General features: G+C 33.4%; 3 protein-coding genes and 1 long non-coding RNA gene across 7 annotated transcripts; 2 read left to right on the top strand and 2 right to left on the bottom strand.

The window, feature by feature from the left end:
• Window positions 1-13,032: 13,032 nt before the first annotated feature.
• Window positions 13,033-15,955, bottom strand: LOC123225713 (phosphatidylinositol 4-phosphate 5-kinase 5-like). The gene is made up of 8 exons (XM_044649823.1): window positions 14,802-15,955; window positions 14,560-14,727; window positions 14,325-14,490; window positions 14,121-14,237; window positions 13,851-14,044; window positions 13,622-13,752; window positions 13,426-13,504; window positions 13,033-13,321 (listed from the first exon to the last, which is right to left on the bottom strand). Exons 1-8 carry the CDS (start codon window positions 15,953-15,955, stop codon window positions 13,033-13,035), a joined length of 2,298 nt encoding a protein of 765 aa, XP_044505758.1.
• A 20,578-nt stretch (window positions 15,956-36,533) lies between these two features.
• Window positions 36,534-57,025, top strand: LOC123225264 (transcription factor TGA2.3-like). 3 transcript variants are annotated; one of them, XM_044649186.1, is made up of 11 exons: window positions 36,534-36,689; window positions 38,046-38,146; window positions 38,316-38,389; window positions 38,523-38,666; window positions 38,918-38,995; window positions 39,087-39,146; window positions 39,327-39,404; window positions 39,512-39,563; window positions 51,489-51,760; window positions 53,737-53,985; window positions 56,522-57,025. In XM_044649186.1, exons 3-11 carry the CDS (start codon window positions 38,333-38,335, stop codon window positions 56,666-56,668), a joined length of 1,137 nt encoding a protein of 378 aa, XP_044505121.1. In that variant the 5' UTR covers window positions 36,534-36,689; window positions 38,046-38,146; window positions 38,316-38,332; the 3' UTR covers window positions 56,669-57,025. The 3 variants fall into 3 exon arrangements, with proteins under 3 accessions (XP_044505121.1, XP_044505122.1, XP_044505123.1); XM_044649188.1 differs by lacking the exon at window positions 36,534-36,689 and adding an exon at window positions 37,234-37,254; XM_044649187.1 differs by lacking the exon at window positions 38,046-38,146 and having other exon boundaries at window positions 36,540-36,689.
• On the top strand, window positions 39,570-43,950 carry LOC123225266. The gene is made up of 2 exons (XR_006504118.1): window positions 39,570-42,206; window positions 43,530-43,950. It is a non-coding gene; the product is annotated as an uncharacterized LOC123225266 (long non-coding RNA).
• Window positions 57,026-58,244: 1,219 nt separating the features above from the next.
• Window positions 58,245-71,383, bottom strand: LOC123225985 (microtubule-associated protein 70-2-like). Of its 2 annotated transcripts, XM_044650389.1 has the most exons (12): window positions 70,988-71,383; window positions 70,812-70,897; window positions 66,991-67,056; window positions 66,714-66,884; window positions 66,331-66,501; window positions 60,025-60,180; window positions 59,799-59,945; window positions 59,550-59,621; window positions 59,178-59,460; window positions 58,933-59,030; window positions 58,655-58,842; window positions 58,245-58,478 (listed from the first exon to the last, which is right to left on the bottom strand). In XM_044650389.1, exons 1-12 carry the CDS (start codon window positions 71,145-71,147, stop codon window positions 58,463-58,465), a joined length of 1,614 nt encoding a protein of 537 aa, XP_044506324.1. In that variant the 5' UTR covers window positions 71,148-71,383; the 3' UTR covers window positions 58,245-58,462. The 2 variants fall into 2 exon arrangements, with proteins under 2 accessions (XP_044506324.1, XP_044506323.1); XM_044650388.1 differs by having other exon boundaries at window positions 58,933-59,460.
• Window positions 71,384-72,089: the final 706 nt, after the last annotated feature.

The raw sequence follows: 72,089 nt of genomic DNA, 5'->3' as shown, positions 1-72,089 counted from the left end.
TGTGAATATTGACCAAATCTTCGTGAACCGGAAGAATTTCCACTACTTGCCATTTTTTGATAATAAATAAAATTAATTATATAAATAAATTATATGATTAATTATAAAAGATAATAAAATAATAATAAATAAAATTAATTATAGAAATAAATTCTATAATTAATTATGAATTGTATAAAAAAAATTGAAATTGAAATTAATAAAAAAATAAGAAAGAATTTAATTAAATTTAAGAAAATTTAATTGAATTGAAAGATTGAGAGAATATTAAGAGTTTAAAGAATGAGAATGAGAGTTTGAAGGATTGAGTGAGAGAGTAGAGAGATTGAGATTTGAGAGAATAGAATTTAAAGGGGTATATATAGAAAAAAATTTTTTTGAAAAAAATTAGAAATAGGGGGGTAAATTGAAATTTCAAAAAATTGCAGGGGACCAACGGTCCCCTGCAACTTCACTGATACTGAAAATTGCAGGGGACCGTTGGTCCCCTGCAAATTTTCTTCAAAAGGCAACGGTTCCCTGCGCAGGGAACCGTTGCCTTTTTAAATAAAATTCAAAAAAAAATTAAAAAAATTTCAAAAAATTTTCAAATTTTTTTCGGTTCAGCACAGTAAACCGCCGGTTCATAAACCGGTGTGAACCGGCGGTTCCACGGTTTCAATTTATGTGAACCGGAACCGAACCGTAGAGCCACGGTTTCGGTTCCGGTTCACTGCCGGTTCCGGGTCTGTCGGTTCCGGTTCCGGGTTTAACCGGGCCGGTTTCGGTCCGGTTCACGGGCTAAACCGGCCCGTGGCCAGGACTAGATCTGACCACCGATTAGATTTAATCACTCCACCTCATTGGTTCGACATTCGAACTAGCTTGAAAACATTGATTCTCCATTTTATCTATTTTTATATTGATATGTGTTTAAAAATGTGATATTATTTAGTTGATTCTTTTAAATTATTGTAATTTAAAATAAATCAATTTATGTTACCTATAAGGGTGTTTGATTCAAGATAATATGTGATTATCATGGTAATTTATTTTTAATTATTGATATTGTCTTATTGGGTTTGTTATATAATAAAATATTTATGTCTTCATTTATAATCGAGTTGATATAATAGATAATATAAATGTAATTTGATTACTATCATCATCTTAATATTAAAAAGATTGCAAAAATAATCTTAATTTTATTATAATTTTATCTTTATTCATTAAATTTTAGGATAAAATAACCCTTAATTTAATTTAAATTACACATAACCCTAAGCCACTATTCTTATCATTTTACCATTTTTCAAACAACCATTAAGAAACAAATGCCATCATTTTATATTAATATTACTCTTCCACCAACTTTGCAACACACCACCATTTGACCAACAAAATTTTTTGACGACAACAAGATCCTACCAAAATTGTAGAAATGGCTAAGCTAAAATATTCTAGTGAAAGACATTGAAATTTATAATGTACAAAACACCAACCACCATCGGGAGGAGCAATGAGAGCGATTTTTTCAATTTCAATGATTTTGTTGGATTTGGAAGAGGGTTTAATCAAGATGAGAAGTAGTTAATTTTGCTTGGATCTAAAAGATGGGTTGAACAAGATGAGAAGCAATCGATTTTGAGAGGAGAAACATTCGACATTGATAGATATGATAAGATGAAAAGTGTCAAATTCAAGCCAAATCATTTGTTTACCTATAATTTTTCCCAGCAATTTCTCATTCAACCCTACACCTTTAATTTGTTGTAGTTTTCCCTATCTCCACACCGTTGATTTAATTTAATATATCAAGGGAATTAATCTAAAATAATATCTAAATATTTTTTATTACTATTAAACAGACACAATAATTATTTATAAATGTCAATTCAACCAAAAACAATATTATTAATATTTAATAATCTCTTAAATAATTTATCTTTTAAGTAATGTTTTATTTATTGTTATTATTATTTTTTTAATAAATGATTATCCCATCCAAATACACCTATAAAAGTTAAGAATAAAAATATTTATTAAAGCTAAATGAGTCTTAATTTGAATAGAAAAGAAAAAGTCTTAATCAAATATGTTTGTTTGTTTATCACTTAATTATCTTATCATAAACGTTAAGTTATTTATTGTTACAGAGACGATGAAAGTTAACATAAATATTTTTCTATATATATATTAAATAATGGGCAATGTTATGTAGTCAAAACTTTTGTTCGATCAAACTTATGAATACGACTCTCAAGGATGATAAATGACTAACAAATAAGCATAACTCTAGTTTATAGCCAGTAGATCTAAGAAGCCTTAATCAAAATATAGTTTTTTCTAGAAGCTGCAAACTAAAGATAAAGACTGAATTTACCATGATTTTCATAATCTACAAGTATTAAATAATTGTTTCCAATTGTAAGAGAATCGCTTCACTCAGTTTTAACAATCATAATGGAATCGCAAAGACACCAATTAAGCCACCAACTTGAATAGTATCTAAGGTAGTTATAACTCTAACTTCTACTAATAAAAATTCTTAAGAGTGGAAAGAGAAAAGGATCAAAGAAGAATAAAGACATGTCTAAAGTATCATATAAATAGAGACATCTAAAAACATCATATTGTTTCAATATTACAACGTTGTACTCTCTCTTTACTTAAATAATAATACTATCGTGGATGTAAACTCTTTGAATTTTTGTTGAACAATGTTAATTAATGACTCTCCATTTTCTCTATTGTATTTTTCGTATTCTTCCACTTGAGTCCAACTAAATTCGTTGTACTTCTCGGTAGTGCAAACTTTCACACCAATAATTTATCACTAGAATGATACCGCACCATAAGCTCTCCTATTTTCCAAAACTAGTGTTGGCGTTTATGGTTATGAAAGAACACATATGTAGCAAAAACCATGATTTAAATTTTCATACAAAATAAACATATCACACACACACACATGTATATACCATAAACCTCTCCAAGGATTTGTTTAATGAGAACTGTTTTACAACATGCTACTCATGTGAGAATGCACCAATGTAGGTGATTCCTTTTTCTTTAATGTGGTGAGACTATGTTAACAACTTTCGTTCCAAAGGTAAGTAAACACTTTACTATCCACACAAAGCACAAGTTAAAAAAGAGGCCACCAACGATTACTATACAACCTACTAGGACTTTGGTTAACGAGAACGAAAATGAATGCATATGGTTGGACAAAAGTCTTTCAAAGCTAAAAATTTGTCTACTTTAATAGGAAATGATGCATTACTATCCATCATCATGCATGCCCATGCACCCAATTGTTATTTTATCTTGTCAAATTCATGATTATTTAAATTTTGAGATATGTGATAAAACCAATGGATAATATCGACCTAAGATGATGCACGAGCATGCATTGATCATTCATGGTTATGCATGTGACCTAGCTTTTATCTATTTTCAACTTGTCATTATCCAATTTTGATAAAGTCAACTATGTATAGTTTCACCCAAACCCATTCACTTTTAGATTATTTCATCTTGATCCTTAAAGAATAAAAGCTTATACTTTAGGTCCATACATCTATGAGACTTGATTGGGTCGTTCTCCATATATTCATAAGCATAAAAGCTTATACTAAATCTCTAACAAAATTGTAACAATCTAGGGTTTCCTAAATTATAGAAAAAATGTATTTCTCAACAATATTGGAGCACATGAAATCTGGGCATCACGAAGAAAAGGATGGAGAATAAAAGTACTTATGTAGAGAAGTTTATGAGGATGGTGATGTATAAGTCAAACGCCATCGATGCTAATTTGGATTGTTTGGCTAAAGGTTTTAGAATAATGAGATAGCATATGAAATGTAACACCTTTCTAAAGATATATACCCTTAATGAGAATATGCTAAAAAAGACATGCACAACTAGACTATTAGAAAACTTTAATGCATGATTATAATTATAAAGTGTGTAAAAAGGTTATGTAATAGAAACACTTTATTAATCAAAATTCATAAAAATTCCAAATGTTTAAATATACTGATGGTGATGATAATAATAGAATTGAATAATAATAATCCCTTGCCTTATGCAGTCGCTAGCTGGACCACTAGATCTTGCCTATCCTGCTACTCACCTTTGCCTACAAAACATACAATGAAAACACATGAGCAAAACTCAGTAAGTGGAGACCTTCAGCACCCATGGCTAATAAATTATTTGATGAAAAAATTTGCATTCCATTTGTAAGCTAACTATTGTCACACTACAACACCTCTGTGCCTTGACATGGATCATCCACAAAAACTGCGAGATCCAAGTTAGATTAGACATATATTATGCCTTGGTAAAAGCTATTGTGGTGTCTTGTGCACATACCAAATAACCTATTAGGCTATCTAATTGGAACACTCTGATCACATGGGAAAATCTCTGATAACAACTTTTTCTTTTACCATATAAACTAATTGAAACAACTGACTAACCATTTGAAGATGACCTTTATCTTGGATACATACATAGTGCATCCCATTAATCACGTGAGAAATATCTAAAAGTCATATCCATACCATGTACACTTGAACTAAACTAGATGGATATGCACATTGACGTCAAGTTCATGATGCATCTCATAGGTATCCAACCTTGTTGCTAACTTTTCGATTTAGATTCAACTCAATCTAAGTTTGTGTTGTCATCCACACAGTTGGGTACCTCATTTATATCTTTCTTGAATTCTTAATCCTTTATAGCCTTAAGGTTGTAACACCCACAAGTACACCAAGGGTAAAACAATATTTTCCTTTAATGTCTTGAGTACATTTGAAATTGTATTTATATCATTTTTTAAGCTAATGAATGGTTGTGTATGAAGGGTACATTCTCGTTCATCCTTTGCTATGTTAGCAAGTGGATGATGTGCCATGTAAGAAATCTTAAACAAGGTACATAATCGTGCACAAGGAGAACGCACACCCATGCATACCAAGCAAATAAGATTGTTTGAGTGTTTGGCACATGTTTTGATGATTGCCATTGATTCCTTCGCAAGTTCTTTTAAATTCGTTGATGTGTAATAACATAGCATGGCCATGTGTAGCCAATTTGAAAAAGTTGACGATTTAAAAGGAAATTGGCAACTGCGCATTGAATGCACTATCATTATTGTAGATTAACAGTTATAAATTTTTCATTGAAATCAATGGCTATATATCAACTAAGATAATTTTAGCTGATAGAAACAAGACACTTGAAGGGTTAGTTTGTCATTTTATACTGTAAAATAAAAAAATGCTAAAAATAATTATAATTATTTTTTTATAACGAATGATAGAGCAACACGTGCCCCATCACTTTATACGAAAGAAGAAGAAAAATGAGAGAGAACATAGGAGTCGGTTCTTTTTCATCTGAATATTACGTTTCTTGTGTGTGTATTCTTTTCATTGTATAAGTGAAGATACTATTGAAAATTTTGGAAATTATTGGCTTTGGTTTTTTACTTGATTTAATTAATAGTGAATTTTGTTTTAAGTGGGACCCCTAGTAAATTCTGTTATTTTATGCACGACAAAAACCAAGCACCCAACAACTTTACTTCTATAAATTGTATTCATTCTGTCTTGCTTTTATAAATTGCATTTTTTTCATCTTTCATCTTCACTATATTTGCTCTCATAGAAAAAGAAACTAATCACTACATTTGCACTTTTTACAAATTGCTTGTTTTTTTTTTTTAAATCTTGATTATTTCTTTTAATTATTCAATGAGGCAAGGTAGATAGATGTTGCTCTAGCTATTAATGGTGGGATTACATTTCCCAGTTCAACCATGCCTATATTTGGTGACATTTTCTCATCTTCTATGGTTTTCTCATGTTACATTTGATACTTTAGCTTCTTTTCTCTGCATTTATGCAACCTTTCTCTGCATGTGGGTGCACCTTTCTTGATGTATTATTATTATTATTATTAATTGGGGATGATCATTCACAATTTAACAGAAGTTATAACTTATTATTATTATTATCTGTGTTGTTTTCTTTTTCTTTCATTTTGTATATATTCGTCAAGGATTTTGTTGTTTTGTTGATTATTATTATTGTTATTTGTGTTGTTTTCTTTTTCTTTCTTTTTGTATATACCCGCCAAGGACTTTGTTATTTTGTTGATTCATGTTCAAATTTATTGTTTTTTTCTATTCTTCCAGAAATGGCTTGGTGAGTGCTCACTTTCATATTTTTATTAGTTGTTTTGATTATTTTCACTATTATCCTAGCACATCACCTGAAATTAATGACAATATGAAGAATCTTGGGTTTTTTTTCATTTGCTATTATATTGATTTTTGTTATGAGGGGCAAGAATGGTTGATCTAGACCCAATCAAGAATAATTTGTGCATTGGTGAAATATTCACTGACGATAGTCAATGCATTTTTTGTCAGAGTTTACCAACATAAAAAATAATGGAAATGGGTTACCTCATTAAAGGATTGCTCATTTCTATTTCAACTTAAATAAGTAGTTGTAAATAAGATATATGAATGTGCGCATATGCATGAATACTTCTAAAGGAATGCATACCTTGTTGATTCATGTTCAAATTTTGTTGTTTTGTTGATTATTATTATTATTATTTGTGTTGTTTTCTTTTTCTTTCTTTTTGTATATACCCGCCAAGGACTTTGTTATTTTGTTGATTCATGTTCAAATTTATTGTTTTTTCTATTCTTCCAGAAATGGCTTGGTGAGTGCTCACCTTCATATTTTTATTAGTTGTTTTGATTATTTTCACTATTATCCTAGCACATCACCTGAAATTAATGACAATATGAAGAATCTTGGGTTTTTTTCATTTGTTATTATATTGATTTTTGTTATGAGGGGCAAGAATGGTTGATCTAGACCCAATCAAGAATAATTTGTGCATTGGTGAAATATTCACCGACGATAGTCAATGCATTTTTTGTCAGAGTTTACCAACATAAAAAATAATGGAAATAGGTTACCTCAGTAAAGGATTGCTCATTTCTATTTTAACTAAAACAAGTAGTTGTAAATAAGATAGATGAATGTGCGCATATGCATGAATACTTCTAAAGGAATGCATACTCTATTAGTTAAGTATATTAGTTTCTCCTTGAGGATAGTACTTTTAGGGAAAGGGGATATTACAACCTATTATCGCCATAAGAAATATGTAACATCCTTTTTTATATACATACCCCTATATGAAATATGACTTAAAAAGATGTACACAACTTACTTTCCTAACTCATACAATGAAAATATAACATGATATTAAATACTTAAATGCATGCAAAAATGTGCAATTGAAAATAATATGAAATTCATAAAATAACTAACCACCGTCCCCATAACTAGTGTATGAAATCCCATAACTTAAACAGTGCACAATTACAATACATAAAATCCAAAAACTGAAAATATAAATGCATAAATGACATTAAATCTAAAAATAATAAATTTGCCCTTTCACCCTTATCCAACTACTCTGTTGAGTTACTGACTCCCCTACATGCGCTACTACTCCTTTTTACTTATAAAACCACAAAAAGATGAATACGTTAGTGAAAAACACTCAATAAGTATATGACCTCTCATCACCCAATAGAAAGCATAAAATTGAAATTATGTATTCCAACATTAAGTCTCTATGTGGTTAATGTGAATGTTTTCCAACATTCTTCTTTACCCATTAGTTTATTCTTACCACCTTCGTGCCCTTATACATATGTCATCTCATATAATCTACTAAGGTCTAAGTTGACCTTAACATATTTAATGTACTAGTGAAAATAATTAACATATATGATATCTACTACTATTGTGTCTTGCACACATGCTAGCTGGATTATCAAGCTAACTAGCTACGATACCTTGGTCAACTGGAAAAACTAGTTATAGTCTTTCCTTTACCACATATGCATAACTACAAAATTGTTAACTAAAATACCATCATTGAATAGCCCTTATTATAGGCATATATGTGATGCATCCCACTGACCATGTGAAAAATAAACTAAGTGTCATTATCCCTAACCATACACACCTGAATTAAACTGAACTAAACTAAACTATATGGCTAATACACCTTGGCACCGAATATATGATGCATCTCATAGATATCTATCTCTTATATAACCCTATTGCTTTCACATTTCTCGTCACTTATATACATAGTTGGTGACTATTTAAGTGTACATTACTTTCCTTACTTTTTCTATTTTTGATTTGAATTCAACTCAGTTAAGGTTTATGTTGTCCTTCATACAGTCGACCACCTTTGCTATAGTTGGCTAACTTATTTTGAAGTACTAAAGTTTTTTTATTCTCTTTTTCTTTCTCTTCCCCTTCTTTGCATATTGCTTAGAGGTAAAATAAATTTTCTCCCTTATTAGTATATACATCTATTAGAGTATGTCCTAAAAACCAATCATTTTGTCAATTTCGAGACTTGTATATCTTGCATATATATTATTAATAAAGGAATAGTTCTGTCATACTTCGCATGTTTTCTGCGTCACTTTTATATCTATATTATAGTTGTATATTACATCCATATTAGCTATATACATATGACATGTGAAAGGTCCCGATGAGTTTTAATAAACATCATCAAATTGTTCCCTACATAGGCAATCTGTTTGGGTAATAGTATTACATAATAGGCATGTGCTACATCACCATAGAATATCATTGGATGATTTTAGGTATGGTGGATGTACACATGGGTAAACAATAAAACTGTTGATGGTTGGAGAACTGATCAAAAGTTATTATATTATATTGTTTATCAAACGTGACCGTTAAACGATGATCACATGGACAATGATATGCAATCAATGATACATCATAAAATCATACTAGTGTATAGATCTTTTGACCTGGGATATCATGGTTGTACTTTATTTCGGGACATATGGTTCATATGGTATATACCACGAGCTAATCATGTCTCTTTCAAAAGCCGAGTTGATCATATGTTGTTTGAGCGAGAGGACAATTGATGATCATACAGGGATCCATCAGCTCGATTGCTCCTGAGTTTCTGTATGAATATCGAGAAATATAAAAATCTAAGATACTGGCCAGTGTAGATAAAAGACCACATGAAGAGAGTTTCAATGCGACACGTTATGATGTATTACTTGATATTCGAAGAGAGTAAATATTGGATTTTGATATTCCATGAATCCAAGTTTAATTAGGATGTAAAGACGAAGGGATTGGACTACATGATAAGTATGAGTAAGAAAGGTTCATTTGACATTATGTAAAGCTTGCACTTCATTGTGATGTAAGGGTCATGGGACATTGCTAGATGACACCACGTGATCAGTAAAAGCTTCGTTTCATAACGGAAAATGAAGTATATCAATTAACAATTGTTTTAGATTATATAGTGATATAATAAAATGTATCATCCGATATAGGGCTCACAACTATGTTACTATGAACCTTGAAGGTCACACCTATATTTCAAGAAAGAAAATTGTGTTATGAAGATGAAAATATTTATCTCCGATTGGCTAGCAATTTTTTAGGATAAAAATGACGTTTTTTGAATAAGATTAAGAAAAATGGGCAAAATTATCATTTTACACTTTTGAAATTATTTAGAAAGATGAACACATAATTTTGGGTACAAATTAATCAACATATGTCAAAATATTAGTTACTCTTAGGTATAAGCCAATAGAAATTGTACATATGCTTAACTAGATAAATATCAAGTTTAAGCTTAATAAATGGGAGAGAAATATAGAAAAATAATAGAATTTTCTTCTTCTTCTTCCTTTAGTCGTGAAAAGCTTCCATTTTTCTTCCTTGAAGGGTGCAAGTCAAGAGATTACTTATTTTAGTGATTCAAGCTTCTTAATTTCAAATTAAATTATAAGGTACAAGGTAGTTTACATATTTTTATACTTTATTTCTTAAAACAACATGTAAATTTCATATTACCGTTGTTGTATATGATATGAACATGATTTACATGATTTAATTTTGTTATCAAAATCTTACAGCATCGATGTATCTTGGCCTTACACCTTCATGTTCCTCTAATCATACATACACAAGTATGTTTCTGTTATGCATCCCTGTGTTCCTTATGACTCTCATACATAGGTGTGTTTCATCCTCAACATGGTTATCCACTTATGGGGAAGTCACGCATGGTCGCATGTCTTATACTACATGGTTGTGTGCTCTTCTTTTTCGAGTAAACGTGTAATTATACTAATTTTCTTTCTCATACAAAATATACATAGGTGTGTGGTTTGTTCTACTTGATTATGTATCATGATCTAGAAATCACACCCTACTGATTTCTACATTTTTCTAGTCAACACAAACATGGTTCTAAATCTCTAAATCATTCCTTATTATCTCAACAAACCCCTAATCATGTTTCCATTACAATATAATCATCAATCACATTCCATTTACAAATCATAAGATCAGAATCATCAACCACAATCTCATACTTCATAGTTATGTATATATGTAATTCAACATGCATAATTCCAGAGGTATATGTATTTATTCAACATGCTAATTCATTTAACTAACATCATCTCATACTGTTACACATAAAAAACCAATATCATAGAAGTCATGATTCATCGAACATAGCAAAAAATGCATAAAAGGATGAATATAAGCCAACTACTTACTTATCCTTCGATGGTAGCTATTCTTCTGTGTGGTTGTGGCGATTTTGATGTCCAAACTTTGATTAATGGCTTCTGGTCACTCTTATCTTTCTCTTCTCAGTGACAACTCCTATTTTTTAAAAAAAAAAAATTAAGGTTGCAAAAATATGAATATCAAGTCTTGCACCTCTTTTTATTTTCACTATCGAACATGATATACGGGCATGTATTCCCTATACACAAGCATGTATAACATCACTTAAATAAAGAAATTTCAGTTTTGTCGTGAACATGATCTTAACATATATCTCAAATTTTGCTAATGACAACACACGATCGTTTGCTTTAGCACACATAAGTGTGTGCCCTCTAACACTTAATCATTTTCTCCTACTTAACATGCAATGACTCTTTTGTCCTTCCAAGACATGAACAAGCATCACAATTGTTTTGCACGATCATCCTCACTAACAACTCATCATCAATCATAATTTAATACAAAAAGAAAAAGACTGAAATGCTTTTGGACTTACCTATAGGTGTTATAAAATAGTTATAAGTCTATGTTCTGTCATTTGTTGGGTAGGATTCTAAGTCCTATGATCGAGAACACCTTACTATCATCTTTGTTAGAGAAACCCTTGGTAGAGGGCAACAAGTTTGCGGTATGATATACACTAAAACGGATAATAATTCCTCTGTTAGGGGACCTTTTTATTGACCCTATTACAAAAGTAGGTAATGATCTTTATAGATGCTTATGCTCCTAACAACTAACCTTTCAAAAAAACAAATATCCTTGATAATGTTGTTGGGGCAACTTTATCCATTCAATGGATGTGCGACATTGTTTGTATCACTAATGGTCTCATTCAATTGCGTTGTCATGTCAGACGCTAATAGTTATGCTTTGATTGCCAAGATAGGTTGGCTTTCAATGATAAAATCAATGTCTATGGAAGTGTTTTTGTGACTAGAGTTAGATTCTTAAGAAACTTGGTCACTCAAAGTTTTTCTGTTCCATCTTCCACTAGCCATTGGAAAAAGCATTTTATGGTGTAAGACTAGGTGAAGAAGAGTGCTTTGTTTGGATAATTGAGGCGAATTTTTCTCAAGAGCCCTCATTCTACTTCTAAATTATTGATACAAAAATTTGTAGCAACTAGAAGTATGCAAGGTTAGGCATTGTGCAAGAAAAGGATACTGATGATTGCAATCAACTTGGTAATTTTATGTCCACAATGGTAGTGAGTGAATGACTATGTGTAAGTAATAAAATCAAAATGTTTTTAATATGGCTTAGACTACTATCCAAGAGTCTACATTCATGATTATGTTAATTACGTCTCTTGAAAATTCTAGTAGAGTATGGGTAAGTAACACAAAAAAAAAAAATCATCCAAAGAAGGATTCAATGTCCTTTCTCTCTTTGGTTCAATCTTTCAAATTTATAGGATAAAGAAGTAGGGTTATATGTAGTTATGATATCAAGGTCTTCTAATACAACCATGAATCTAAAGTTTTGTTCCTCTTCTAATTCTCTGAATATAAAATAATTATATTTATTACATAATTTCAATTGGATAAGAAATGATAGCTTTACTATAAAAACACGAGGTAAAATAGGAAAATAATATTGTAGATGTTGAAGAGTTAAATTATCAAATTGTATCCTCATTGCCTTTAGGAGAAAAGACTTATGTTTATGCTCTACGTTAATATATCAATAAGTGACATATTTGATTGCTAATTGAGTAGTTTGGTGCTAGTTAATGACTAATCATCTCTTGGATGTCATTTTCTTGAGTTTGATTAAGGAAGAGTTTTATTGCATATCAATTTGAATGAAATATAAGGGTACTAGGGTTTAATAGCTGAAAAGTATACAATAAGGGTACTAGGGTTTGATATTTCATATCACGAATGCAATATCAAATATCAAAGCGACTTATAAGCTAATATATCGAATATATAGGAAATAAATAAATGTATAACATACAAGAAAAGAAATACCTTTTCTATCTATATTTAAAGGAATGAAAAAGAGAGGGTTGATAGAAAATAATCATGTTTCCCGAACTTGTTTAAAATTAAGTATTCTATAACATTACTACAGGAGATTACTCCATTACAGTACATAGTAACAATAAAAATTATAGTGTTGGATCCTAATACATTTCCTCAATTATACATATACAAAAATGCCCAAAAATCACAGTGAAGCTCAACCCCAAAGTGATCAAATTGAGAGAAGAATTCATTTTACATTTGGATCATATACGACTTGTGTTTATATATAATTTATATATTTATTTGCAAGTTAATGAACGGAGGAACAAAATATATATGAGTTTATGTGTTTGTTGTCTTCAAAAATCTTCAGCGAAAACATTGAGTATGAAATCACGAAACCGCCTTGAATATTGCCTTGGATCAACAGCAGATATTGAAGTGGGATCATAATGGAAAGATTTATATGCATGCTCCAGCTTCTTGGTTATGTCATAATCTTGAAGTATGTCTATGATCCCAAAAAACATTATAACTTCGTAATATTCCCCGGTGGGTTCTCCTATCAGCTGAAATTCACATCCATTTCTTCTCACTGTTCTTTCAACAAGTGCTGGCATATTCACACCCAACTTAATACTAGCCCACCTGCAATACTTTGTGTAAGGTTTTTGTATGTATTTTTACCTTTTATTTTGTGATAAAATACGTCTTGAGTATATCATCATCTACATGATGAAAGATAGAATTACCTATCTGGGTCGAGGAGAAGTTGATCCATGTCTGCTCTGGAAAGTTGAGGACCAGTTGCTTCATTACTCTCAGGATCAGCTGCAAGAAAAAAAAGATAGAAACTTAAATCATATTAACACATTAAAAAATGTGTTTTTTCTTAAAAAAATAAATCAAAATAATAGAAAAAATTGCGTTAGCAATCATAAAGGTTACCTGCAGGAGTGGAAGCTCCAGTAGGTATTAATTCCCGATGTGGAGTAACTTGTCTGAAGTGAAGACCTACTAGAAGACTATAGTCCATAATTCTCTCCTGCTCTAGAAGCTCGCAATCTCTATCAATTTGTCTGAAAATGTGAAGTAAATAATATAACCAGACATTATTAATTGATTGTTTTACAGTGAGTTTATATAAAATTACTTAATTAAGAAGAAAATGGATGACCTGCAGAATTCTTGGAACCAAGACTTGTGCAGTCTAAATATGAAATTCAGATCAAGGTCTTTTAGAATAGTGTTTTCATCAATTTCTGACTCGGGCTTCTCCGTTATGCGGCCTAGTGAAGAACCTTTCAAGTCATAGCGTCTATGGATGCTATATTCTGTACAAAACAGATTCCCCATAATGATAAAGCGCACCTGAATATAAGTTGAAAATTTTCAGTCAAGAGTATATATTAATAAAATTTAATAAAAATATTTATATATAATATACCTTCCTCTGGATTGGACCAGTTAACTTTACAGAGTGTACACCAAAAAATTTGGTGACAAGAGTGCTCTCGAAAGCTCGAAAATGCTTGTAGTAAGCTGGAAGCATCCTTAAGAGAACCTGTAACATGAGAACGAAAGTAAGAGATGTTTAATAAAACTGGTTGTGATTAATTTAGGGTTAACTTAAAAGAAAAAAGTAACCCACTTTAAGTTCGGACTTCTTAATTGTTTTGATCATGTAGCGATCATCGTTGGTCAAGTAAAAAAAGCTGCCGCTTTTACCAGGAGATGAAAGCTCCCGCAGGGCATCATTTCCACAGATGGATATCATGTAATCAGCTGGGTCTACCTTGAACAATTTTCTCAATGTCCTGAAAACCAATATGTTCATTATCTATCTCTAACAAATAGTCATCACCATTAAACATTTCATTAATTACCTGAAGACTAGTGGGCAATAATCTTTCCATTTGAATTCACAGGATTGATGTGGTGGAGTGTGTTTAGTTCCCTCTGGTGGAAATTTTGTCCATACTTTTTCCTTAGGATCGAAAGCTGAGGCCTTAAGATCAAAGCTAGCTGCGGGAGCTGGCCTTCCAACTGAATGCCTGTGAATTCACTTCAACATAATTACAATCCATGAAAAATAAAATATTTTACAAGAAGAATCCAATATACTTACCTGATTCCAAGTTGCAAATTAAGCATCAGCTCATAATTTTTATGGCCTTTGCTTATTGTTTCTCCTTGTCTTTTGCCAGGCTTTGCTAATCTTAATGGCTCCAAAGTATTCTTAATATCATTTTGAAAATTAGCGTACAAGTCACCATCTGAGACCCTTCCAGCTAAGGCATTTCTATCATCCAAATCCCATAGTTGCATTCTATCAGTTGGCTTTTCCAAACCCACACTTGCCCTCCCATCAACTGACAGCCTCCTTGGCTTCTCATTATCCCCTTTTGAAGAATGCCATACCGCCAATTTCTTTTGCGATGGCATCAATGAAACATTATCAGCAGGAGGAATTGTACAATCCAATAAATCCACATTATAAATGTCCTGAGGATCCCATTCTAGAGTTTTATCCACTGCGGATTCCGAAGGAAAATAATTGCCACTTTGTTCACTAGGATCCTTACTCCAATACCCCTCATAATAACTCTCATCAGGCCATTTAAAAGTCCCATTTCCTTTGGGCACACCATCTTCCCAATATCCATCATATACATTCCCATTAGCCCAAACAAAAACCCCTTTCCCACAAATAACTCCTTGTTTCCATTCGCCAACATAATAATTACCATTCTTCCAATGGTACTTTCCATGCCTTTCTTGAACCCCATTTCGCCATTCACCATCATACCAATCTCCACTGGCATATCGTTTTACACCATGCCCGTGTTTCATGTTCATCATCCATTGCCCTTTATAAGTATCTGCATTTGGTGCAGTATATGTACCATTTCCATCCATAAATCCCATTTTAAATTCTCCATCATAGGTAGCCCCTGATGGCCAAGTAAACCTTCCTTTCCCCATTGTTTTCCCTTTGTACCATTCTCCCACATACATGCAGCCGTCAACCCACAAATATTTTCCTTGCCCATGAGGGAAATTATCGTACCAGTGCCCCGTATAATAATCTCCATTTGGCAATATTTTTTCAACGGTGTAACTCTCTGCCGTTTTATCCGTACACTCAGGCTCATTCTCATCGTCGGCATGGGCTACAGATACAGTCCCGAAGATACTGTTTGCGCGCTTTCTAGCCGCCTGTGTTTTGCGTATTGTGGCCTCCCATGCCTTCACCATGCTGCTGCATTGGTCTTTGTTCATTGTGCGAAATTTTTCTATTGACTTTAACATACCATATCAAGATCCAATCATTTTGTTAATATCATTGGGATATTGGGTGGTAAATATTAGAAGAATTTGAACAAGAAGAAGAAAACATAACCTCAATACAGAAAACAAAAATATATATATATATATCTTTTAGGGAAAAATTGTACAAATTGATGATAAAAAATTTTATATTAAAAAAATCTGTTTCAAAAATGCAGCAACATCAAACAATCAAACCATACGAAGATTTCAATGTTTCTCTCTTCATTGTCTTTCTTTTCTCTGTGAAAAGAGCGGAAAGAGCGTCCAAAGCTAAACCAAGATTAAAGGTCGAGTCAAAATTTTGAAACACTATTTTCAGTTTTAGACAATTACGCTATTTTTACCGTGAAAGAATGTGTACTTCACACATCAACCACGGTGGGATCGGGACATCTGTCAATAATTACTTTAATTAATTTCTTAATTCTCTCATGTTTATAATAAGTATTGCTTATTTATAATATAATGTTTAAAATATAATTAAGAATAACGTATATAAAAAATCATATATTCTTCATTAATAAAAAAAAAGATTACAAAAATTTATGGCCTAAAAAAGCTTGTGAGGTTTTCTTTTTTCTGTTTGTGATTCAGAGAGAAATTTTCATATCTCGTTTGTCTGAAATGCCAGACATTTGGAGGGATAAGAGAAATCAAGGCGTTGCACTTTTACTTTTCCTATTCTTAGTTCTTCTCTAACAAATATAGATAGCATCCATTGATACATACATACATACATACATACATACATACATACATACATACATACATACATATATACATGTATATACATATACATATATATACATATATGTATATACATGTATATACATGTACATGTATATACATATATGTATATACATGTATATACATGTACATGTATATACATATATGTATATACATGTATATACATGTACATGTATATACATATATGTATATACATGTATATACATGTACATGTATATACATATATGTATATACATGTATATACATGTACATGTATATACATATATGTATATACATGTATATACATGTACATGTATATACATATATGTATATACATGTATATACATGTACATGTATATACATATATGTATATACATGTATATACATGTACATGTATATACATATATGTATATACATATATGTATATACATGTACATGTATATACATATATGTATATACATATATGTATATATATATACATGTATATACATATATATATATATATGTATATATATATACATGTATATACATATATATATATATATATATATATACATGTATATATATATATATATATATATATATATATATATATATATATATATATATATATATATATATATATATATATACATATATATATTAAAGCTTCAAAAACCCTCCTATGAGTATTATTGTTGTGCAGTCAAATTGGTTGCCCCTAAGTGACAATCAGAAATGAAAACTAGCAAACAATGATTAAGAAACTTACCCCAATTTTATGACATGACACATTTATATGGGTTATTCAACCATGTTAACTTCTACCATAAACAAAAGTATCATTGATATACGCATAACTCTCTTCCACTTAAATTCAAATCACATTTAAAATCCTAATTTGGAAGAGTTTCAAATATACTTAATTATTTCAAAGAACTTGTATATAAAAGTAGAGGGAAGGACAAGGGTGACCACTTTATATTATTCTTGTATTATACTCAGACTAGTGATAACTATCAAAATAGACGATCTAAAGCCAGTTATCTAGCTCATGTAGTGGTAGTTTTTTTTATTACATGTATCATGTTTATATTAATAAAAATTATAACATTTCTTCATCATTGGTTTTACATCATGACGAGAGGATCAATACATGACATTGATCATGAAAGCCTTATGTGTATACATGGCAGCTGCTCAAAAAGTGTCAATGGTTTTGATAGTATTCTGACTTAGTGTATAAATAATACAATTATGATTATCATAATGTTGAATAACCTTATGAAAAGGTAGTGACATATCTTATCTGTCAAAGTTGTTTGTTGACAACTTATTATAATATATGGATACATTTTAAGTAGACATGTTCACTAGATTAATACACCTGTTAGACCTCTAAGTGTTTTGATTATATCAAAACTAAGTTTAAAGTAATTAATTAATATTTAATAAGCTAATGAAGTTTATGATATAAAATTCTCATGACCGAAAGATAGGCAAAATTGATGTTTTCAACTTTTTAGATACAAGATGCCCATCCCTAAATGTGGGCACCCATCCACTATAGGACATCAATTCCTTTGCCGATCTCATGCCCATCATTGTAAGTCTAGAGCTCTCGAAATTTTTTTCTAAATGAATAAGGATGTTTATCCCTATGATTGGAACACCCATTCTCATGATTGGGACGCCTCTCCCATAACTGGGATGCCCATCCTTTTTCATACGACCCATATCCCTTCGCATCTGAAGTATTTTGGAATTTTGAAAGTGCAAAGCAGGATGCTCATCCCTTAAATGGCACATTTAAAAAATTCGACTTTTAGACGTTTGATTTAAAGTCATCAAAGTTAGAATGTGTAAGAAGATGTTCGTCTCTCAAAATAGGACACCCATCCCATCGTGTTTTCAAGGCCAAAATATTATTATCGAAGCCCAATGGATACATTATTCCAACCAATAGTCATTTGAGCTATTTCAGCCATTCCAACCATTCAAGACTATAAATTGAAGACTTTTTGATAGGGAATAAGTTATAGATCATATATATAAAATCTTATACTTATTTTCTTCCTCAATTTCTTACACAAGCTTATAACTCAAATTCTTGAGAGATACATTTGTGATTATTTTCTTGTATCAACCTTGTAAAGGCATTCACAAACATTTGTTTTCTTTATTCAAACTCTTTTAGGCAAAATCTCAGATAAATTATTATAGTGGACACAATCTCATATCAACTAGTATATATAGGCAAAATCTTAGAGAATTATTATAAAGAGAGATCTTTTACTAGTGAAACTTCAAGTGGTTTGCTTGAAGGACATAGGAGGGTTAGAAGAGAAAACCGCAAACCACTATAAATCTTGAATATTTCCTTTTCCTACTCTTTTTACGTTATGTTTACATATGTATTGTATGCTTGATAAGTTTTTTAATATAGCTTCTACTTAATTGTTTGATCATATCATTAAATTTACTTGTTTAGTTGTAATTATTTATAAATTTGCTTAACAGATTTTTATTGGGTTAAAAAGTTTTAAATAATTTTATTTACCCCACATTTAGATTATTAGCCATTTGAGGTTTTTTAATTCTATATGGATGGTAACTCTAACGTCTATGAAACATATCCTCTAACAATTGGTGCATGTGATCATTTGACTTAAACTTACCAAATCTTTTCCTACTCTTTTTACATTATGTTTACATATGTATTGTATGTTTGATAAGTTTTTTAATATAGCTTCTACTTAATTGTTTGATCATATCATTGAATTTACTTGTTTAGTTGTAATTATTTATAAATTTGTTTAACAAATTTTTATTAGGTTAAAAAGTTTTAAATAATTTTATTCACCCCACTTCTAGATTATTAGTCATTTGAGGTTTTTTAATTTTATATGGATGGTAACTCTAACGTTTATGAAACATATCCTCTAACAATTGGTGCATGTGATCATTTGACTTAAACTTACTAGATCTTTTTGTATAAAGATTGATACTGTTTGACACCAGCCTAATGTAGTCATTAAGAAAGGATTATTAAAATGGTGATGATTAATCATATTGAGATATATATAAAGACTATGGTAGATCAATAGTAGATTCGTCACTCTTGGATACAAGAGTTTATCTCTATTAGGCTTATTAATAAGTGCCAATGACCACTTATATTTATGGCTACAATGGAATTGAGTTATTATTCAATCTAGTGTTATCCAATCATGGTGTAAAAGTCAAGTAATACAAATTGAGGGTTATATAAGATAGACATTACTTTTGTTCTTCACTCTTAAAGAGATATCAATTGATAAAAGAAGAACATGATACGATAACTATATTATTGATAGGCTCTTTTTTATGGCTTACACTTAATCATTGGGTGGTCATGATCTCTTGAAAGAGGTAATCTTGGTCTGTGTGTGGATGACTAATGAATTATAGATTTGTCACGAATCTATTTACTACCAACATGAAGAAGAACCTATGAGTTACATACAAAAGTAATAAATCACAAAATCTAAAGGCCTTGGATTTATGATGGGTGCATTGTGTTTGGAACATAAGATGATTGTTTGAGCTTCATAAGATTGTTGGATTCAAGTATGACTTTATCGACTTAAGGGACCAAATTGAAAAAACTCAAAAATAGAAAGACTAGAATGAAATGTTTAATAGTTGACTATATTCAAACTAGATAAAAGGGATTTAAATATTGGTTAATTGTCAATTCAGATAAATATGCATTCATGTCATAAGAACAAGCATGCTTCAGTGGTTGGTAGTTTGATGTATGTGATGGTTTGCACATATCCAAATATAGCTCATGTTGTTGGAATTGTTAGTTATTTCCTCTCCAATCCTAGTAAGAAACATTGGAATACAATGAAGTGGGTCATAAGATATCTTCGAGGCATTTACGATTTAAAGATTTGCTTTGTAGTGATAAACCTATTCTTGTTGGGTGTACAGATTCAAATATGATAGGGGATATTGATTCTTGAAGTCTAGTTATGGTTATTTGATCATTTTCACAGGTGGAGCAGTATTTTGGTAATCCAAATTATATAAATATTTTGCATTGTTTACTATTGAGTCAGAATTATTACTATAACTGAAGCATGTAAGGAGATGTTATTTATGCGAAGATTCTTGCAAGAGTTTGGCTTCACACAGAAGAGATATGTGTTGCTTTGTAATAGACAAAGCATTATTCATCTTGGTAAGAATTCAACTTTTCATGCAAAATTGAAACACATCGATGTGAGTTATCATTGGATACGTACTGCCCTTAATGACAAGTTGATTAAACTTGAGAAGATTCACAATGATGATATTGGTTTTGACATATTGACAAAGTCATTACCAAAAGCAAACTTTGAGAGTTGTTGTGTGATCGTCTGATTGGAACTTTCCTCCATATAGTGGGGAGGAAGAGAATTGTTAGGTTTTTGGGTCCCTTCCTATATGAAGAAACCCAAACTTATTTTATATAAAAAGTCCAACCCACTATATAAATAACAGAAAAAAATGTCAGAAAAAAAAAGAGAGAACAAGAGACAAAAATGTTGTTTTAGTTTTTCAATGTACATTTTGGAAGATTTTTTTTCTCAATTTCGCCATTGGATCGCTCTGATTTTTTAGTTGTGGAGATCGCATTTTGTTTCTCAAGTAAGTTGTCATCTATGTTGAAATGTGATTAGTTACATGTTATAGTTCAGTTTAGATGACTTTTAAGAAAACCTTTTCTTCTCTTTCACCTATCGTTAGATTGCTCTCAAATTTTAACAATATTTTAGGCATATTTGGTGCTATATTTTGGATAGTGGAGAGTTGTTTTTCATGCCTATAACTTGAGATATAGGGGTTCACAAGTTTGTTGTGATATTCTTTATTTTTTCTACAGTTATGTTATTATTATGTTTTGTTGCTTTAGAAGCTTGTGTACTCATTTATAGGTTAAGAATTGTATACTATTATTTTTGATATAGTGAATTAATTTATTTGGGTAATACCACGTGGTTTTACATTTTACATCGAAAAAGTTTTCATATTAAATTTTAGTATTTTTTTTCTGTTATATGTGTTTTTGATTATTTGATATGATATAATCAAATTTGGTTGATTGTTCAATCAAGAATGAAATAATTTGATTTTAGTCTGGTTAGTTTAATTGTTTTCTTTCCAACATTTTCTTTATTTTTTCTGCTACACCCTCCTAATCTGTCCTCTTTCAGAATGCATTTGTCCAGCCTAGTACAACTTTTTGAATCCCAATTTCTAGCAGGTGTTTTTTTTTTTTCACCACCAGCTCCAAGTTTTTGAGTTCTATAGAGCCCAGAAACCTATTCCATGTGTCCTGCTACAGCTATCCTCCAACTCCTGGGTTTCCAGTCTCCACTGCAAGCCACCCTTACTGGTTTGCATGCTGCTACCTTCCTGCCAGCAGGCGCCATAATTGTGTTCCTCCTTCTGGTGTTCTGCCTTGCTGCTCCATATTTTTTGGCAGTTTTTGTCTTGATGGATCCTTGCCCCTCTTGTTTCAAGTTGTTCTACCGTCAGGCAAGGCAAGCATAGGTTGTAGTCGAGTAATTTTGTGACCCATGTGTTTTTGCTTAATAAAAAAAACAATGTTCAAGTGGAATACAAACAGTAGAATGGAAATGAATAAGAATTATAAATTGTAGGACTTAGTTTCTACTACTTTCATAATGATTATCAATCACTTTTTTTTGCCTTTTAATTTTTCAAGTAGTAGGTAAAGTTGATAGTTGCGAGAGAGCGAGTCAACTAGAAGGTTATGCATGAGGTCAAACCAATCATTTTATTTTGTAATTATTTATGAGTTGTTATCAGATTGATATCATTATGTTTAATATTTTAAACTATGCACTTGAATTTTGATTTTTGGTTATAGACATAACTTAATGTTTTTGCTTATGTATGTTATTCTATCAAGGGTTTTTTTTGTATAAATTTGATATGAAGTTTCGTTTATATATGTAATGTTATTCTATGAAGGGCGTTTTTGTGTATGTAATGTTGACTTGTGAAATTTCTTCGTCCCTACTGTTATGGTTGCCAGAGGCAACAAAGGCTTGTCAGGGTACAACTTTTCTATCAAATTTCCAATAGGAAAATCCAATCCAGGGTCTGCCTTTAGCTTTCCCCATCTCTTATCAACTATTTATCTATTTTTTAGAATGATTCGAAATCAAGCATAACTTTACTCATCAAAATAAGATTTTAAGTGGAAGAAAGATCTTCTGGTATGCTTTCCCTAAGGTAAGGTGTAAAGACTTTTTCTTTTTTTTCAGTTTCAGTAGTTAATAACATAATTATCAAAAAAAAAAAAAGACTCGAAATGGGGGACAATAGGATATGTGGCACAAAAATATCCATTACTACTCTACGATTAATTGTTGTTAAACTAAAAAATTTTAGGGATATTGAATATTTTAACCTTTTTTTTAATCGTATATACATATATACCATATAACTCATTTATTTAATAAAAATATCACAACAGTATTTTTTTTTTTTTTAAATGCCCCTATTAACATTACCTATATAGAGAAATTCTCTCTTTTTCATCATTCTTTTAGCAAAAGAAATAATTTCTTTAACTCTGAAAAATAATTAAAGCAAGTATATGTGATTAAGCAATAAATCCCGTGAAAGAAATTTAGGAAAATAAATCACTAGCCATTATAAAATATTCATATAAACAAAAGGGAGAAGAAGATAAAAATTGTCAAATTTCTTTAGAGAATTCACATTTCTTACAAAAATTTCACAACAAAATCATCTAAATTCAAGTTAGTCTTGATTCAAGCTCTTATGTTTTGTGTTTTCTTCTTTAACAATTGAAAATCAAATAATATAAAAAAGATTTATGCTTATGACTTTATATAAAATATAATTTTGTTGTGATTTCATATTGTTTATATTGTTTGATGTTGTAATTTCATGTTATTGTATTGTTTAATGTTGTTTACTATGATATTGATGGTTAAAAAATATAAAAATTCAGTTTTGAATAAAAACTAGACGAAGAACAAGTTGACAACAACACCAATCTTTGGTGTCAACGTCAACTCTTGGAGTTAATCATAGAGTAGAGTTGCAAAAGTTCTTTCTTTTATTAAAAGGAAGATGAAAAAGATAGAGAATCTTTTTACATGGATAATATCAATAAGAGTATTTAAAAAAAAAAAAATACTATTATTGTATTTTTGTTAAGTCAATGAGTTATGTGGTAACACGGTTAAGAAAAACGCTACAATATTCCAATATTTTAAGTTGATTCATCTCTCAATTCTTGTTTTTCAGTGTTCATCATTTATATCTTTTTCTTTTTGTTTGTGAGTTTTTTGGCTCACAGCCCTAGTGTAGGACAATGTACTATTAGGATGATTCTGTAACCGCAGCCTAGTCTCATTGAATTTCCGTGTAGAATGTCCATTCAGAAGGATTTAACGCGGTTTTTCCATCAGCCGCCACGCCACAACATCATATGCCAAATCTTTTGCAAATTTATTGGGCATGGACTTCCACTCATCTTCTATGAGCACTTTCAGGGATCTTTGTCACCACTATCTTACAGATAACTGATATTTTCAATACAACTTATTATTTATTAATTGGCCAAAGGATTATTTCCCACCCAAAGTATATTGATTTCCCAAAGTTTTTTTTGTTAATTTTAAAAATAAAATCGTTATTTTATATTTAATATTAAAAATAAACTTAAATATGATTTTATTTTTCCTCCCTAAATTTAAAAAACTAACTTTACTCCTAAACCAAATTTGAAAAAATCAAAATTTCCCCTAGGGTTTAGTTTCAATATTCGGTCACTCTCTTCGATGCTATCACCAACTGTCTCTCCCTCCCTCCCAATGGTTCCCCTTCCTCCAACGGTCTGCCTCAACTCCACCCCAATCCCTTCGGCGCCCAAGAGACATCTAGGAAGAGGAATCGTCTTCCCAAATAAAGATGAGTCATCTTCCTATATGATGAAGACGAGATTAACTGGACACCGGAGGGGTTGGGATGGCATTGAGGTAGGTCATCAGAGAAAAGGGAACCATCAAGAGGGAGAGACGGCTGGTAATGATGCCGGAGAGTGTGACAGGATATTGAAACTATATGATTTTTTCAAACTTGGCTTAGGAAAAAAAATGTTAGTTTTTAAATTTTTAAGAGGAAAAATGAGATAAATTTTTTAAAGATTACGATTCTGTTAATTTTAACCCACTATCAGTGAGTAAATGAGATTTTCAAAGTTAACAGTTGAAACTTTGGAAAATCAACATACCTTGAGTGGGAAATAGTCTTTTGGCCTTATTAATTTGATATAATAAGATATATTATTTTTTGGGTAAAAATAAAATTTGTTTATTAAAATTATTAATATATTGATATGTAATATTTTAGATTATTTATAAACAAAATAAATAACTATATTGTATGTTTTATTGTCATTTCTTTGCATTTAGTTTGAAATTTGAAAAAGAATGCTTAATTTGTTGCTGCTTTTTCTTTTGAGTATTTATAATGAATATGACAGGGTGGGAGGATGAAGAAACTGGCAGGGTACTGCCCCAACCCAATCCTTGATCCCCGTCTTTGTCTCTCTCCTTCTGCCCGTTTTCGTTGCTTTATATTAATATTTTAACTTATAACACTAACATATTTTTATAATTTTAAAATATTTATGTTCTTATATTTTTATTATACATATTAAAATAATTAATATATCATCTTTAAAATAATTAATTGATTTTAATTTTATTATTTAATATATTTATATTATGTTTAGAAGATATAAAAATGAGATTTTGTCCATAAAAATAGGGACAAAAACGAGGAAAGGTTGGAGAGGAATTTTTTTTACGAGAAAAAGAACAAAAAATCATTTTCATTTCCATAATGAGAATGAACAGAGGATGGAAATAAAAATGGAGATAAGAATTGGGATCCCCTTCCCGATGCTACTCCTAAGAGTGTGTTTGGTTTAGAGGTATTAAAAATAACTACGGTAATATATTTTTATTACTTACATTATCTTGTTTAGTTTGTAAATAATAAAAAATTTTGATAATATTTTATTACCAATGGTGATATTATAGGTAATATAAGAAATAATTTTATTACCACTTAGGTATTAAAATATTAACAAAATACTCTTAGTTTTATTATAACATATAATTTCTTTATTAATTTTTAGGATATAAAAAAGGGAAATTAAAATAATTGCCCCAAAGATTAAGGGCTAAAACGAAATTACCCCTAAATTTTGACACTAAACGAAAATGCCCCAAAATTGTGAAGAGACGAAAATGCCCCTCCACTCAAAATCGTCCAAAACCACGCGCACAACAGCCAAACACACGAAACTGAAAATTTTGAATACACGATTCGCGCACTCGGCAACTCCGATTTCATCCGACGATTTTTCCGACGTCTTCCGGCAACGACGATGGACAAAAAGGTTAGTAAAAGAACCCTTGTCATCTCTTTATGCATTTCGTTTCACAATTTGAGCGATTTGATGCGAAATTTGGGTGTTTTGAGTTAGGGTTTACGGTTTGAAATTTTCGAAGAAAATACTTGATTTCTTGCTGATTTTGATGAATTTTGTTAGGGCTTTTATGTTAGATTAGGTTTAGAGTTGATTGTTGTTGAAATGGAGTTTGAAAAACGAAGTTTGGAAGGTGAAATGTGGCCACACGAATTCGGCAGTCACCACGCGAATGGCGCAGTGACCACACGAATTCGTGTGGTCAGAATTCGTGTGGACGGGGAGGTGTTTTGAACTTTTCAAACTTGCTGGACTACACGGATTCGTGTGATTGGGGGTGAAAATGCGTGTTTTCATCGTGTGGTGGGGCATAGCATAAATAGGAAAACGTTGTGGGCTGGCAAAATTGCAGTCAACCCCCCGAATTCGTGCAGTTGACTCACGAATTCGCGCGGTTGATGCGCGAATTCGTGTGGTGGACACGCGAATTCGTGTGGTGGGGCAAATTGCGATTTTCCAAAGTTATCCAACATGCGTTTCCTCTTGTTGGAATCAGGGGGCAGAATGCAATTCTATTAAATTTTAGGGCTGTTTTGATATTTTTCATATGGGATCAAATTGAAATTTAACCATCTTAAGGTTTTTTGACGTGGAGAATTCGAATTTGATATCTGTTTTTCCGAATAAGGCCTCTATGTATAGAATTGAATAATTTATTTTCTAAAATTTATAAAAATTTAATATAATTGTAATTTAATTTTCATACAGGGAGCTGTACAAAAGAGAAAAAGAGACGAAAGCAGAGATGAACTGCGATTCCCTCTCGAAAAGCACTTCAAGGCTCAAGTTACTACACGTGGATATAGAGATGTTGGAGCCGTGATAAAAAAATTATTAACAGAGAGACAATTACAAATGTTTCGACGTACATGTTTCGGACACTTCCTTGAGTTGAAGGATAGTCGATTTAGTGGGGTCCTAGTACATTCCTTCATCCTTCGAGCAATAAATAAGATGACTTCGGGAGAGGAGTTATGGTTTCGGGTTAATGACGTGGATGTCAGATTCAGTGCATATGAGTTTGCTATTATGACGGGCCTTCGATTCAGTAATTTGGTAGATATCGACCTCTACATTCCATCGAAAGCCACAGATCGGATCCTCCAGACATATTTTCATGGATGTAAATTAGTTACATATGCTGATATGAGTCGTGTTTTCCAGCAGAGACCGTGGGGGGAGGATGACACTGATGCAGTTAAGTTAGCATTGTTGTTTTATCTTCACATGGGGTTGTTAGGGAGTGACTTGAGAAAAACAATTCCCCAGAAGATATTACAATTAGCTGATCATTTGGATGGGTTTAATGCATACCCGTAGGGAGTACAAGTGTGGCAGATGACATATCGCTCTATATGCGATAACATCTCCCAAATTTCTATTGATTCCGGTCCGAAAAAGAAAAAGGAAAATCAGCTTAAGCAGTATGACATTATGGGATTTCCATTAGCGTTTCAGGTAATTATGATATTTATTAATTCAAACAAAAAATGAATGTTTAAAATAAAATTAGTTTAATATGATTGTAAATATATACAATAATCGATTTATATTGATATTACAGTTTTGGATTTATGAGACGCTGGACTCGTTATTTCGATGGGTAGACGAGTCGTCGTATAATGGAGCCGCCCGGATGTTGAGATGGCACACGAAGGACATTCCGGGATGGGATTCTATATCAGCTATCTTCACTGGAGATCCAGTAAGTACTAATTAATTAAATATTAACATATACTCTGGATATGACAATAATGAATACTGAAAATAAATATCTTGTAGGATGATGTTAATTTTCCATTAGATTTATCTCCTGTTGAGAGAGATACGGAGTGGTATGAGGATATCGTCCGATATACAGGGATATCGGATAGTCGATCTTCTTCGGCGTCAGGAGATGCACCATCGAGTCCTCGTGACGTCAGTTCTCCGATCGTTGCTCCTCCTCCTATTGATGCTTCTGTTCAGCCCCCTCCCACGTGCCCGATTAGCGACCCTATCGAGGAGTTTATATCACCGGGTCCCGGGCCTAGACCCCCTACCACTGAGCACATATCACCGGATCCCGTGCCTATACCTCCTACCACTGAGCAGATATCAGATGATCCTCCTACCACTGGATCAGATTTCTCTATTCATCACTTTGATGCTGCATTGGCTCGATGGGGAAATCTTATCTTAGATCGACTCACTGGATTAGAGGCTAGGATGGAGGATAGGTTTAGAGTCATCGAGGGTAGGATGACTCTTATGGAGGATAGATTGAGTCGTATAGTAGATACGACGACTCGTACGGAGGTCGGACACTCTCATCACACAGATACTGTCGGACAGGTAAAAAAGTTAATATTTTATAAGATATTTCATCTATTTATATACACAGTTATATGTAATTTTATAATAATTGTAAATTATATTACAGCCTTCTCGGGACGATGGTGACAGACTATCGACAGAGGGTTTCACATTCCCGTCTCCACCTGTTATCGATGTGAGTGTTAACTGCTTATAGTTTTTTAAGAATGTTACTTTTGAAATAAATTTTAATATATTAAAATTATTACAGCGTCGGTTATTTGATGAGAGACCATCCCGAGAAGATATGATATTGACTGTTGATATCAGCGATTATATATCATCGCATGAGGTTTTCTCGATGGCACCTCATACGATGGTTCAGGTAATTAGAACGTCATTTTGAAATAAATGTTATATCTAAATTATTTGATTATACATTTATTAATCCCGTTAAATATAACTTATCGATTAATTAATATTAATTGTTAATACTGATACAGGATGTCGACGACGATGGATCACTTCACATGCGGTCTTCTCCGTCGACACCTTCTGTGATTATTCCGGTTAGTCAAACATAGATATACGATATTATATCTCATTTCCACATATGTAATTTGATTTTTTCTAAACTTGTTAATATCGTCTTTTGTGACAGCGGCCTGACGTTTCTGTGGCTGCGCCGATTACGGCTCCCATTACGACATCTATTTCGACGTTAGAGGTACGTACATTGTATAATGAATACTTTGTTATTTCTTTTCTTAATAGTTTGATTTACTAATATTAAATATTAATATTGTCATAGGATATTACCGATGTCGATCGATCACCACATGCGGATGCTCTGATTACGGCTCCCATTGTGACGTCTGTTTCGACATTAGAGGTACGTACATTGTATAATGAATACTTTGTTATTTCTTTTCTTAATAGTTTGATTTACTAATATTAAATATTAATATTGTCATAGGATATTACCGATGTCGATCGATCACCACATGCGGATGCTCCGATTACAAGTGCATTTATTTTTCATCTTTCTTCTTTCTTCCTGAACTTGATGGTACAGAACTAGGTACTGGAATAGGGCTTCTGCAGTTTTGTCTTGTATGTCCAGGTTGATGACATCAGCTACAGATAAGTTGTTCAACAACCTCTCCTTGAGAAGGCCGTCTGTTTTTATTTGCTGGACGTCCTGCACGACGACGATGCACATATGGTGGGTGGATAACAGTTGCCTCCTCCGGATGAAGCCACTCTGACTGATCTCCCAATGGATTGACTGCGTCTGTATACACTGTTCGATAAAAAGCTGTGTTGTAGTATGAATGCACCCATTGAAGGCAAGTTGTAAGCTTCATATATCTGGCTACAGCAATAACGTGCATGCAAGGAATCTTTGATAATTGAAATTTTCTACAAGTACATGTATGCTCCGTTAGATCTACCAGGGCATCATATTGGGATTGGCCACTACCAAGAACTTGGTATCGCTCAGTTGTTATAGGACGCACTTCTAAGTTCGAAGACTTCCGTACACGTTTTGCGATCTTATCTTCAACCCAAGGTGTGACTGGACTGGTACAAGCATCTGTAAATCATATAAATATAAATTCACCTGGTTAGTAACCAAGTATAAGTTTGGTAACACACATTTATAATATAGTATAACAGTGAATATGAACTTACTGGCATGATTTCTTCTTTCATAAAACCATCGCTGTAATGTACCTCTAATGAACTCGATCAGCATAGTAATAGGTAAACCTCGAGCGTGTTTGACCAAGGCATTAAACGACTCAGCAATATTGGTAGTCATTACATTGTACCTATGGCCTGGAAAATATGCTCGTGCCCATCGATCAAAACCAACTTCATGCAGGTATGCAATTGCCTCAGGGTGCAAACGGGACAGTGACTTCATGACCTGTTGGAATTCAAATTCAGTGTACGCCTTGGCTGCTTTCCAGTACATCCATGCGACTTTAGCATTCTTTTTGTACTTGGACCGCATGTTACAATGGAGATGGTGACAACAATAACCGTGATGCACACCAGGGAAAACTTCAGCCAATGCAGAAAATATGCTGACATGTCGATCTGAAATGATGGCCAACTGAGGTACCTCACCAATACAATCCCGCAACTTCGTTAAAAACCAGCACCATGTGTCATGATCTTCCCTGGGACCAATCCCAAAAGCAAGCGGATATATTTGATTATTCCTATCTAATGCGACAGCAATAAATAGTTGACCCAGATATCGACCCTTTAAGAAAGCAGCATCAATACAAATAACCGATTGAATATGATGTTAAAATGCACGGATACTACAACCGAACGCCATGTAAAAGTATTTGAATCGATCCTCCTCATCCGTTAGTATATGTGTCACCGTCCCCGGATTACAACGCTCCAAATTAAGGCAATACTCTGGCAGCAACATAAATGACTCTTTCGGTGTCCCCCTCAATGATTGAAGCGCCCAATTTCTCGCCCGTCATGCTTGTGCGTATGATATATCAATTTTATATCGGTCGGCGATATCAGCAATGATCTCTTTCGGTCGATAAATACGATCAACTAAGATGAATTTGGTCCTCAAAATTTGCCCCAAAGCTCGAGCACCTGCTTGCCTATGATGAGGTAATATCTGATTTCTGTAACATGTGTGATAGCTATCCAAACGACGTAATTCAAAGTTATCAGTTTCTCCCACCCTAACTGCCCATGCACGCCATTTACATTCTTTGTTACGACATTCAAGAACCCATCTAAGCGTGTCTGATTTTTTCACTCTAAATTGATATCCCCTACGAAGTGCGTCTTAAGTTATCGCATCAATCACATGTTGTTTACTGGGAAATAATGTACCAACTTTTGGAGAATCAGTATCCGTCGATGCTTTAGAGTTTCTAGATGTAGATGGTTGATCAGGAAAAGGTGGTAACCAATGAAATGCATCAGTAAGAACATTCCCACCAGCAAGATTTATTTCTGGAAAATAACTCGTACCTCCAATATCGTTATTACCATAGGTCTTCTCTTCAATCTCTGGTTCTTCGATTGAAATATTATGTTCAACCTTTCCATTAAATTCACTCCAGTCTGGAAAAGTTGCTTCGCCCCCATTAAGGAATTCTTCTGCGTGATACAATGCATCAACGTTAACTTCATTTATATGTGCAAAATCTTCCTCTAAGAATTCTTGTTTCGGATTGATCTGGATATTTTGCATCTCTTCTACACCAATAGTTTGATTTTCTGGATAACTGCTCGACTCACCACCTTGAAAATCTTCATTCGCTTGTTGAGTCTCGTAACTATCATCAGTAAATGTAGTTATAACAAATACTGGAACACATTCTTTGAAGAGGTTAGATAGACCGTTAAGAACCTCAACATCTTCATCATTCGAAATTTCTATCGGAACACCGTCGTCGAGATGCCTCGGTTTCATGCTTAATTGAATGTTAAATATCCGTCGATCTATATTACACTTGTCGCTCACTATTTCGATTAATTCTTCGAATGATGTGTGTTCTGGAATTTTAATCAATTTCCTATTACCTCCAACATATTTTATAACATTATCACCCTTTTCTATCCAATTTCCCCCATATCTAATTGAAGCATATCCAGCCATTTAGATTAATCCTACAATAAAATATATAATCAACATAAATAATACAGCTGAAAATAATATTTACATATGTCTATTACATAATTATTCCTATTCCATAATTCAATTATATATTGTGACTACTTAAATATATCATATTTTGTTATTAAACTTTAACAAATAATAATTTAATTTAAAAGGATAGTTTTGGTATTTAAGAGGATATTTGGGGCATTTTCGTTAAAAAATTTTAATATAAGGGTATTTTTGTTAACTCCTAGAATTTGGGGGTAAATTGTATATTGTCCAAATCAAATATATAATTAACATAAATAATACAACTAAAAATAGTATTTACAGATGTCTATTACACAATTATACCTATTTCATACTTCAATTTGACAAAATAATATTATTAAATATATCCTAATAATTTATTATATAAAATATCACATATAATTACATTATTGATAAAATAATAACGATTGAAGTAATATCATGTTATACTATACTACTATAATATTTAAAACATAACCTATCTAATTTTTATTATTTTACATATTACATACAACTATAATTTATTATATAAAATATCACATATAATTGTATTATCAATAAAATAATAACGATTAAAGTAATGACAGGGATAAATACCTCGTAATGACGAACTTTTCTCTTCACGCCCGAAATCTTGAACACGAACTTAATTTCTCTATTCAGAAATCTCTCTCAGATATGTTAAAAATGAAGGAAGATATGTGGTTTATATAGAAATAGAGGAAGGGCAGTTTCGGTATTATTTTGGGGCATTTTGGTTTAAATACTTTAACTTAAGGGTATTTATGCTTTGACCCCAAAATTTATGGTAAATTTGTTTATTACCCTTAAATAAAATAGTAATTTAAATTACAAGAGTAGTTTTGGTATTTAAGGAGATATTTGGGGCATTTTCGTTTAAATACTTTAATTTAAGGGTATTTATGCTTTAACCCCAAAATTTGGGGTAAATTAGTTTATTACCCAACTAAAAAGGGCATTTATTTAAATTTCCCTATAAAAAATCTTATTTTTAATTATTATAATAAATAATATAAAAAATATTTTAGAATAATTATATCTAAAGGTATTTAAGTAAAATAATATATTAATATTTTTTATTATTTTTAATTAAACATAATAATTATTTATACTTATATAATTTTATCAAATATAATAATAATAATTTTTAATTTTAGAAATAAAATATTTTCAAACCCTGATTGCCCCTAAATGTTACCCACCTTGCCTCTGAGGGTGAAAGTGTCAATTAACCAATATATACTGGACCAGTGGAAAATATTCGATATTATTAAATTTTAATTGAAAAATGAATTTCATATAATTCAATTCAAAGATAATTAATGGAGTCAGAGGGCAGCTATAGAATTATGCTTTTTACAAGGAGTGAGAGGAGGGAAACGTGTTGGACTTTTGCTCTGAGTGGACAGACGTCAGTCCGGTCATCGTAAATTAGTAAAATCTAGGGTAGGCATCTATGCTGGCGGCTCTAGAAATTAAGGCTTCTACTACGCCTTCTTTTTTATTTTATTTTTTTTAATTTTAACTTAAATTTTCATATTCCACAAGTCAGTCAGACTCTCCTCTCCTCTCTGTTTTCTTTGACCTTTTTGAAACTACCTCTAATATAATTTAATTTCCCTTTCTTTTTCAATTGAAATTCTTGCTTGTTTCTATTATTTGTCGGCTGATAAGTCTTTTCACAAAAATATTATTCAACCTAAAATCATACCTTAATATCAAATATAATATCACATTTAACTTTTAGTTTATGTTATGTCATGAAAAAGAATCATTATAAATTTATTTTATTATATGTTATATATATATATATATATTGAAATTATATTCTTTCATTTTTTGTTTTTACTATACACATCAATAATTTTTAAGAATAATATTAATTTTTTAAATTTAAAATTATTTAATTATATTATTGTATATCATCTATTTATCTAATTATATATTCAAAGTATGTTATATTTTATTGAATTAATAATTATATTATTATTTTTATAATTAATAAATAATCTATTTAAGTAAAAAAATATATATATTTATGCGGTAAAGGAAAAGTAAAATAAATAGTTACAGTGGTAGAAGAATTTAACATAGTTAGCGACCTTATAAAGTAAGTATTGTTGGTGGGAAATACAGAGTCAAAAGACAAAGTGCAAATGGTGTTGGTGGTTGTAGGTTTATTTTCGCCTTCTTTTCTTATTACTTTCACAGGAGCTGGCCACTTTTGGTACGAAATGTTACTCTTATATATAATAAGAAAAAAATTAATTAAAAAAAAAATATATATATATATATATTTTTTATATATCAAACTAGTCTATACCAGTCTTAGGATGATTCAAAATTAAATTAAATTATGTTTTGGTTTACATCAAACTAGTCTGATTTAATACGAATGTTTAAAAAAATATTATTGTTAGAGAATTTGTTAGAGGGCGAACTGAAGAAATGTTAAAAGAAAAGTATAAGCAAATGGAGGCAGCACCAAATTATTTATATATTTCATATTTATTTTATATGTATATTTCACTTTCAAGATTGTTATAATTTAATTTATTATTTGTTATATATTTAAAAGTGAATGATTTTTTTATAGATTCAAATCGTAATCTAAACTTGATCAAATCGTATTTTTTCAATTTAGTTTGAAATCTAAAATGATTTTGTTTATTGTAGAATTTTTCTAAACTTTTTTTTTTTTCTAAACAGTCGTTGATTGTTGAAGACATCGTCACTGGGTGAGAGAGAAGCAAATCGCTAGAAGCTAAGTAAGTGGCATGACTTCCCTTGTTTAATTATGAAATTTTAAGAGTTTTACACACGTAATATAAGGTTGTTTATACATAACAGTGATGATCTATATGATGTATTGGATTTCGTATATGATTATGATGAGTTATATGCATGTTTAGTCTTTTGAGTGTATGAAAATGGTGAAATTGGGGTTTATATTCATATGAGTAGTGATGCAAGCATATGTCCTTGCATGTGTGAGATGAATGTTAATATATGAGGTGCAAAGTAGACTGTTTAATTTATGTTTATACATCAAAGAATAGTAACGACATGATTAGGACATATATGTTATGTGTTTTGGCTTGATAATATTATAATGCCCTAGAAGTGATCCTATGTAGGTTGTAATGCATGATTCTTATTGCGTAAACCTGTTTAGGGCTCTTTGGAGACTTGATCGGAACTGATTGGTGTGGTTATAGTACTTGTATTGCGTTTGTACAATGTAAAAACCCTTAAATTATGAATTCTAGATTACACGACACTTAATCATATATGGTCTTATACACACTTGTGTTTTATTTCAAAAATTTTAAAAGTCTTAGATTTTCGTGCTCGTTCTGAGAGAAGACATACACAACTATATGATATGAGACATCATCTATATATCTAATTATGTAATACAAAATATATTCACATAATTTTATTATTCTCTTACTCTGTATCAATAACATCAAACAATGAGATATCTTTACCTTCTTAACTTGGATATTTCAGATATTTACAATATTTTTTTTAGTTCAATTGTAATAGGAATACAATAATTGAAATCTCAAAAAGATTAATAACCCCTTATTCTAACCATTTGAATGTAAATCCAATAAATATGAATAATTATTTGGGAGAGAAATGAGAGGCAAGGATGTGTACTAGACTGTCTTAATAGTTTTATGTGCTTTTCCTATTCAGGGCAATTAATAACTATACTGTTATTATAAATATTTTGATCATCCAACTGTATTATATTAAAAATATAATATTTTATTATTTTATTTATATTTTATTATATTACATAGTAAACAGATAAAAAATCACATGCTAATTTTTGATTGGGTATAATTTAATATTTATTTTATTCAATAATAAGGGTTAGATGCGGTATTATTTTAAAAAATAAAAAAACTGATATAAAATTCTTTTGTATTGACAAACAGTAAATTTTAAAGTACAAAATAGAAACGCAAAACTGGTGGGTTTGAAAATTGAAAGGAAAAAGGTTTGAGCGGAAAAGGACGCAAGGAGAAAGAGGCTGAACGTCACGCTTCTTCCTCTCCTCTCAAAAGATAAAATTACTTGTTAAAATGCTCAAAATTCAAGGTGGGCCTTGCTCTTTATCTTTATTTATCTAATTATTATTTTATGTTTTTTTCCAGTAAAATTCTTATTTGTTTTCAACAGTAAAATTATATAAAAAAAATATTAATATCAGTTTCGTATGCACCCCATAAATACTGATACACCGGCAACTTATAATCAATGAGAAACCCAAAAAAAAGTCAAAAAAGGATTCAATATTTATCTGCAGACAACTCTCTTACTGCTTAGATTTGAATTTCTTGAGCTCTTCTCTCAGTTTCGGCTTAAATTTGGTAAATCCAGTGTTCTAGCTATGGTCGCTTTATTTTATTGAACTACTCTGTCTTTCCTTGCCAAATTTATGGTGAAAACGGTTGCTAAAACAACTTGAGCTTTAAGTTCAAAGGGTGCCTTTTTTTTTTTTTTTTGGGTTGTTCTGATGAATTCTTATTATCATAAGTTGTTTAGTTTGTGCCTGTGATTTGGTTGTTATATTTGATTCGTAGACTTTGTAGGTTTAATTTTTTTGATAAGTTGTTGGGCGGTGTGTTGAGCTTTAAGTTCAAAGGGTGCCTTTTTTTTTTTTTTTTTGATGTTCTGATGAATTCTTATTATTATAAGTTTTATAGTTTGTGCCTGTGATTCGGTTGTTATATTTGATTCGTAGACTTTGTAGGTTTAATTTTTTTGATAAGTTGTTGGGCGGTGTGTTTTGGCTTTTTTGTTATGCAAAGTTTCGGTGATGATGTTATATTCGTGTAATGGGTAGTAGAACAGTAAATAGTGGAGCTCAAATTAATAATAAAAGCGTGAACGGGATGCCCAGCTACGGTCCTTCGGTTCCAACTTCTAATCAGTGTAAATTCTTTTGTGTTTTCGTTTACCTTTTTAATAGTTTTTGACTCTTTCTTGAAGTTACTAGAAGGCTTTTCTATCTGGGTAACCTGATCATGTTGATTATACGGTTCCTGATGGAATTTAATAGCATTTCCAGTTTTATAGGAGAATTGTTCGTGTTTAAAAGACAGTCAGATTATGTTCTTTTCTCACAATCGATTCCAACATAATTATTCAGATTTCTGAGTGGCCAATACTAGAGTTTAAATATTACTTTTGACAATTCCTTTTGTATATTTTTTTTGTCAAATCTCTTTATAATCAAGTGCCATATGATCAAAATCGTGTTTTACTGGGTTTTAAAATTCTTTTGTTACTAGAATGTTTGATGTCTGGTTTGATTTTGTTTGAGAGAATGGGGAATCTGCTGTACCATGACTGTTTAATTGTTTTAGCTGTTGGGAATATGATTAGGAAAGAACAAACTGCATGTAGTCTACTTTTGTTCTAGTTGGTTGTCTTCAAATTACTTAAAATTGTGTATTTCTTTTTGCCATAATTTGGTGATCAAACTTAATCAAAATCTGATCATGGATTGAGTCAATTGACCATTCCGTATCATAAATTGCCATACCAAGTTCAAATATGCAATGACCTATGTTGAAAAAGTTTTTATTCCAAAAATTTTGCTAGACAGGAAATATATAGTTTAGCCCATCCTGTAAGTTGAATAATTTGGACCTAGTATGGCCTATTCTGTGAATCATTTCTTCATTCAGGTACTTGGGGACTTAATTAATTTTGACCTGCAGGGGCACAGAGGCAAATACAGTTAATTCTCAAGTTCCAGACTTTGGAACGGTAGAGCAATTACTTAGACTTGGCATAGAGGATGCCGTTGACCTTAGCAGAGGTGTTTAGTTTTATTTGGCCTTAGCTATCATACAATTATTTTAGCAATTTGTTGTGGTTGCTTCTTCAATTTCTAGGTTCACTTATTGACCGTCAATATTTTAGGCGGAGGCTGCATTTTGCTCTGTTTGATTGCTAATATTCTTTTACTCATTGATTTTTCTTTCTAGGTAATGTAATTTATCAAATGATGTCAAGTAGCCAGGCAGTTGGCACCGATGTTCAATTTGGCACTGTGAATAAGGTGAACCTTTGGCTTCCCTATGTTAATTTTACAATTAAAAAACTAATGAATTTTAAAGTCCCTCTCTCTTTTTGGAGTTTAAACACTTCCAATTTCATATATTAATCTGTTTGTTCCTCCTATGGCTTCTTAGTTACTATTGCTACAGACAGAACTGCAATCAAATTTGGTTTCTTTACCTAGTGGTTATCCTGAGAATCGGGGAGAGTCTAATATGGAAGAAGTGAGTCCTAGAACTGACACCTCAACAGATGATACAGAAGATAAAACTCAAAGGGTGACCTCTCTTGCTTCTATATTTGAACAAATGTTGTTTTCTGGAAACAGTCTATTGCTCTTATACTTACGAATTAAATTTCTTGTTACTTTTCTCTGTGCCTCTTTACATGTTGCAACATAAAAATAACTTCTGTTGTTATTTCGTTAGTAATCAAAATCAGATACGTATTTCAAAAATGATTTTCTTCCTCTTAAAATGATCAAAGTGTTGGTTCTTGGAGGACCCTAATATTGTGCTTCTATTTGCAGCTTGGAAGGGGTGAAATGATGGCAATTGCAGCCTCTGATTCGAGTGACAAATCAAAAGAAAAATCAGGGGATCAGAAGGTTGTAAATGGTTAGCCTTAATTATTAATGTTATTTCATGTCAATGATTATATACTCAATTTGATCATACCTATCCGCTCCTGTCTAGTAGACATTACGAAGGCTTGCTCAAAATCGTGAGGCTGCAAGAAAAAGTCGGTTAAGGAAAAAGGTGCTACTTTTAAAATTAGTTTTATCACAACTTTGACATTTGTGTTGTGTAATAAAATATATAGATGGCATAGATGTCAGAGTTCAGTTTCTTCTATTATCAGCTCCCTTTGCTATAAAGACATGGGTGGTACTATTTAGATCTCTATTAATTTTTTTCTTTAAAAAATAAACCCTCCAGGCATATGTACAACAACTGGAGAGTAGTCGGTTGAAGTTGACTCAACTTGAGCAAGAGTTGCAGCGAGCACGCCAACAGGTTTTACTTATGCTATACCTACCAAACTATGTTATAGGTTTTATCATTTCCCCTTGTTTAAGCCAGGATGCACATTAGTTTAATTTTTGCGAATATTGTCAATGTAGGGAATATTTATTTCAAGTTCAGGAGATCAAACTCATTCAATGAGTGGAAACGGTAGATAAAACTATTCATCTCAACTATTTTTTATGTTTGTTGGTTATGGTATTTAAAATTGATCTCAGTGATTATATTTAGTGACTTGAGATTGGGTACTTGCTTTATTGTATGAGGTCTATAAAGAAGTATTCAGAGTTGTTGCTGCCCTATGAAAATATTACTGATCAATAATTACATTAGATCAAAATCTTTGTTGCAAGGGCACAATATGCAGTAAAGTTACTAGTGATATGGTATGGTATAAGGAATGTTGATTGGTAGGATATCGTGTTTCAATTGAATAGATAAATGCAGTGAAAATAAAAAAAATTATTCAACAACACGAAATCCTAACCCATATATAAGGGGTATGAATCAATATGTAAAATTAAATTCAAAGAAGGATAAACCACATACAAGCATTTTTGGCTCCTTTTCGTCATGATCTCTCCACAAATGAGACTTCCACAATCCTTCAAAGGTAAAAAGGTTGCTACTTGTCCACACAAGATAACAAGGTCATCGTACAACGAATGGAGAACTTGTAGCTATCGGAGAATGGATTGATCAAGGAGGGAGAATATTTCCATAGAAAATTATCAAAAGATACTATGCTATATGAATAGTGATGGCTAGGACGAAAATTATTTTAATTTATATTTCATGCAAAACGACCATTCCAAATTATGGAATGGGCATTTGTCAATGCAACTCTAGTCAACCTTTTGTCCATTGCATAGAACAAACATTCCATAATATTGGAATGGGTGTTCCTCAATGCAAACAAGGATGATCATCCCTTCTTTCTCACAATTCTATCCCCGTTCCATAACACAACTTTAAGACCTCGATAATCAAGCCTTATCCATAGATTTTTCTGTTATGTTGTTACTAGAATCATGACCAATATACAATTAGTTAGCCTTCTAATCATAGACCAAAAACAACCTCCAACTAGAGATCATGACCACCAAAATGAAGAAGAGTCTATGTAAGACATAAACATACCCAAATAAAGAAAAGTCTATGTAAGATATAAATCTATCAACGATATGGTTATCGTGCAATTGAATTCTTTCATCATCTAATATCTCATCAATACTGAAGTACAAAAGTAGTGTTTATCTTAGACAATCATTGCATCGATGTTTGACTAGTCAAACAATGGTTGAACTAATATTGGATTGAGTAATAATTCAATCCCACTACAACCATAGATTTGTAAAACATTGTCATAACCTAACTACATGACATGATATATTTTCTCATAACTGAGAATGATGAATCCTATGTCGATCCACTATAGTCTCAGTGTATTGATAGCCTTAAATGAAAGGTTATATTAAACTAGTGTCAAAATATGTCAATTGATGTATGTCACTCTAGTGATCTCAAGTCTAAGGATCACATGCTCCACTATTTATTAGGGAATTTATTTTATGGACACTTGGATTACTATCTATTTGGAAACTTTTGGTGGATTAGTCTAGTGAACTTGCAGACAATATGCGCCTATGTGTTGTATTGGGTTATCAACAAACAATCTTGACATGTGAGATATTGATAGAGCTTGGATTGCAAAAGTTTTTCAAACAAGCTCAAAAGAGAAGATTAAGAAGATATTCAACAAGAAAGTGATTTTAGAATGTTCAATGCAATAGCTCAAATAGTGGACACTTGGCAAGCTATTAGCATAGGAGATACGTTAAATGGTTATGGGATTGTATAAATAAGAGGGAGTGTGTGAGAGTGAGTTAGGAATTATCTTGACAAAAAAATTATTAAGTCATTTCTTTCGTGTTTGAGGAGACCTGGCCTCTAGTAGCTAGTGGTTAACTTTCTTTAAAGAATACAACAACCATTTTCTTGTGGTTTTCCTCACTAAATACATTTTCCTTATTATCTATTTCATTACTTCAATTTTTTGTTCTTTAGAGAATACAACAACCATTACTTCATTGTTTTCCTTCTACAAATTTGTGTGAAAATTCTGTTAGAGTTATGTATTGAGAGTTTGCCAAAAAATTCATCCAATTTCCATCAATTGGTATCAGATCACTGATTATGAGGATGAAAAAAGTTGACCTCATCAAGGACAATGGTGGATGGTGGTGGTTCGTTTGATGACTAACATAGTTGGAAATTTGAGAAGTATGGCCCAACGAAATTTGTCTATACTATGAAGGTAAAGAGGATCCAAATCATGATTGTAAACGTAAGTCTTAGGCCATTCTTATGGTGGAAGAAAATGATTTGGATGATGAAGAGATCTTAATCGTATTTGAAGAGGATGTAAAGAGGAAAGAAACTAAGTTGGTTGACTCTGGTATCCTAGAGCAAAATCCAACATTATTTGAAGATAAATCAGTGGAAAATGGCCACTGGAATGAAGGAGTTGCAGAATTTGGCAAGATCCCATTGTCGGAAAACCTTTCTTCACTGGAATATTTGATTCAAATGGAAACTGGAAAAAAATTGCAGGAGGAAGAAGACGAAAATGAGTGGAGAAGATTTGAAGAAATGAATAAAGAAGAAAATGGAAAAAATAGGGAAATGAAGAAGAAGACGGGAAACATAAGATGGAAGAAGACACTTGAAAAGAAGATGAAATAGGGAAATGAAACTCCACCTGCTCTAGCAATCCAACCCGATCCAAATAAGGTATGCAGATTTCTTTTCACACGCCAACCCATTAACTTAACCACAAATTATTACTTAGGCCCACAAGCTAATTGATATTTATCTTAACATATATGTAAATATTTATGGACGTATATAAAGATTATCATTCATTGGTATATAAACATGGCATACTGCGAACATTTATCATTAAACATGATTGACTTTAGAGCACCAACTCCAATAATTTTTCACTTGCATTATAGCCAATTATTTATGCGATTAACATCAAATGACTTTACGTGTCCATTATAATTATGTTGCAACATAGCATTTATTAGTGGATCGGTTATATTGTAGTCTGCCGGTAGTAAGCAGGTTTGCACACCTCTATACTGATCAAAATTTTGTTGGTCAAGTAGAATTGTTTGAGTAAATGCTTTGACCACATGATGAGACCATGATCACTTAATCAAAGCAATATCAAAATCAATTAGACTAGATCAATCATGCTTGGAATCACAAATTCAAAAGTGAACTTCTTGATCCAAATCACCTTTAAGCTTGCATTTCATAATGCTATATACTTGACTCTTGTCGTATGATTTGTTATAATACTATCAAGTAAACTATAATCTCATTAATACAATGCACATGATTTGACTATGATCAATATCCAAATATTTAGTTTGAAAATAATATCACTGTATCCTCTACGAGTGTTGTCATCTTCTCCATAAACCAAAAATATATTCTTCTTTTTTTTTTCATAAACTCAAGGATTTTTCTGACAATTGTTCAATGGTGTTCGTCTGGACATGTACTCAATGTATATATGATATCAATTTGAGTACAAAACTTGATGTACACGATGGATCCAATGGTGGATACTACTGGAATCCAAATCTTCTTGTCTCTCACTTGTGTCTTAAGACACAATTCTAAAAAGGCATACACCATGTGACAAAAAATCTTTTGGATTCTTACATGCTAAATTACTTCAACAACTTGCTAGCTATACATTTTGATTTAGGTCGAGCAACTTACACAATCTACATGGTAGATGATAATATCGAGGTATGGATTGCTTCTCTTAAGTCCTCTATAGAAAAACACTTGGATAACCAAATCTTTTATTGTTTGCAAGTGCGACATATCGGTTCTGATATGCAATATGTGATCAACATAAAATACCACAACTACTAAACTTTTACACACATAAGGCTTATCTTCGTTTTGATAAAGCCAAAAACTTTATGGCTTTGTCGAAAAATGAAAGTTTCAGATACTCAATGCTAGCTTGAGTTCATAAATGGAACTCTATAACTTATATACTATTAGAACTAATGTTTACATCTCTTGCAGGAAAAAAGTAAATAAAAAGAAAGAGATACTTGGTAGCAAGCGAGGTGATCAAGTGGCCATTACTTTAGTAATAAGTCAACAATAGGAGAAAGGAATATGTGGCACAACATTAGGGGAAAAGAAGAAGGGATTAGCTGAAGAAAAAGAGAAAAAGGGGAGTAGGTGTTGCAGTAAAGGAGCAGGAAGGAAAAACTGGAGGAATGAAGGGAGAGTGATGACCTCTCGGAAGCTAAGTATGGACAGTGGTGTTTCCATTGTACTTTTGTGATTGTTTTGCAACTTTTGAGTAGATTATTCAAATTCTGGAATCAATATTTTGTAATTGAGATTGCTGGGAAATAGTCATTGTATTAAAAAGTGATTATGTAACCTTTATTTGGAAATCGATCAATACAATACATATTTTCCTTTCTCTCTACTATTACAATGTTTTTGTTATGACGTTGATAAATTGTTCCCGTTATGTTGCTGGGAAATTGTGAAGTGGTGGTGGGATACTGTCTAAAAGGGATTTGAACGAGTGAGGTTTTGCTCAGGTATCTATCATTTGGTATCAGAGCATGGCCTGAATGGAGAGTAGAGTGGAAATGATGACGGTGAAGGAGCGGATGGAGACTTTGGGTTCTCAAATGAGAGAGATGAATCAAAGAATGAAAGGATTGGAAACTAGCGTAAAGACCATTAAAGGTTACCTGAGGGACTTGCGTGAGTCCGTTATAGATAAAGGAAAGATTCTTGTTGGGTAGGAACCATCTCCCTCATATTCACCACTAGAGAGGGAGGCAACAGTGCCTCTAGCCAAGGGAAATGAAGGTGGGAAAGAAGTTACCAACAAGGTGAGGGGAAAGGAAGAGATAACTAAAGTGTGTAGGAGAGACATCCCATTTCGTCGATTGGACCTTTTGGTGTTCGACGGAGAAAACCCTATCAAGTGGAATTTTTAAGATGGAGAGATATTTTAACGTAAACTGTCTTATCGAAAGGAGAAGTTGGTGGCTATTGGTGTTTGTATGGAGGGGGAGGCTTTGAGCTTGTTCAAGTGAAAGGTGAAACAGTAGACGTTTTGGGATTGGATGGAGTTTCAAAATGAATTGTTGAGATGATTCCTAACCGACTAGGAACACACTTTGCATGAGGAGCTATTGTCGCTCGTCAAACAGACTCTATACATCAGTTTCGACTACGCTTTGAAATGTTGTTGACAATGGTGGAAGGTGTAACAGAGTAGTCGCTAACGACACTCTTTATGAATGAACTCGCTGATGATGTCCGAATCGTAGTCAAAATGTTCTTGTTGAGGATGCTGGAAGATATGATGGAGAGGGCACTGCAAGTTGAAGATAAAAATTGGGTGATCGACGGTAAGCTAGGGCTCCGACCTGGGATTTGTGTGACACCCCCATGCTTAACGGCCCAGTTCTTCAGCCCAACCTGATTTTATTACTCCACACCAACCAATTCCCTTAACCAAGCCATTGGCCCATGCACTCAGCCAACCTAGTCCATTGCCCGATCCACAAATTCCACCTCCCCACAACACAAACTACCCATGACCCACCCAATATCTAACAGCCTTCAGCCTAATGCACCCAAATTCACTCCTCCTTCGAATGCAAGAGACGCATACCCCAATAGAGGAGCGACGAGTTTAATCGCATTCGTGAGCCAATCACTGCAAAAGAGGACATTTCGATAACTTTTTGATGATGAGTTTCATTCGAAAATGGAGAAAAGGCTTTGTTTTCGATGTGATGACATTTTTTTGGACATAAATGTAAGAATCGATAGTTTAGGGTCATGATTGCATCGGAAGATGAGGAAGAAGGAGGAGAGGCTTCCGAGGAGGGGGAGAGTGTGGTAATGGAAGAAAAAGAGTTGGAGCTGATGCTAAATTCCAGCTCAATGGATGGATTCAACAGTCCTAAAACGATGAATTTTTTTGGTGAGATCGGTGGTAGGTGAGTGGTGGTTTTGTTGGACAATGGAGCTACTCATAGCTTCATTTCCCATAGGTTGGTGGAATAATTAAATCTATCAATGTCGTTGACAAAGTTTGCTGTTACCTTAGGAGATGAAAGAAAGATCCAGGGAATGGGTAAATGCAATCAGGTGATGTTGGAGTTCCAAGAGATAATTGTGTTTAAGATTTTTTCCTATTCAAATTGGGCAGCGTTGACATTATATTAGGGGTAGATTGGTTATGCAAGCTGAGGGAGGTGAAAATAAATTGGAAAATACAGTCCATGAAATTTAATTGGAATGGGTAGTGAATAGAGTTAAAAGGAGACACCACTTTATGCAGGTTGGAATCCACTTTGAAGAGTTGATGGCTAGGGGAGAGGGATATTTAGTGGATTACAAAGGAATGCTTCAGGAGAGGAATTCAAAACAACAATTAGTAGAGTCGGGATTAAATGAATTATTGGAGGAATTTAACTATCTTTTTGGAGAACCCACGAGATTGCCACATAGAAGGGATCATGATTATGCCATCAGATTACTCTCTAATGCCCAACACCAACATCCGACCTTACCATTACCCCTATTTCTAAAAGGATGAAATAGAGAGGATAGTAAAAGAAATGTTAATAGCTAGTGTCATTCGGCCTAGTATAAGCCTATTTTCTAGCCATTCCCGACAAGTTTCCCATCGTAGCCATTGATGAGTTGCTTGACAAACTTGTCGGAGCAACAGTATTCAGTAAACTAGATTTGAGATTGGGCTACCATCAAATTCATGTATGAGTGGAAGATGTGGAAAAAACAACTTTTCGAATCCACGATGGGCATTACAAATTTCTTGTGATGCCATTTGGGCTTTCAAATGTGCCCGCAACATTTCGAGGAGTGATGAATGAGGTATTTTGGCCTTACCTTCGTCGTTTTGTTTTGATTTTTTTTGAAGACATTTTAGTGTATAGTGGCAATTTGAAGATCATATAAGACATCTGAGGATGGTGTTAGAGCTGTTGAAGAATCACTAGTTCATGGTAAATTGGAAAAAATGTGCATTCGGAAAGTTCAAAATTGATTATTTGGGCCACATAGTTTTTGGGGGAGGTGTAGAAGTAGATCCTCGGAAAGTGCATGCTATGAACGACTGGCCGATACCTAGAGATCTATGAGAGTTGAGAGGGTTTTTGAGACTCACGGGATATTATCGGAGGTTTGTGAAAGGGTATGAAAAAATTGTGGAGGCTTTCACTAGGCTCTTGAAAAAAACTGCTTTTGGAATTCAAAAGTGACAATAACTTTTGAGAAATTGAAAGAAGTAATGGTTTTGGTGCCCGTACTAGCCCTCTTAGATTTTTCTAAGAATTTATTATTGAAATTGATGCTTCCGAAAAGGGCTTTGGAGCAGTGTTAATGCAAGAAGGCAGACCCCTTACATTCAGTAGTAAAGCGTTATCCTCTCAGAATTGAAATAAATCAGTGTATGAGCAGGAACTAATGGCGATTGTTATGGTGTTTCAAAAATGGTGCCACTATTTACTTGGATTCCATTTTAAGGTACGAACTGACCAACGTAACTTGAGATTCTTGATGGATCAACGAGTTATCAGGGGTGACCAACAAAAATGGGTAATGAAGATGCTAAAGTTTGACTTTGAAATTCAGTATAAGCACAGATGCGAAAACAGGACCGCTAACACTTTGTCTCGAAATTTGAGCTTTGAAACTGAATTATTGGTGATGACAGTAGCCCATGGAGAAGGGCTTGAAGGAGTTGAGCAAGAAGTGGCCAATGATGAAAAGCTCCAGTGTCTAGTGCATGACTTGTTAGGTAATTCCAAGTCCCATGAAGGCTGCCAACTAAAAAATGGTTGACTTCTACTACGACAAGTTAGTGTTGCCTAGAAACTCATCTTTCATCCCTAAATTTCTGAAGGAGTTCCACTCTTCCTTGTATGGGGAACACTCTGGGTTCTTTTGAACCTATAAAAGAGCAGTCGCAGTTCTGTTTTGGGAAGGAATGAAGTCTGATGTGAAGAAATATGTGGCAAAATGTGATACTTGTCAGCGGATAAAATATGAAGTGATGCCACTAGTTGGATTACTTCAATCGTTGCCTTTGCCAACTAAAGTCGATATTTTGATGGATTTTATAATCGGGCTTCTGAATATAGCCAACGTAGATACCATCCTGGTGGTGGTTAACTAGTTAACAAAATATAGTCATTTTCTCATGCTAAGACATCCTTTTTCTGCTGTTGAAGTAGCTCAAAGATTTATTCGGGAGATTGTGAAGTTGCATGGGTTCCTACGCTCAATAGTTTCAAATTAGGACCGTTTATTTATGAGCCAATTTTGAGTGAAGATCTTTAAAGCAGCAGACATCTCACTGAAGTTTAGTTCTTCATATCACTCTCAGACGGATGGCTAAATAGAAGTGGTGAATCGACACTTGGAAAATTATTTGAGATGCTTCTGTTTTAGGCAGCTAAGGCAGTGGCCACGATGGAAATCCTGGGCAGAGTATTGGTTCAACACAACTTATAATAGCTCTATCGGAATGACACCTTTCAAAACATTATGCTGTCGTGACCTACCGATGTTATTATGATAGGTGGATGAAGCTTCGAAGATAGAGGAAGTAACAAAATGATTGGTGAGTGAAACACCATTTTAAATGAATTAAAGGATAACCTCACCAAAGCCCGAGAGAGGATGAAAAAATACACTGACCAAAATATAAGGGAGTTGTAGTTCCAGGTTGGTGACCGAGTGTTCTTGAAAATGCAACCATACAAATTTTGTTCCTTAGCTTTGAAACCTAATGAGAAACTCAACCCCCGCTATTATGCCTCCAGTAGCAAAAATTCATTTAATTTTCCATGTGTCACAATTTAAAAAGCATGTTGGTCCATCTACCATGACACAACAGTTGCTGGAATGCATGACTAATAGGGAGACATGGAGCTCTAGTCCTTGGCGATCTTGTAACATAGGTACTCCAACAGAGGAGAGTTGGAAGTTTTGGTTAAATGGAAAAACCTTCCTAACTGCGAGAATTCATAGGAGCCATTCGTCTCTTTTCATCACCTATTTCCCCATTTCCACCTTGAGGGCAAGGTGCCTCTCGATGGGAGGGGAAATGTTAAAACTAATGTTTATATCTCCATTAATAGCTCCACCGGAATGACACATTTCAAAACATTATGCTGTCGTGACTTACCGATGTTATTATGATGGGTGGATGAAGCTTCGAAGATAGAGGAAGTAACAAAATGATTGGTGAGTGAAACACCATTTTAAATGAATTGAAGGATAACCTCACCAAAGCCCGAGAGAGGATGAAAAAATACACCGACCAAAATATAAGGGAGTTGTAGTTCCAGGTTGGTGACCGAGTGTTCTTGAAAATGCAACCATACAAATTTCGTTCCTTGGCTTTGAAACCTAATGAGAAACTCAACCCCCGCTATTATGGACCTTACAAAATATTGGAAAAAATAGGTACAGTAGCCAATCGTTTGTCGCTGCCTCCAGTAGCGAAAATTCATTTAATTTTCCATGTGTCACAACTTAAAAAGCATGTTGGTCCATCTACCATGACACAACAGTTGCTGGAATGCATGACTAATAGGGAGAATTGGAGCTCTAGTCCTTGGGGATCTTGTAACATAGGTACTCCAACAGAGGAGAGTTGGAAGTTTTGGTTAAACGGAAAAACCTTCCTAACTGCGAGAATTCATAGGAGCCATTCGTCTCTTTTCATCACCTATTTCCCCATTTCCACCTTGAGGGCAAGGTGCCTCTCGATGGGAGGGAAAATGTTAGAACTAATGTTTATATCTCTCGCACGAAAAAAGTAAAAAAAAGAAGGAGACACTTGGTAGCAAGTAAGGTGATTAAGTGGCCATTACTTTACTAATAAGTCAACAACAGGAGAAAGGAATACGTGGCACAACATTAGGGGAAAAGAAGAAGGGATTAGCTGAAAAAAAAGAGAAAAAGGGGAGTAGGTGCTGCAATAGAGGAGCAGAAAGGAAAAACTGAAGGAATGAAGGGAGAGTGCTGGCCTCTCGGAAGCTAAGTGTGGACATTGGTGTTTCCATTGTACTTTTGTGATTGTTTCACAACTTTTGAGTAGATTATTCAAGGTCTAGAATTACTATTTTGTAATTGAGATTGCTAGGAAATAGTCATTGTATTGAGAAGTGATTATGTAACCTTTATTTGGAAATCGATCAAAACAATACATATTTTCCTTTCTCATTATTGTTACAATGTTTTTATTATGACATTGGTAAACTGTTGCTATTGTGTTGCTTGCTGGGAAATTGTGAAATGGTGGCGAGATACCGTCTGAAAGGGACTTAAAGGACTGAGGTTCTGCCTAGGCATCTATCATATACCTTACTAACTTATCACTCAAGGACTAGACCATTGGATGTGTACTACACACATCCATTACAAGGTTCCCATCCAAAATAATGATCCTAGACAATTACTTGCCTAGCTTTACAATCACGGTATGTTACAATTGCAAGCACATTTGGATTTATAGTAGCATCATCATAGATGGTTTTATCATCACGAATAACTAGTATATCCCTGTGTAGAGTCATGAGAAGTGCAAACTTCTTGAACTCACGATGTACTCCATCAGACATACATAACTCCTGTATAATAAGACCAAATTTGAAGAATGAAACATGTGTTCTCTCTCTAGAATTGGGGTTTTACTCCTTGCGAAACTTCACGGCAAAGGGAATGACCACATGGAACAATGCTGTTCTTAGTGGAACAACTATTTTGTTTGTTGTTAAAGGTTGATCTACTTGATAGAATGGGCATTCCATGAAAGGAAAGACCGTCCTACCTTCGATTCCAAAATATTGTAGTGATGAAGATTTGGAAAATCATTCCAATTTTGTTCTTCGAAAAAGGCATATAGGGCATGACACACCCAACTCTTCATGGCATGATCAACCATCACTCGCTACAACATGCAACAACACAAAATTGATACAAAAACTCTTACAACAATGTGAGTTTTTGGATCTAACCTTAACAAAACAACATAAAATATAATTATAAAACCATTCAACAAATAGAACTCAAAACTCAACAATTAGGCATCCAGTCATTATATGATCAAGCGATAAGCATGTTATCAGTCACAAGGACAAACATACAGATCACATAATGAAATTTACACATCGATTCATGAATCCCTCGACTCTAATACCATTGTTGGGATTTTGTGTGTAAATTGAATAAATAAACACAATGGAAATTAAATTCTTATTTGACAACACAAAACCCTAACCTATGAATTAGGTGTATGAATCGAATGTAATATTACAATTCAAAGAAGGATAAAGCACATGCCACCTCTTGTGGCTCCTCCACTTCAAGATCTCTGCATGAACGAGACTTCCACTATCCTTCCAAGGTAGAAAGGATGCTACTCATTGACATAGGGTAGCAAAGCCATCATACAATGAACGGAGAAGTTGTTGAAGACTTGTGGGGGGTGTTTGTGACACGAGAATGAATTGACCTAGGAGGAGAGAATATTTCTAGAGAAAAATAATCTGAAAAATACTATGTTATATGAATAGTGCTAATTAGGGCAAAATATTATTTTATTTTATATTTCTTGTAGAGTGGGTATTCCAAATTATGGAATGGCCATTCATCAATGCAGTCCTAGTCAACCTTTCATCTATTGTGCAGGACGAGTGTTTGATAATATTTGAACCAGCGTTCCTCAATGCAGATTGGTTTATAGCCATGCTGTTGGATATCTATGCTCTTGAAACTGTGACACTTCTCTGTATTGTCTTTAGGATGTTGTTGCTGACATGGTGGATGAGATTAATTAGTGTTTTGTGTTTCTTATTGTGTTTGTTCTCTTTATTGCTGGGTTATTCAATGCCTAGTTTTTTTACTTCAAAGGAGATTCTAATTTTTAGCTGATTGTCTTGTTGATACATGGATGGTCTGCAGGTGCCTTGGCATTTGATGTAGAATATGCAAGGTGGCTGGAAGAGCATAATAGGCAAATTAATGAGTTGAGAGCTGCAGTTAATTCTCATGCTGGTGACACTGAACTCCGTACTATTATTGACAATGTTACAGTGCAGTTTGATGACATATTCAGGCTCAAAGGCACTGCTGCGAAAGCTGATGTCTTCCATTTATTGTCTGGAATGTGGACGACACCGGCAGAAAGGTGTTTTATGTGGATTGGTGGGTTCCGATCATCTGAGCTCCTCAAGGTGTGTGCATCCCTGCCTCATTACAGTTTCTGTTCTCTTGTGACTTTTAAATAAAGTAATGTTGGTATATACGAGTTTCACATTGAGAAGAAAAATAAAAATGAAAGGGTATATAATGTCATGGGTATCCAAGTTAGATTGACTGAAATTATTTTAACAATTGGAACCCAAAAACATGTTAAAGCTCATAATTAATAAGGATGTTGATTCACACTTAAAGTTTAAAGGACCCAAGATTTTTTACATGGTATTAGAGTCCGTTGATTCAAGAAACGATTGAGCATGGTTGGCTAAGTTGAAAGAAGTTAGACTGTTGGGTTAAAACTCAGGTGGATCCCATGTATGACAAGTGTCAATTGGAAGTCCAATTGCATTTGAGGGAGAGTGTTGGAATATATAAGTCCCACATTGGGAAGAAAAATAAAAATGAAAGGATGTATGATGTTCTGAGTATCCAAGTTAGATTGACTTAAGTCATTTTAACAGTTAGAACGCAAAACATGTTAAAGCCTATAATTAATAAAAATTTTGATCCACACTCTAAGTTTAAAGGACTCAAGGTTCCTAAAAAGTAATTTGTTTTGGGTTTGGAGGAGAGTTGCAATGCCATCAAGTGAGATCCTTCCATTAGTCTGAAAAACATGTACATTTTAACTTAATTGACTACTTTGCCAATTTGAATACATGGTTAAAGAACATAAGTTTTATGTTTTTGGTAAGTTGAAGAACATAAGCTAGGCTTAGTGTTTAGTAATTTATGACTTTGTATAAGTTTTACTGTTCAAAGTTTTTATAAGAAACCAATCTTATTTATTAGGGTTATGCTGGATTACAATCTCAGTTCAAATACAATAATAGAAATTCAGTTTTTCTTGACATATTGTCACGGAAGAATTTTAGGATGAGGCACTATATGTATATAAAGATTGAAAATTTTAGTTTTAAGTGGTTGACACAAAAGGCAATTACTTGAGGGTTCTTGGTCTAGGTTTACTCAGGATAGGGTTTGTGGTGAAGAAGTGAAGTCCATTTTTAGGCCATACGAGAAAAGTCAGCTTCAACTATATGAGTCTTGGATTATATTCTGATGTTGTGACTAGAAAATGTGCGGATTCGGTGGTAACGTAACAAATTATTAAAGTTTACTAATGATCTTAATCTTTGGATGAATCAAACTATTATGTGTTTGTGTTTTTTTACATGGTTTGGAGTATAGAGATTTATGTGTATAAAAAAATGTAGTTTTTGATTCACATGCATTATATGAGGGAGAAGCTTAGAACTGAAATAATCGGTCACAAGTTTCACATTAAATAATCAGTTACGTGCATTATATTTAGAGATGTTTCCAATAGAGATAATAATATGCTGCCTGTTCAGCAAGCTATTAATAGATAGGAATCCCGACTTTGTTTTCCAGCACCTTTGAGTGCCTTAGGTTCATGTATTTGCTTTTTGTTAGCTTTTGTGAATGATACTTGACACAGTTACTCTCCATGATTAATTTCCTTTTTTAAATCCTTCTCCCACAAATGCTTATATACTTTCCTCATTGCTGACATAATGCGCAGTTTTATTGTTCTACTAAAAAAAGAAAATTTGTCTTGGTATTTGCTGTTGTTTTCCGAAGTGTTCAAAGGTTTATTTCCATATTGATCTGTGTAATAATCTTTGGGTGTTTCGTAAAACATGATCCCGAACTTTGGTATGTCAAAATTTTCCCAGCATGAGTTGTAGTTAAAAGAGTTAAATTAGTCATTAGTATTTGTTTTGACTGTAATATTTAAATTTCTCAAAAAAAAAAAGAGCCATGTAATAGTTACCATTTTTCTTTTTCAAGTAACTAATAATTAGATTGATGTTTTGGCAAATTTAGGTTCTGTTTTAATCCAACCTCATATGGTAGTGATGCTATCTACATTACATTGGCATGTTTTTGTGCTCTGTTTTTTTTAGCTGGATTAATTCTGTTGCAGCTTCTTGTGAACCAATTGGAACCTCTAACCGAGCAGCAGTTGGTGGCCATCTACAGCTTGCAGCAATCATCCCAACAGGCTGAAGATGCCCTTTCGCAAGGAATGGATGCATTGCAGCAATCTTTAGCCGAGACTTTAGCTAATGGTTCACCCAACCCATCAGGATCATCTGGGAATGTGGCAAACTACATGGGTCAAATGGCCATGGCAATGGGAAAGCTAGGAACTCTTGAAGGGTTCCTACGTCAGGTAATTTCATCTAAGTTTGATCCTTCTTGCTTTGTTTTCACTTTGCTAGTTGCTATCTGCTTGTTGATTAATAGTAAAAAGAAAGGAAGAACATTTGCTGCCTTGGAACAGGCTTGGTTTTGAAGTGGCGGATTTTGAATTTTACTTGCATTTCATAATGCCTTGACAGAAACAAAGTGATAAGCTTTGATGGTGTGATATTAGTGTAATTTTAAGCATATTGGGGTGCGTCTTGGAATCTGTTAACCCTTTATCATTTTCAGAAAATGGAAAAAAATGCATTTATTGATTTTCTGGGAAATATTTTAACTAAATACAAATTTTTACCCTCTTTTCAGCAAAGAAAGACCCCCCCCCCAACCCAAAAGAAAAAGGGTAAACATTTACATTGTTTATTCAATTTTTAAAGATTTTACTAACACTTTTGAGTGTTCTTTATGTTCATGTAAAATATTTTTATTTGCATTTTACAATTATTAAGAATATTGATTGAGCTTTTTAGTATTTTATATATTAAGAATACTTCCATCATCTTCAAAGAAACTTTAATCGAGAGCGTTTTATTGTTTTCATATTTGGAGCACTATTTTTACAAGTGACATTCATGTAATCTCAATTTTTTATGTTAAGAGCTTAAGAGTAGTTGAATCTTCATCTTAAAAATACAAATGCTACATATTATTTTTTATAATTACTTTGTGAAATCAATACCCTAACCTAAGACCCTTATTTTCCTCTGGTGTCAATCTTGTTAAACTGAAGTGAGCAATGAAATGCTTTAGTAATTAGTATGTCTTTTGGTATTCGTGTCATTTCGATTTGTCTTTCTGTTAAAGTGTGAGATGCCTAGACAAGCTATTCCAGATTTCAATTTGACATTAAAGTTCATACAAAACATTCTTATTTCTGTTCCTGGTAAATGTGGCTTAACATTAGAATACACGCCAAAAGTTCTTAGGTATTTGATAAATTTTGGAGGAAATTTCAATTTGACCCAAAAGTCTTATCATTGTACAGGGACTTACTCTACAGGTTCATTATTTTACGAATTTTTAATTTTAGATTATGTCAATTCTCTAATTTGTCTTTACAAATTAGATCTAAGTATTTTGGATGGTTAGAATTTTATTATCTGTATGATATTTCCAAGGTGCAGTAATTATGAATTTTATATTCAATATCCATGGGAAGTGTTCTAATCTAAAATTCTGAGAAAAAGGGTAAGAACTAGTTTAAAGATGTGCGGATGTGGTGCCATAAATGTTTCTCTTACAGATGAAGATCATTTTCTTTACTATCTTATAAATATTCCAATTTTTAGCTCTTAGATTATAGAACAATAAATGGTTAGGGATAATGAACCATTTAGATTTGGTTGCATGGATAATTAGTTTTTCTGAAATTATATATATCTACACAAGGACTAACACATAATTAACAGACTTGTTAGGACCTAGGGTTTTTGGGGACACATCTTAATTCTAGAGGGTAGGGTTTAGAGGACACATGACCTAATTTTAGGGGTGGAACAAGTATATATAAACGGTATCTAGGGTTGAAAAAAAGTGAGGAAAGAAAAAATTAGGGTTTTTAGACAGCCTTTGGGCTGAGTTGGAAGGTCACACCTCGAATTGCCAGATTGGGAGGTTTCGGCTCCTCAAATTGCCAGTTTATCTACTTGTAAATCCCCTTTATCAATAAAATAACTTCTGTTTTACTTATTTGTTTGTGTTGAAATTGGCTGGGTATCAAACAAGATTATTATTTTTTTGTAGTTACACCTGAGCATTCACCACTTCATTGCATACACATAAAATATTCCTGTATGATTAGAACAACTTCTGACTTGAAAGGATTTTCTTGTTGAGAGACATTTGTAGAATTTTATCTATGAAAGTGGAATTCCATAATTTTTGTGATTCTGATTTTGCATTCATAATGATGTTTTGTGTTACAGCTCATGCTTTTACATCCATTAATTTGTCGCTTGTGGCATCTCAATTGAAAGAAACAGATTGTTAACATGAGGTGAATAAATTTATTCAAGGGTTGGAACTGAAAGAAATACATAAAAGATGGGCAATTTCTTTTTGAAACTCATTTTAGTCATCTCAAAATCTTCTGTCTCAATTAGAAGGAAGTCTAGTACCTGAACAAATTCCTTCAGTGGGCTGGATTTTGTATATGGACTGCATGGTTGGTACTTTGTTTTTTATGAACTGCATGGTTGAATCCTTTTTGTTTGCAGTTCCTTACCTATGCTTTCAGTGTTAATTAGCAAGGTATGTTGGACTCTAGTTTTTAATTTTTTTACAGAATTTCAAACTGATTGCTGTTGGAAAAAAAAAAAAGAAATCTAGTTGAAGGCCTTGTAAATAGAGAAAACCATTGAATCGACTCCAGTTATTCACTGTACCTTTTTCCTTGTCTGATGGCTGCATAGAAATAATTTTATGTTCAGAATTTGCCAAAGTTTCCCTCTGCCCTTTTGGACAACTTATTGTTTCTAATAGTTTTTATCTCTGGCAATTACCAGGCTGATAATCTGCGACAGCAAACACTGCAACAAATGCATCGTATATTAACAACTCGGCAATCTGCTCGTGCCCTTCTTGCAATAAATGACTATTTCTGTAGGCTAAGGGCTCTCAGTTCCCTCTGGCTGGCACGGCCACGGGAATAAACACTGTAAGTTCTCTTCCAAGTTATGCAGAAGTTTATGACTCTGTAGCTGATTAAATTATAACAAATCTCTTTGGAGGGTAGCTGTGCTATGAATATTGGGTGGATCTCAGCTGTTGTTGAAGTCCATTGGGATCATATATTTTACTGAATTTATAGGTTACATCTGTAGTTATCGCAAGAGAAATGTTGTTTTAGTATGTTTTCTTCTTGTATTGTAAAACAAATAGCATTAATAAATCTTATAAATGTTTATTGTTGGAATCTGGATGAAACAGAACATAGGTTACAGTGTTCAATTTGTTTACCAGATTTCACATTAATGGGAATAGTTATCCATTTTGGCTGCCTCCATTAATTTCTTTTGTCATCTTCAATGTTCTTAAGCTTTCAGGTTGTGTTTTTGTTGTAATAACAGAATGGAGGAGGATGAGATAATTGTCATATAGTAAACCCTCCCCATATTTACTCATATAGTATTAACTTCTATCTAGTAATAATAAATTTTGGTCCCAATTTCGATATAAATTGTTTTTACAAAAAATAATTATATGTTTATTACATTTATATGGTTGTCTTAACCATACATAGTTTATGTACAATTTTACGGCCCTTGTTGGATCAAGAATTTCCCCTGACTTGTTGGAATTCTTTTGAAATGAAAATAGATACTTATTCCAATAATGAATAAAAAAAGGGAATATATTATGAATTTATGATTACATGGTTGAAATATAAAACATTGATTAAATAGAAATTATTATTAATTTTTTAAATTAAAATTAATTATGAAAATAATACTAAAAGATTAATTATATAAATAATCATAATTTTAAATGTATATTTTTAAATTTATTTATTTTAAATGTACTAATTCTAACTAAAAAAATCAAGAGTAGTAAATGATGGTTAAAGGTGGTCAACGCTGACCAATAGTGGTTAATGGATGTAACCATTCAATTATTATCAGCATTTCCAAATATCTAATTATAGTATTCACTAAATTATAAAATGATAGACATTGAATTAAAGATCTTAAAAATATATAATTAAAATTAAAAAATAGGATTAAAAAGGTAGACTCAGGATTCTTAATCTTAAAAATTTGAGTTGAAATCAGCACCACTTTAGGAAGATGGTAGATTGCAACTCAAACCCATCTTTGTTAAACAGAATAATAATCATCCTATGCCCCAATTGTTGGTTATTTGGTCCAACAGCTCAAGAATATCTGGGAATTTATTTCTGATTTGTTGTCTATGATTTGCTCTTAGTTGTCTCTTTGGTCAATGGCTTAGTCATGAGTACAAAAAGGATGCAATCATTTGTTCTTATTTCTCTTTGATCAATAGCTTTTTCTGAGTATCAAAGGCTTGTAAAGGGCATTTATTATGGACACAGTCAATAAAAACAAGCCATTTCTTACTGTTTCTCTTCTTGGTCATTGCAGAATTCTTGTTTTTGTTATTACTATCTTATTTATTTTAGCAAGTATTCAGTAAAATTTAATATTAGAGTGAAGTTTTCCCAATACTACTATTTTCGGTAAATGGCTATTACTCAACATGGAAAGCCAGTTTCATAACCCACATGGAAAGAACTTCATTAATGGCACACTTAACTTTAATGATTTGCAATAAATGTACATACAAATATTGCCCAGAAACATAGAGTAAGTTCTTAATAAATGTTCTACCTGGTTGAGACAGCTAAAACAAGTGAAAAAAAGGAATGATCACAAAACCATGCAGAACCAAAGAATTAAAAACATGCCATATCCTACGTCAATTTCCAGTTAGTTTCGTGCATTCCTGAAAAATGAATCCAAATTTACTCATCATATCTCATGTTCTGCTAATTGTATATATAGCTAGCTGTCTTTCTCCCATATGAAAGAGTATTAAAGAAACAGAAAGACATCCAGTAAATTAAACTATTTCAAAGCAATTCCACTTCATAATTGCACAAAGCTAAAAAAGTATCTTACCTTGCAGAGAGCAACTGAGGGCTATTCACAGCTACCTTTGGAGCACCAGTGCGCCTTGTTTGCTGATCAACCTCCTTGCCAATACGCATTGCAGCAACTTCCTTCTCCATGGCAGCTACTTCCCTTCTCATTTTTCTGGACTCAACTTCCATCGCTTTGTTCAATGTGTCAACCTTTTTTGCCAACATCTGCTCAATTTTGCATTTGAAATCAAAGAAATTAATTAGGAGAAAAATGAATCAGATGGTGTAGGCTGCAACTACGTTGTTGTATCTAACCTCAATTGCATCATCCTTGTCCTTCAGGCTTTGATCTTTTTCTTGGCAAGCTTTCCTCAGAGTTATTACCTCTTTCTGTAACAGATCATACAACACACCTGAAACATAATCTTCAAGATGTGTTTCAGATTTTTCAGTCCTATCCATACTCTCGTCATGTGTAATGGTTATCTCAGTAATTGAGGTCTGATCATCAGTGATGGTGGGAAAACTATGTTTTGCGATTGCAACTTGAATCAGATTACCTCTATCCAAAGATCTGCTACCACCATCAAATGATCTTCTTGACATTTTGGGACTCAACAAAGAAAAAGCATTATTGGATTGGAGGGACCCAACTTGTGAATTCACTACTTCCTTTGATACAGAGCTACTGGAGGTTGATCTGGAAAAACTTTCAGCTCCACCAAGGGACTGACGTCGTGATAGCCTGCTGCTTATACATCTTCCTTCAGAGGCAGTGCGAGAGTTAAAATTAGAGGCTTTAAGCCTTTCCTCTAAAACCTTGAATCGTAAGTGGTATTTCTCCTAAGCAATCAATCAATTCAATGAACAATCAACGACAAGTTATTAAACAGAAAATAAAACAGTAATAAAAGCAAAACAAGCTAACTTACTTTCAGTAGTGCTTCTGCCTTTGCAGTGCGCTCAGCTACAGCCAGCTTATCTCGAAGCTGTAGCAGTTCTCCCTATAAAATTGGCAAATTGAATTTATATCAAGTTCAGAGTGAAACATTAAATCTTGATACTTTTTTTTTCCCTCCATTTTTTTCCTTTTGAAGCAAACCATCCAACCAGCAAATCCGAGGAAATCAGACAGTTAATCAAGCACACGCTTAACAGCATAACATGCAATAAAAACATGCCTGAAAGAGTCTTCTCTCTTCAAGCCACTGCTTTACGGGCATAACTTTGTCATTGCCATCTTTCCACTCATTTGCAACAACTGTGGCAACCCTGTTTGCAGATACCTTGGCACGTGCTACTTCTCGCTCCAGAAACTTTTTCTCCTCCTAAGCAGTTTGAACATCTCTATGCCATGAGAACAACTAGAATTAGAAAAACAGAAGCTCAGAGAATAAGAGTAATTACACTCATCTCTTGCACTTTTCGCTGGTAATCACGCACAGCATTGGCAGCAGCTCCTCCAGCCAAAACAGCTTCTTCCAGTTCACGAACAGTTTGGGTTAGCTTTTCGACCTCTGCAACCTTTAGTCGATGCATTTTGTCTAGGATTTTATTTTCCTCCTGGTTTCAAAAATAGAACATACGAAACCAGACGCAGCTCGTGAAAATTAAAGGTATTGGCAAATTTCTAAATTAGGATTTTTTTATCATGTGTTACAGAATCTGTAAATTAGTATATAGAGCTTAATTATAGGAATCTAATTACGACAGAAGTTGATTATACGATCTCAATTATAGGAATCAAATATTCCTTTTCCTAATCTAGAATACCTAATATGTATATATAAATGTACCTCTGTAACAGTAAAAGTATGAATGAAATACACCCTTAATTTCAGTTTCTTCATGTTATCAGAGCTCGGTTTGCCCTAGTGTGCAAATTCGAAAATTTTCTTCCAGTCCTAGTGAATAATTTCGTAGTTCACACGTGTAGAGTGAACATTAGTTCTCACTGCCACACTAAAAAGGAGCACACTTCGACAATCGACAGTTTCCTAGAATCTGGTCACTGGAAACTTAGTGCGTGACTTGCATGTGCCGCCTGTTTCTTCTGCAAACGTATGCATCAAATCTCCTGTTTTGAGGCGCGTTAGCTCTCACCGTCGGTACAGTCAGACTCAAATAGCGCCGACGAGTCAGATCCCCATAATCTCGTTGCCGTCGCCGTCGCCAGAACAGTCGTCGTCGCCGAATCTCTCTCTGATCAGATTTCAGTTCTTTTGTTTATTATCCTTTGTGGTTCGTGCAGTGTATTCGTGCCCTAGTTGCTGCAGAAATCAATTTGTCCAGTGGTTTCTTGCTATTTATTCTATTCAGTTGCTTTCAATGTTATTATGGCAGATATTAAACCGATAACTATGGCTGAAATGGTTCCTATAATGTCAAAAATCACTGAACACAAGCTTAATGGTTCCAATTATCTAAAATAGAGTAAAACGGTTCGATTGCATCTGTTAAACCTTAGAAAGATGATCACCTTACGCAAGCTCCTTCTATGGATGGTACTAGACAAGCATGACTAAGAGATGATGCTCGATTATTCTTGTAGATCCGAAATTCCATTGAAAGTGAAGTAATTAGTTTAATTAATCACTGTGAATTGGTTAAGAAACTAATGAAATACTTAGAATTTTTGTACTCTGGAAGAGGTAATCTTTCTCGTATATATGAGGTGTGTAAAGCTTTCTATTATGCAAAAAAACAGGACAGGACCATTACTTCTTATTTTATGGACTTCAAAATAACTTATGAAGAACTTAATATGTTGTTACCATTTAGTCCTGATATGAAGGTTCAACAAGCCCAACGAGAATCAATGGCCATCATGAGCTTCCTAGCGGGTCTTCCATCTGAGTTCGAAATTGCCAAGTCTCAAATACTTGCCAGTCCTGAGATTTCATCTTTGCATGACACATTTACTAGGGTACTTTGTACAGAAAGCACCCAATTATTTCAGAGTAATAGCGCTTTTGTTAGTCGAAGTGGTGCACCTGAAACTGGACGTTCATATAATAGAAATGGTAATAGAAGTAGCAGCAGCAACCATGACAAGGTTACTGATTGAAGTTAGGAATAAGAAGGGATTGTGTGTTATTACTGCCATGAGCCAGGCCATACAAAATGCACTTGTAGAAAATTGCAGAATCGGGCTCCAAAATCCCAGTCAGCACATATTGCAACAACTAACACTACTACCAGTTCATCATCTGGAGAGACTATTATGATTTCTACAGAAGAATATGTCAAGTTCTCACAGCACCAAGACTCACTAAAGTCTTCATCGACTTCTATCACTGTCAGTGCTGAGTCAGGTAAATTAAATACATGTCTTGTTTCCTCCTCATCCAAATGGGTCATTGATTCTAGTGCTACAGATCATATGACAAGTAATCCTAGTCTCTTTTCAACCTTTCAATCATTTGCATCCCCTTTTAGTGTTACTTTAGCAGATGGATTAACGTCATCTATTTTTGGTTCTGGAACTATTAATCCAACTCCATCAATTTCATTGTCATCTGTTTTGAGTTTACTATAGTTTTCTTTTAATTTAATCTCTGTGAGTAAACTCACTCGTGCCCTTAATTGTTGTGTCTCATTTTTTCCTAATCATTGTTTATTTCAGGATCTTACGACAAAACAGATTATTGGTAGAGGACATGAATCGGGGGGTCTCTATATCTTAGATATGCAAACGCCAAGGTCCATTGCCTGTTCAAGTGCTTTAACTCCATTCGAAACTCACTGTCGGTGAGGACATCCTTCTCTACCTGTGTTAAAGACTCTATGTCCATAGATTCGTCATATATCTTCGTTAGATTGTTAGTCATATCAATTTGCCAAACATCATCATCTGTCTCCAGGATCTAGAGTCAATAAACGAGCTAACTTTAGTTTTGAGTTAGTTCATTTAGATGTTTAGGGTCCTTGTCCTATTATGTCTAAAGCTGGATTTAAAAACTTTGTTACTTTCGTTGATGATTATTCTCGTATGACTTGGCTTTACTTAATGAAAAATTGTTCCTAAGTGTTTTCTCATTTTTGTGCTTTTCATGCTGAAATAAAAACACAATTCAATCTTTCTATTCATACTTTATGCAGTGATAATGTTAAAAAATATTTTTCTGAATCCTTTCAATCGTATTTGATCCAAAATGACATTCTTCATCAATCCTCTTGCGCTATCACACTATCTCAAAATGAAGTAGCTGAGAGAAAAAAAATAGACACCTGCTTGAAACAACTTGAGCACTCTTGTTTCAAATGCAAGTTCCCAAACAATTTTGGGCTGATGTTGTTTCAACATCCTATTTTTTAATTAACCGCATGCCATCATCGATTCTTTAAGGTCAGATTCCTTAAAATGTTCTTTTTCCAAATAAATCTTTGTTTCCTATTAAACCTAAAATATTTGATAGTACTTGTTTTGTTCATGATATTCATCCTGATGTCACAAAATTAGATCTCAAGTCTTTAAAATGTGTGTTTCTTAGCTACTCTCGTCTTCAAAAAGGTTATAGGTGCTTTTGTTCGACTCTAAACAAATATCTGGTCTCTGCTAATGTAATCTTTTAGGAAAACATTCATTTTTTCTCTACTTCTCCTACTTACACCATTCAGGGGGAGACTGATGATTTGTTGGTGCACACTATTACCTTATCTCGCCTTACAATTGTTAGTTCTCCAGAAATTTCTCTACCTGAAGAGTCTAACCCTCTCAAACCACCCATTACACAAGTCTATTCCAGACGTCAACAACCCCCGGATGCATGTCCTGAACCATTCTCTTCGTCAAATCCAGTTTCTAATGACATTGATTTACCAATCGCTCTTCGCAAAGGTAAAAGACAGTGTATGTACTTATCCTATTTTTTCTTTTGTTTCTTATGGTCATTTATCCCTTATTTCATGTTCCTTTATTGCATCACTCAATTCTATTTCTATTCCCAATACCATTCATGAAGTTATATTTCATCCTGGTCAGCGTAAGGCTATGATAGAGGAAATGAATGTTTTAGCTAATAATGATACTTAGGACTTGGTCAATCTCCTTGTAAGGAAGAAAACCATTGGATGCAAATGGGTGTTTACAGTTAAAGTTAATCCGGATGGATCGGTGGCTCGTCTTAAGGCTCACTTGGTTGCAAATGAGGTGGCTTACTCTGATACTTTCTCTCCTATTGGTAAGCTGACATCTGTTCGTTTATTTATTTTTATAGCAACTACCTATAATTGGCCTTTACACCAGTTGGATATCAAGAATGTTTTCTTGCATGGTGACCTTCCAGAGAAAGTGTATATGGAGCAATCACCTGGTTTTGTTGCTCATGGGGAGTATGAAAAGGTTTGTCGTCTTCGTAAATCCCTGTATGATTTGAAACAAAGTCCTCGTGCTTGGTTTGAAAAATTTAGTCAGACAGTTCAAAAGTTTGACATGATAAAGAGCAAATGTGATCATTCAGTTTTCTATAGATAGTTTGAAGTTGACAGTATTCTTCTAGTTGTTTATATTGATAATATCATCATTACTGGAAGCGATACTGTGGGGATTTCCTCTCTTAAATCATTTCTTCATACTCAATTTCAAACAAAAGATTTAAGGGGGTTGAAATATTTCTTGGGCATTGAAGTGACAAGAAGCAAGAAAAACATCTTTCTATCTCAGAGAAAATATGTGCTTGACTTATTGACAAAGACAGGTAAATTGGGAGCTAAACCATGTAGCACTCCGATGATTCCTAATCTACAACTTACAAAAGATGGTGAACCGTTTGAAGAACCTAAGAAGTATAGAAGATTGGTGGGAAAGTTAAATTATCTTACAGTGACTCGTCCTAACATTGTATACTCTGTCAGTATTGTAAGTCAATTCATGTCATCTCCGACGATCGATCATTGGGTAGCATTAGAGCAAATTCTATGCTACTTGAAGGGTGCTCTTGGACGTGGCATATTATATGGAAATCATGGTCACACTAACATTGAGTGTTTCTCAGATACAAATTGGGCAGGTTCTAAGGTAGATAGAAAATCCACCACTAGTTATTATGTTTTCGTGGGAGGAAATTTGGTATCATGGAAAAGCAAGAAGCAAAGTGTTGTGTCTCGATCTAGTACAGAATCAGAATATAGAGCTACAACTTAGTCCACGTGTGAAATAATGTGGGTATATCAACTTTTGACTGAAATGGGTTTTTAGATATCATTACTAACGCAATTATGGTGTGATAATCAAGTTGCTCTTCATATTGCCTTTAATCCTATGTTTCATGAACGAACTAAACATATTGAAATTGACTGTCATTTCGTTCGAGAGAAAATTCAATAGAATTTTATTTCTACAAGATATATGAAGACTGGAGAACAGCTAGGGGATATTTTCACTAAGGCTATAAATAGGGTTCGAGTTGATTATATTTGTAACAAGCTGGGTATGATTAACATCTATACTCCAGCTTGAGGAGGAGTGTTGCAGAATCTGTATAAAACTTAATTATAGGAATCTAATTATGGTGGAAGTTGATTATAGGATCTCAAATATAGGAATCAAATATTCATTTTCCTACTCTAGAATACCTAATATGTATATATAAATGTAACTTTGTAACAGTAAAAGTATGAATGAAAAAACACCCTTAATTTCAGTTTCTTCAATATGAATATAACAAATATTAATTATCTTTTAATCAATATTTCTACGGTTCTCATTTGTTAGGACCCATGTTTATATCTCCCGCAAAAAGAAGAAACAAAGACAAGGAAATCTATCAAGAGCAGGATTGAAAATGACAAGTGGCAGCAAATGGGAAGAAACAGATGGCATTCACTCAAGAAGCAGGACCACAAAGCTTGGAGGAGGGACTTGGCAAGCCATCACTGGACCAGACAGTTATGGTATGGAGAATAAAAGGGGAGAAAAAAGGAATCGAAAACCAGCTGAGAATTGAGGAAAAAGTGGAATGAAGGATTGCTGGCCTCTCGAATGCCAAGCAACAATTTTGTAGAACTATTTCATTGATATTGTAATTAAGCTACTGTTTTCATTGATCTATTGGTATTGTGTTGGAGTTCCATTGTATTGAGACTGAATCCATTATGGATACAATACATGGAATACAAATGATTTCGATTCCAGTATGTTGGTGTTTATGTGAAAGAGTTTGGTTGAGAATATGTTGATAGCAGGTTGAATATTGCAGTACTGTGTAGCAGTAGGGAGATGTTTTAACAGGTTGATTGTGGACGCTGTGGAAATTGATCTCTGGCAAACCACCAGAACCCATGTACCTATCATCATTCCCTTGTAATTTCATAAATAAAATTCATATTTTTAGATAACATATCAAATAATTAAAGGAACAAAAAGATAAACTATTTTGACATGTGGTATTTGAATGTTTTATTAGGAGTATACCTCTAACTTCTGTCTGTTGAACTTGGCAACAGTATATGAAGTCCAATTTTTTCTGGATTTCCCAACTTTGATAAATTAATGATACAATTAGAACCAAGTTTGTCCTCTTTTTACTTACCAAAAACAAAAAAAGTGTGTCCTCTTTCTAATTCTTCAATTCTGGATTTCTCTTTCCCTTTTTCCTCTCTTTTTATTTATTTATTTTTTTAACCTAAGACTTTGAGCTGGCAGTGTGTTAAATTAGTGTCCTAGTAATTGAAGCTTCATTACAACAAGCATAATTTTGAACAATGACAAACCTGGCATATTTCAATCTGTTTCATCAGCTCTTGATTTTTGTTTTGCAGATCATCAACCAAAGAAGCTTTTGCCAATGCCATCTGGACAGTCCTCTCAGCCTCGAGTAGAGCAGCTTCTTTAGATTTAGTTAGTCGATCCAGTGCTCTATTGTCCTCCTGCAATTTTGCTGCCTAACAAACCAACATGTCGTGCTTAAGAAGAGAAATTTCACTCATTACTCCTCATCACGGACATGAAACAAGTCTCTATGATGATAACATTCTTTAATATGTTCACAATAGAGAAAGTTAATGCCACATGTAAGAATTGACAAGAAAAACTAGAACGTAATGGCCACATATAATAGTGTTACAAAATTAGCCAGATAAACTTCTTGTTATACCTCCAACCTGGCAAGCTTAAGCTCTGCCTCCAGCGGAGTGATAATTGCCTCAATTGGAGGCATCTCATCATTTTTCTGAGCAGCATGAACTCTACGTAGTGTGGCTTCTGCAGCAAACTGTGCAGCCAAAGCTGCTTTTTTCTCATCATTTATCGCCTTAACCTCAAGATTCTGCAGACATACATCATTCATTACAATGTATAGAAAGAAAGTTCTGAAATTTGTTAACAGAGAACAACAAGTCGAAGCAGGATATAGCTACAACTACAAGTTGTACCTTGCTTTCCAAAAGTGCTTCAGTAACTATAAGCTTTTCATCCACTTTGTTCAACTCATCTGTTAGCTGGTTAAACAAATTAAAAGAAAAAAGTTAGCAAACTTGTTATATGGCAGGAATTCCCTTTTTTGTTTCGGTATCAATATTCATCATGCATCAATAGTCAAATCACATTTCCACATTTTTTAAATGAAACAATGTTTGCTATTAGCATTTAACATTTGTAAAACACCAATTGAGAGCTCATATGAACATCACCTAAAATACTAATCATTTTGATTATCAAGGCAAGTGTCAAAGACGGCACAGTGAAGTAACAAATCTCCAAGTTTTCATTGGCAATTTAAGACTCCTTGTCATTTGAGTCTTTGCATGTGTGTTCTTTCCACTTCTTTCTTCCGTGCATATGTTATGTCTATGTTTCTTCCTCTATAACAACCAGGCCATTCTCCATGTCTCCCCCACTTTCACAATGAAATTAAACACAAAAGCTTAACCTGGATTCATTGCTTGACTACTTGACTAGTGTATAAGGACTTTTGTCCATAAACCATGACTTCTTCTTCATGCATAACACACTCACTCTCTACACTAGAAACCTCTAGGTCCAGTTTCTCCTCCTCATCTTTTCACCCCCTCCATATAGAAACGACGGTCTATACAAAGTATTCCATCTTCCTAAAGTTGACAATACTCCATTGGACTCTCTAATAGTCCCAATCCCCTACACCAAGCCAAAAAACATCACTGAAGGTAAAGTAAAATCCCTTGTCCACCCACCCCCCAAATACATCACTAAGGAACTGGTCTACAGTTCTTGATACAATGGTCACATGATCCCCAACTCTAACAATGGATAGTTCTTCTCTCTCTTTTTCCGAAAGGAGATGATCCCTTCATGGATAGTGGAAGGATACACTCGCACTTCAAAGCAGTTAGATTCGCACTCACTTTCCACGCCAAAAAAGGGATCCCCACTACAACCAGGATTACACTCCTGGTTACCAAATTCCCATTGTATTAGACAACAACAATCGGCACACTGGAGACCACACTCGTTTGCCCTAACTTCAACACAGTCCTCCAAGATAGGGCTCTCCTCGACAACCTAGAAGTCCAAGTATGGATAGCAAGTGATATCCTATTTGCAAGAGAATACATGACAACCCTCTACTACTAGTAGGTGTTTAGGTTGCAGCAGAACCACTCGTTCTACTTGGCCAAGTCAAGGCCCAAACAATAAAACGTGCTAGTCAAGCTCATGCCAAAGACTTGGCTAATAGCTTACGAGCAAAGGCATGCAGTGGCTCCATCCAACACCCCAGTACAAAACACCAACTGTGTGTTCTAGACACTCACTAGTGCGACATTAGAAACCAGGGTGATCAGAGGAACTGGAGCAAGCACTCCTTTATGCTTTCAGATGCAACTCATGATCTAACCCCTACATAATTCATTGCCCTTAGGCTTTTGAGTAGAGGTGGATTTGAGTTAAGTTAAGCTCAAGTTTGGGCTTGCTTGAGTTTGGCTCAACTCAAGGAGGTTTGAGTTGAGCTAGAGCCTGAGCTTGAGCTTAATGAGTTTCAAGAGAGCCGAATTTAAGCTTAAACTTGAAAATGAAGAATTAAGCTCAAGCTTGGCTCGAGTTCAACTTGACATCATAACAATTTTTGAATCTATTTATTAATTTTAATTTTATGTTTTTAAATTAAAAAAAACATAGATGGATGTTAAATTTTGATGAGAAAGGAAAAAAGTAAGTTTATTTATAATGAGATAAAGTAAGTTGTTGGAATTCCTTTCACCTAGTGTGAGCGTTTTGAAATTGGATTCAAAGTCACATTGGAAAGATACACTTCAACAATCCATTGCATCCACTATAAATAAGTTTTTAACTCAATTTCAAAACTCTCACATCAGATGAAAAAAATTCTAACAACTCATCTCACTCATTATCTCTATAAATAAGTTTTGAATTTTTCCTTTTTTATCACAATTCAATTTCCTCCTATGTTTTACTTTATTAGAATACATAAAGTTTCAAAAATGATAGTTTAAAAGTAAAAACCAGTTTTTTGTTGAGTTTGACTCTCATGGTTTGAGCTTGATAAATTGTTAAAACCATGACTCAAGCTTGCTCATTTCAGAATCGATCAAGCCAAGCTAGCAACTGAGCTTGAGCTAGCTCGATTCAAATCCAGCCTTACTCTTGAATAGTGACGGGCTTATGATGACAGTATAGATTAAGGAGCAATCAATTACTAAGAAGTACATCATTTAAGTCATGTGGTTTCCTTTTCTCGATGACAAGCAGGGTGACCATACCTTAAATGACTATGTAATCGCTCGTGAAACCACATAAGGGCGTGGTTACTAGCATCTAGTCCACAACTTTGAGCCTCATCTTGTAGAAAGCGGACGGATAAAAAAATGTCCCTAGCACTCTCATTGTCAACCAAGATCGGTGGATTTCATTGTTGTCGATCTTGGCGATCACAACCGAGGCATCATTTTGAGGATGGTAAACCTACTTGGCATCAATCTCGGTGAAACTAATGGTATCAAAGTTTCATCTTTAGAGCACTTGGTTGGTCTCTCCTAAAGGTTGTGGACAGAGAGAGGAGGTTGCGATCTAGCTTCTCGAGTGTCCGTGAGCCTCTTATACGTGGTCCTTCGATTATAGTTTTGATAATGTTAATTTTCTTCAAAAGGACCCGCCCGTTCCTCAGTATGATGAACTTGTTGTCTGGCAGGTTATGGCTAATTTAGGAACTCTTTTACGTATTCGCGATTGATGAGATCCTTTGCAACGTTTTGAGGGCTTGACACTCATTGTTGTGGTCTTCGATGTTGTTATGGTAATGATAGAACTTGTTGGGATCTTATCTAATGCAATCTTTTTTAGAACACAGATATTTTTCGCATGCTTTGGTTGCAAAGGTTAGTAGTCTATGTTCACAGTATTATTGTTGATTCGATAAGATAAGATTACAATACAAGCTGAAAGTGATAAAATGTAACAATGGGCAATTAAGTATCTACAACCAATTTTCCAATCCCCCTTTTCCTTACTCATTGCTTTGTATTTATAGTGGTAAGAGATATGGTTACATAATGTTTATAATAATTTAGTAATTAATGGCATGAAAGATGTTGTGGCAGTTTCAATATGGTAGGAGTATAACCGCAATTCAACTGTAATAGTTGATTTTAAGGAAGATGATTCCTTGAATATAGGAAATACTTGAGTGATTGTCTTTATCGTGGCAAAAATAGTCCTTGTTTGCTCTTTTGAGACTTCTAGAAGAGAGTACATCCTTCTCGTGACTTCGCTCTACGAAATATGAGCTGGGGTGATGCTTGTTTGTTAACCACTAGCAGCAGCTGATAGTCACATCTGTGAGTTGACTTTGAGAAGGAGTTTTGACCACATAACAAGAATGAAATTACCATTACAGATATTATACAAGTGTCAGCCGTCATATAATCAACAAATTTTGACAGTTCAAACGGAATTTAACAATTCAGGTAGAACAGATTGTTGATTTTGGTGTCCTAAAGAACCATTTTATCCTCTTAAATTGTTCTAGAGAGATAGGATATCTAAAAATTTAATAACCTATCATGCGCGAAGATACAGTGCAAAACAGGGGCATAAAAGTTGAGAGATCGTAAACTTCCATAAATTATATAAGAAGAATGAGGTGCACAGCATCATCGCTTAATCCATGGAACTAAATGCTACCTGTTCAAGAGAATAAATCTTCCAAAATAAACTAAAATTTCTAGCAATTGCAAATAAATTATAATAAAGAAAATACCTCTTCAACAGCTTTGTGTTTAAGGCGTTCTGAATTCTTCAAGAATTTAATTTCCGCAAGAGCTTCTCCTAATTCTCTATCTTTATCTACACATGCAAATGCAAAAGCACCAGAATTTCACTTTCAATCATAATCAATCAAACTATTAGTTATAAAATACAAGATCGAAACTGAACCTCGGAGTTCGTTTTCAAGACGGTTGAGTTCAAGGCGGACAGGATCAGAGCCCGGGAAGAGATTAATTGCATCCTCATTAGGTTTTGACCTTCGAGCTTTAAACGAAGCGGAGGAGCTCACCGACACCTCCACCTCTACTTCGCTGTTGTCATGAGCCATCTGAGATCAATTCAAATACTCTCTCTTTAATTATCACTTTCGCACTCTTGTTGTCTTTAAGTGTGTGTTCAGTTGTTTCAGTTTCGACTAGAATTGTGCTGATATGAGAGATGATTAAGGATGGCATTTAGGCGCGGATTTATATGTTAAAGACCTTTTGTTATTTTGTTTAAAATTTTGAAAAACTGTTCAGTCCATGGATAAGGACTAATTTTAAATCTTTTTCTTTCTGCAAAATTCTGTTGGAGACGATCTGATAATTTGATCATCCTGTATTTATTTATGGCCAAAAGCCTTTTCCCACCCAAGGTTTGGTGTATTTATATCCACCCTTGAGGTTTCAAAAGCTTAGATACCTACTTATCATTTAACTTTTGTTAGAATTTTTATTTAGGACTAAGAGTTAAAAAACCTTTATTTTACTATTAATATTAATAAAGAAAATCTAATTTTATTCCATTTTCTCTCCCCTTTCAAGTTTAAAAAACTGATAATTTCACTCTAATTTCAACTTTTCTAGGTTTACATAGTGACTTTCCCCCAAATTCCTAGGATTTTTTTCTTTCCTCTCCAGTGACAACGATGACCACCATTCCACATTTTTTCTCCCTTCGGTCGTCTCTCTCCCAGGCAAATGAGAGACCATGACAACGATAACATCTTCGTCTTTATTAACAAAGAGACAAAGTCCAAGAAGAGATGAAGACAATCGTCGATGGAGAGATATTCTCCGTTGATGAAGAGACGAAGATTGTTTTTGTCTCTTCCTTGACAAAGATGCCATCATCATTGTCGTCTCTCCTCTGTCAAGGAGAGAGACAACCAAAATAAGAAAAAAAGTGGAGATGGTGGTTGTAATTGTCACTGTCACTAGAGAGAGAAGAAAAAAACCTTGCAGATTGGGGGGGGGGGGGAGTCACTTTTCAAACCTAGAAAAGTTGA

Source organism: Mangifera indica, chromosome 9 (genome assembly GCF_011075055.1).
Source record: "Mangifera indica cultivar Alphonso chromosome 9, CATAS_Mindica_2.1, whole genome shotgun sequence".
NCBI classification, from domain to species: Eukaryota; Viridiplantae; Streptophyta; class Magnoliopsida; order Sapindales; family Anacardiaceae; genus Mangifera; species Mangifera indica.
The sequence above is the reverse complement of the archived record's forward strand: the minus strand, read 5'-3'. Positions and strand labels throughout refer to the sequence as shown.

Excerpts from the sequence above, each read along its gene's own strand:
- LOC123225713 (XM_044649823.1), bottom strand. The coding sequence starts at position 15,955 with ATGAACAAAGACCAATGCAGCAGCATGGTGAAGGCATGGGAGGCCACA. Across the intron at positions 14,238-14,324 it reads TTAAGAAGTCCGAACTTAAA|GTTCTCTTAAGGATGCTTCC; the intron begins GTGGGTTACTTT and ends CTCATGTTACAG. Across the intron at positions 14,045-14,120 it reads CTGGTCCAATCCAGAGGAAG|GTGCGCTTTATCATTATGGG; the intron begins GTATATTATATA and ends ACTTATATTCAG.
- LOC123225264 (XM_044649186.1), top strand. The coding sequence starts at position 38,333 with ATGATGTCAAGTAGCCAGGCAGTTGGCACCGATGTTCAATTTGGCACT. Across the intron at positions 38,667-38,917 it reads CAGAAGATAAAACTCAAAGG|CTTGGAAGGGGTGAAATGAT; the intron begins GTGACCTCTCTT and ends TTCTATTTGCAG. Across the intron at positions 39,147-39,326 it reads AAAGTCGGTTAAGGAAAAAG|GCATATGTACAACAACTGGA; the intron begins GTGCTACTTTTA and ends TAAACCCTCCAG.
- LOC123225985 (XM_044650388.1), bottom strand. The coding sequence starts at position 71,147 with ATGGCTCATGACAACAGCGAAGTAGAGGTGGAGGTGTCGGTGAGCTCC. Across the intron at positions 70,898-70,987 it reads TCTTGAAAACGAACTCCGAG|ATAAAGATAGAGAATTAGGA; the intron begins GTTCAGTTTCGA and ends TTGCATGTGTAG. Across the intron at positions 60,181-66,330 it reads AACAGATTGAAATATGCCAG|GAGGAAAATAAAATCCTAGA; the intron begins GTTTGTCATTGT and ends TTTTGAAACCAG.